The sequence below is a fragment of the Paramormyrops kingsleyae genome, chromosome 9, assembly GCF_048594095.1.
Source record: "Paramormyrops kingsleyae isolate MSU_618 chromosome 9, PKINGS_0.4, whole genome shotgun sequence".
NCBI classification, from domain to species: domain Eukaryota; kingdom Metazoa; phylum Chordata; class Actinopteri; order Osteoglossiformes; family Mormyridae; genus Paramormyrops; species Paramormyrops kingsleyae.
In genome coordinates this window covers 35,956,606-36,027,042 of record NC_132805.1, presented here as the reverse complement: position 1 = coordinate 36,027,042, position 70,437 = coordinate 35,956,606, and the positions used below count along the sequence as shown (strand labels likewise).

Below are 70,437 nucleotides of genomic sequence, written 5' to 3'. Positions count from 1 at the left end.
AATACATTAAAAATTCACTCAGTCTTCTGATCGGCTTTTAACAGTCAGTTGAGAAAAGTTTTAGCTAGAAAGTGAGTTTCACAGTCCTCACGCCAGCAACTAATTAAGTCCTGTTATTTTCTAAAGAAACACGCATTTCCTTAAAAATAATAATAATTAAAAAAAGACATACATGTCCACAAGGCCACAAACTAACTCCTGGACACATTTGGAAGGTTTTACAGTATGTACCAACAGGAACTGCTGTCAAGTAATCTGCAACTGTAAAGATGATCTTTCATGACCCTGAGAAGCATACTGCAGATTTAGAACAATTACGTTTTAAAGATACAATAAAACACTTTAAAATCTTCACCTAGGTGGAATCTAACAATATACAACCATGCAACTACACCACACGCACACTAACATACTCTGAATTTTGCACACACATAATACACGCTTCTGTATACAAACTTCATATTGATAAGAAATATTTTCACTTTTTTTTTCCTTTTAAAAATATTTTTGGAATTAATTTTCTTTTTTATCCCCTTTTTTAATATACATTTTTTTCAGTTTAATCCATAATGAATACAAGGCTTTTAGTGATAATTAACCATAAAAAAAATAGTGTGAATGTACTGATTTACAAAGTTTAGGGCAGATTCCCTCTGAGCTGCACAACAGGAAACAGAGAGTAAGGATTTAGGTTTATATTGCACATGTGTGATAAAAACGTCAGATGCATGACTCTCCAGCTCTGTGGAAACGTTAGCAAAAGCGCAGAGGAGGTTTCTCATCTTGGGACACGTCCCCTTCACTCTGAAGAGCTCACGGCAGCACCTGACTATACCCCTAAAAGCAGACAGTCACCGCTCTTTCCAAACACCCGTACGTTTCCGTGCTTTTTGCTGTCAGAGGGAAACTGCCTCAGCAACTTGATTACACACACAGCCAGCATTCCGGCATGGCTGCAGGGGTGTCCAGCAGGGGGCGATCTCAGTAGTTGAACTGCCGCTGTACCGGCTGGTGCACGGGCAGCCCGCTGCCCTTGGCCTGCCGGACAGTGCCCTCGCGCGACAGGTTGAGGCGGCGGAGGGCGTTGCGAGACAGCCGGTGCTTCTGGACGCCGTCCCGGACGCGCTGAGCGAGCCGGCCCAGCTTGGCCTGCTCCAGGAGGCCGGCATGAGCCGAAAGAGCAGCTGCGTAGCAACCAGCATGGAGTCCGGGGGCACGCGGGACGTCCACTCTGCAGACAGACAGCGGCACGTCAATAAGGTGCCGCCGGCCGCCCCCCCACACACATAAAATGCTTCATTGAATTAAATCTACATTCTAAACATGTCATGTTAAATCTACAAATATACCAATGCATTTTGTTGGTAGCTGGAGCAAACAAAGAATGAGTCTTCAGGTCAAGCTACACAATGCAATTTTGTAGCTTATCACACTCTGCCAATCACTTTTTAAAATAAGATATAATCAGATTATATAATTAAGATTATATAATCATATAATCAGGGGCGCTGCTGGAGGTTTGTGGCCCCATGTAAGCATATGTTGGGCCCCAACCCAGACCAAGTTATGTATCAAATTTTTTTTAAGGCCCCTGTCACTCAGAGGCCATTGGAATCGTCCTAACTGCCCCCCCCGCCCCCCTTTTATGATGCCCCTGTATACAATACAGAAATACGTCCACTGTCCAAAAAATTCCTGTTAGGAGTTTAGCTTACATGAACAAAGGAGACTATGGATAATGTTTTCATAATTTCTGCTCGCTCCGTGGGAACACCATAGCGCATGAGTGCCCCCCCCCCCCACCACCATCTGCACATTAATGTGGACATAAGTGTGATGCTGAATTGAGAACCTGTCAGCTGACTGGAAACACTGGTGCCCAGTGGATAGAAGGGAAGAGGAACACTGGATGCTGGCAGGTGCACGGAGGGGAGGGGTGTGTACCTGAGGAGAGACTGGTCGAGCGAGCGAGAGGTGTCAGTGGCCAGGGCAGGCCGAGGCAAGTGTCCCGCATACACGGACATGCTGGGGTGTTCGATGAGCAGGTCCTCCAGGGGGCTGGTCTCCAGCAGCACGGGTTCGAGGCCACTGGCCGTAAAGCAGGGCGGCGGCGTGACGAACCAGCTCTCCTCCAGCGCCACCGTGCCCAGCTGCAGGAAGCCGTCGTCCTCGGCGTCGTCCAGCGAGGAGCAGGAGGAGCAGCAGGCTGGCGGCTTGCCCACCGCGAGCCCGTCCTGTGGGGGCGTCCCGACGGACACCTCGCCGTGGGGGCTGGAGCAGGCCTCAGCTGCGGGGAAGATAACTGTGGTCAGAGCGGCTGCGTTCACAAACCCGTCACAACACAGCAGAGCCTTCAAAGCAAAGGACAAAACACAAGTCACTTAAATATTCATGCTAAGAGGCTCATCCCTGCACGGTCCTGTCAACATTCAGACTGTATTACCCTTTTTTGGCCTCCAGGGGGCACTAGGAAACACTTCACAAGGATCAAATTAAACTAGATCCTCCTTAATGCAACCACAGGTCAGCGCCGCCCTGTCAGTGATCAGTATAGCTCTTACAACAAACCCTGGTTCAGTCACTGTCACAATTTCAGCGACATATTGGGTTTCTCTGTGACATCACAGTCAAATTGATGTCAAAGTGACCAGCATGGAAAATAAACCTGAATCCTGCACACAAACAACTACGTGGGAGAAAAACAAAAACATCCTTTAATGATGATGGGGAGGTTAGTATCTGCTGCTTGGGACGCTACAAGAAACTCACAAAATGCAAGTTCCCCAAAGCTCAAAAAAACCATGCTACTAAAATCATGACTTGAGTGAAGGAAAAAAAAGATCTTCTTATGAACAATTTTCAGTCCTTCCATCACGCTATCCAGAATGGCTGTGTGCCGGTCTGGAACCTGTCAATTTCAATTAAGCACCAAGATAATTGAGTGACTCAAAGACTATTGAGTGTTCATTCAAGGGAATCTTAAAATACATCCCGATACACTAAATTCAACATAATCACCTGAAGAGCAAGACAGGGAACCAAAAGGGGGGGGTCACTACGAGGAGCACCATGCTTATTGCATCTTTAGAGGACACCTAAAGAGGAAGACAGGGTTATGCCCCCCCGCCCCCACCACATGGTGACATGCAGAGGTGACTCGTAACCCAGGGGTGAGACTGAGCTCCCCCCGGCAGACAAAAAGAAAAAAGAAAAAAAAAGCAGCACTTCTGTCACCCCCTCAGAAAAAAAAACACAGACCCCCTGACTCACACTCATGCTAACATGCTGCGTTTTACACACAGACTACTTCGCATAGACAGAAATGGCCGCCAGAGAAGTAAACATGTCCCAGGAGAGGCCCAGCAGGCGGGAACTCAGACTCACTTCCGCTTTGACTTCAGCGTTTGTCATGTGACGTGAAACACCGTTGTGCAAAAATGGCCGCATGGGGTGACCAGCATGGGACAGTGGCCCTCAATGCTGATTACACTGGGCACTGTATCTAAGCAAGTATCAGAGATACATGGAAGGGCAGCAGAAGGGAGACCGTGGGCTGTTACCTCTGACAACCGAAAACCTCAAGCCCAACAGCTACCTGACTGTGTCTTACACCCGAACCGGGGAGCATTTGTGCACATGAAACACCCCATAGCACAGGCACTTACACCTGTGACCTCCGTGTAAGCGGGGAAGGTGTAGGAACCCGCACAGCGCATGGGCCCCCAGGTCGGCGGGTTACCTAGGTAATCGACAAGAATCCACTCGTTCTCCTCCTCCTTCTCGTCGAAGCCGAGGTCCGCCTCGCAGCTGCCATCGTCCTGCTCATCGTCCCCGAACAGGGCACTGGCAAACCTGTGGAACATGCTGGAAGCCCCCCAGGCGTCGAGAACGCGTCTCCGGCCGGCTGCGGGTGAGAACGGGGCGCCTTGCTCATTGGCCGCCGACGCTGCTCCGGACGGCGTAGGAGGTGAGGGCGGGGCTCACTGGTGCGCAGGACTCCCGGCTCATCGGGCAAAGGCGGGATGGACGGCAGACATACTTTGCCTGTGTGGAGTGAGTGTCTGTGGATAGGAAGGCAGAAGCACGTTCATCATTAAAGCAGGTAAATGGCAAAGGGACCAGGCAGGAAAAGACCAGGCAAGACTGGGAAAAAAACAACGCTATGATCAGATTGGTAAGACTGAATTCCAATTCAGTCACAGCGAAACTTCCAAACCAGCAGTAAACAAAGCAACTTGAATAACAGCCATTTTATTAACCACATTCTGTAGCATACATGCATGGTATATAAGTCACTCTCTGGCATACAGCTGCATATTGGCTGCTAAGTCGACACGATTGACCTTTCACTCTCATCAGCAGGCCAGTCATTTTAGAAAACTGACGTCAGGCCAACAGCCTCTTTTGGATCATGGGAGATATAGTCAGGAGCAGAGGAGAGAACTCTGATCTGAAACCAGTGGTTAGGGATATCACTGGGAGATCACCAGGGCCACCGGAGAGAAGAAAGCCCCCCCCCCCCCCAGCAGAGAGCTAGGGTGAAAGGTCAAAGCTCTGCATCCAAGGGGCTGCTGTCGTCTCACAAAGGCCGAGACACACTAAGGACAGGTCTCAGAATAAGATCTAGCAGAAATCCTAGACAGATGACTATTACATAACAATACTATTTACATTTAAAACTTTCATCCAAAGCAACTGGGAATGTTAGTGATTAATGCAGCTGGTTAAATTTCACGATCAGTGCCACATTTAAATGCATAAAGTCCTCTGGGGAATCAGGACATCCACATTCTAATAAAAACCATCTTAACCACTTTTTAGTAGTTGTTTATCCATACAGAACAAGCCCATTATTGAGGACAGTTATGCTCAGCTAAGAGTAAACCTTGCAGCTTCTCTTTGGAAAACAATAAAAAACACACTATCCAAACAATAGTTCTACCAGCTGCATTTGAGAGAAAATGGCTTACTAATCGGCACGGGATTACAACACCACAGAACATCTGGTGTACCCTGATTTGGCCGTGATCTTCGGATTAGGGGCACCAAAACTGGGACGCGGCAGAGATAAGCGCAGACAGACGCCCTAGAAAGCCAGAGACAGACGGCAATGCAAGCAGCCATCAAAACCGGACGAGCAACATGGATAAAATATCTAATGTGCACCTAACGAGCAAGTGCAGAGAAACTGCCAGGCATTCTGGGTGAGTGCGGAGTTCTCAAGCCAGTTAGGCTGGTTTTCAGTCACGACAGATGTCTACAATCCGTTTATGTTATACACTTCGCATGCACAATAGGCATCGGTTACCGACGTCCATCTGCAAAGAGTTACGCAAATAGCGTAAAGACACGCAAACGTGTTCTGCATTTACGCTCCACACTGGATAAGATGGTCCTATTGCTATATGTAACATAATTTGAATAATACGCATCTTTACACAAGTGTCAACAGGCCACACTACGAACCTACTCCATCTGTTCAACGACAGCAAATTATCATCCACTACCAGCATTTCATTCGGAGAGAAAAGGCTGATAAGCGGCAGAAGTATCGGCTGGACTTGTAACGTAACCGCAAATGCATTTCAAAATGCGGTTTTAGACACAGGAGACGAGTCTAAAAATATACCGAGCTACTAACACTTTTTGAAGCGATAATTAATTACCCACCAAGTGAAGGATAACTAGCGGAGCATATGACGTCAGCCCACGGCAAATTGGCCCTCCGGCGCGTGCGTGGTGCAAGCAGAATGCGTAAGGCATAACCATAACTTGATCAGTTAACTAGGAAGGTGCAAGAACCCTTTCAAACTTGACAGATCTGTTACACAGACCACCATTTTCAGCAAAGGTAATCATGTACTTGTACAGAAAAAAATGCGAATGGACAAAAAAAAAAATCCGTACTCGAGTAAACAAAAAAAAAAACATAATGGTTCGCCAAACTAAAAGTGAAAGATTTTAAACGTTTTTCGTAGATTGATACCCTTAATATTTCCCCCAAAACGTCGCTTCGGCCTGGCCGATTAGATATGCATCGGTCCGGAGTCGGTCGTCCACGGGGGTGGTGGCTTGCAATTCCACCAAAAAGCAAGATCCGACCACAAATTTTAGAAATATGTGTTTCCAGGCGGTGTCTATCGCGAAATACGGCGTTTTTAAACACTCCGGTCGAGAATAAGAACCGCGGGTAAATATCTGTACGCCAGCGCCATAGGTCTCGGCTCGTTAACCCGCCTGTCTGTCCCTCCAGCTTATCAAAGCTAGAAATATCAAGTCCGGGTGACCGTCACTTCTTTTCTTGTAATGCATTATCTTCGTCCGTCACGATCGATCGCCGAAACGATCAACCGCTAACAACAGCCGATCCGCAGAAAAAAATTAAACTTTTTTTTTTTTGTTTCCTGCTACTGAAACACAACAACTTAAAACTCACCTGCGGCAAGAACAACGTAATCAGAAAAATATTTCTAAAGGAAAAAAATCTTTTGACTTTGAGGTAGTAAGTAGTTTATTTATATATATATATACACACTTAAAAATTCTTCGCAGAAGAAATAATGTATGATGGACCAGCTGCGCTGCACCCCGTCCGCTCTGCCTGCCTTTCCCGACTTCCCAACTCCGCTCTTTGTTATTGTTGTGGAACATTAACAGCTGATCCGCGATGACGTATGGGAGCCACGCCCACTGGCGGGGCCTGTCGGTCAGACGCTAGCCAATCAGACGCCACCGTGCACTGCGACAGCCTGTCACTAACGCACGTGACACCCTGAGCGAGAGCAGATCGGAAAGTTAGTGCGGACAAAAACTACGAATTTTAATATTCAACTGTTGTCCAGAGAAACTTCACTTTTGAGAAGGGGAGTTCATTGTGACCGACGTCCTGATATTATTTGATCGTTACTCATTAATATTTCAAAATATGAGCCAATAAAATCTAAATAGGCAGAATCTGATCATAGACTACAGAGAACCGCATACAGGCTAAGGCGGGTTCGTAAGCCGGGACAATGACCATCATGTCCGGCGTTTCTACAGGTTGCAGAGTTTTTTTTAACGGTGAACCCCTTCAATTCTAAGTTCAAGTAACACCCCTAATATATAGAGCATATTATCACCAGGAACACTAAAATTAATCAACATTTTACCTTAATCTCCATTGCTTAAAAAATGTAAATTAAAAACAGAATGGACGCAGTTAAAAAAATGTTAACAAAAATCAGCACAATCATGCAAAACGTTAGTTTTAGAGTATTTACTTCTGTGATGATTACTGGACATGGGAAGAGGGCGGTTGAAGGAGTTTGGGTCTGATCTGGCACATCCATTTAAGCATCGCCAGCGTGAAATATAGGAAAATGCTGTTGAACTGCATGACTGGACATGGGGAGTGAAGGCTCTTGTCTAACTAGAGGAGAACATTCTCCCTGAAAGGCAAATATTTTTCCCCAGCTACTGTTTAGCAGTTGGGTATGACGTAAATGTTGTGAATTTGTATGAATAATAATGACGCCATATTCGATGCGTAACTTTACTAGGCTGTCCTGTGGTTTCCTACCTTGACCTCTTCACGTCCAATCAACATCCTGTCAACTCTTCAAATATGTCCAAAGATAAGGACGGATATTATTTTGGTAGAAAAGTGAGGAATCCAGTACTTTAATATGAAAAATACAGCAATTCGGTATTTTTTAGATTTGTTTCCATAAAACCTTTAAACTATAAACAATTTATTAAAAATATTTTGCTAATCGTGTTTAACAAATAGGGGATTTTTTGTCATGGGATTAATTTCTATTATTTTAACAAAATAAAGGCGAATTAGTAAATTGCAGCGATGCCGTAATGTTTGAGCAGCGCGGCGAGCCGTACAGTCCATGTCCTACTCATTCGCACTCGACACTTCTTACATAAGCCGGTTAATATTTACAGCCCCAGCCGTGCAGAGGCAGCGTTATAGCAGAAGGTGCTTTCCATGCACCGACCCCTGAGAAATGTTTACGCTCTGACTAAGCGGTCACTTTGGGTTCGGGGAGGCAGATTTTCACATCATCCCGAAATATATTCTGGGAATTTCCTGCAAATGGAGGTATATGATGCTGACCTTTAAAAGTTTATTTTAAGTGTTTTGGTACTTGTCTTACACTGAAGGAAGAAGTAAAGAATATTTCATTTTCCTTAAAACAGACCATCTTTAGAAGATTTTAATTAACAAAATAATAAAACTGAGCATACCTCAATAGAAACCATATGCCAAAAAAAAAATAAAAATCATGCTGTACTTAATGTTTCAGTACACTTGTGTCACGTCCATTAAAACATATTCTAAGTCACATGACATGGGCTTTTTGGTAAATCCCCCCCATCCCATTCAAGAATTAGACCAATAAAGTTGTACAGTTTGCCTTCTTTAACACAATGTGACCATAATAAGAAACTTCACTAATTCCAGGGGCAAACTCTTGTGCATACAGCACCAAGGTACACAGACACAGACAAACATACATATAGTGCATAGACCGTACACGGTGACAGTATCACTAAAGGAAGTCTTAGCAGAGCGATTTCAAATAAGTTTGGAGGCAAGATATTTCATGAAACGGTTGCATCAGATTAACAGGAGGCTGGGTGGGGTGGTGACTCATGGGTTTCGGTGAGGCCTTTCACTCATAACATCTGGGCTAAAGCCGTTTGCTTAGTAATGACAATGAATACACAGACACATTCATTAAAAAAAATCATTTATTGCCTTTTACTGATTGGCATGTGCCTAGATGCCACAGAAAACCTTTCGGTGCTGCTGAAGTATTTTATCTGTCTGTTTGGTTCACGAAAGGTACAGAAATAATGCACAGCGCCTCCCAGGGCATGTTAGCACGTCAGGTCAGAAACCGCTACGGCGTCGCATCTCCAGGCCAATATACAGTAGCTCGTTTCAGTGCCAGAAGACCTTTCAGATTAGGTCCCATACAAGCGGAATCAGTTCACCTTGTCAGTGCACCAGCGCTACGCTAGGGCATGTACAGACATGTCTGATGAAACCCCAAACCCAGTGGCCTCAAAGCGTCGGTGAAAACGCCGGGCAGGACCCCACCTGTACGCGTCCAGCTGGTGAGCAGAACATACACACACCAAGGCTGACTTCAGCAACAGAAGATCTGGACTGTAAAAGACTTTTTTTTTGGGGGGGGGGGGGGGGGGGCACATGGAGTGCATTATTGGATCACAAAGAAAAACAGCAGCAGTGTGATGCAGTGAAATGCCCATCAAGCACTATTAAACAGGGGGGTTCAATGGAATTTCTCCAATAAAACACAAATTTACACATTTATGCAGGTGGGTAAATAATCTTGAATAAAAGTATGATAAGCAAGACCAGGCTTAGTATAGATATCAAAGGTCCGAGCACAGTACTGCCCCAGCAGAATTGAAGACAGAACAAAACCACATCTTAAAAGCAAAGTTAAAACAAATATTTTTAATTTTCAACACTGCATGATGTTACTGCGACCAGTAGCTGTGCAATAATCACTTTTGTTGCTTAAGAAACAGTTGAACAATCATAGGAAAATATCACCTGACACTGGTCTGGATGCAAGCATCCAAAAACCTCAAAGGTTTTCACCAGTCAATTTGAGGGCTGGACACACCTATATGAGAAAGAGCGAGTAGCTGTCCAAGAATACCCAGAAACACTGATTTTTCAAATGGCCGTTGATACATTTCCATTAGAAACACAGATGAGTAACAAATTTACATTCATTCAAAAAATGTTTAAAAAAAAAAAAACTTAATTTCTAGGGACACAGTGGTGAGACAAAAAGCAAGTTAATGGGTAAAATAAACAGAAAAACAATATTCTTTATGTAAGCAATAACATTGGATAAGGACCCTAACCCTAACTTATTAGACCTTATTCAGTCAGGTTTTTAATGCTAATTTTTGGCATTAAAATGCTAATGCTAATGGTCCTAACCCAAATGGCTGCATAATGAAAGAATTGATTGATTGTGAGAGAATGTGGCTTTCAGACAGTCTGACGCCTGCTGGTTATGAGGTAAAGGCTAAAGGTGCGATCGCGGTGGCATTGTCGTCTCATACCCTCATGATGCCCAGGCCCAGGCCGCTATGTTCCCAGAAGTCTGTGCTGCTGCAGCCAGGGTGAGCCGAAACACCCAGACCCCAAACATGGGGCTTCTGATGCAAACAGCCGTTGTCCTTATCGCTAGTACCGCTGGGTTGGGGGTAGGGGATGGGGGCACCATACACACAGAGTGACCCAGCTACATGCTCAGGACTCATCACCTCAAAGAAGGAAGCCAGCGTTACCCCCCCCCCCCCACCCCCCACCCACCCCCCACCTTTCCCGGCCACTTCCTGTACACAGTCATGGTAGAACAGTATTCAAATAACCCTACATTCTAACACGCCCATATAGAATATATAAAATAAGTACATATAAAAATATGTAAACAATTACAAGGGCATAAAAGTGCCCAAAGCAAAACAGAATGCGACCGGTTTTATTGTACCGAATAATTGCTAGAAGTGTTGACAATGCATTGTACTCTTTGCAGGAGAAAACTCATGAATGCATTTTTTTTTACTCAAACTTGTAAGTGTACTTTAAAGAGTTCTCAACATGCAAAGGCCGGAGACGCCAAATCATTGCCAGAATGGTTTCCATACACAAGACACAGTCTGCCCCCCCCCCCCAGCAAAAGGAAATCCTGTGTCTACATCGTTTATATACAGAAGGCTCATAAACCACATCGTGGTATGATGACAAAATGAGAGACCATCACAATGACACAATGACACCATCTGGACTTTGACTTTAAGTCCTGCCTGAGTAGAAAGCACAAACACCTGACAAATCCATAAAAATGGCACCCATGTGCCACCTTCAGCCACACAGTGACTGCACAAAATGCAGTGCTGACAGCAGGTAAACTGGATTGTTGAAGATCAGTAAAGAAAAACCTCCATGCCGCCATGTACGTGTAGCGAAGCATTAAATACTGGCAGCAAAAAGCAGAACATGAGAACACTATCAGAACCCGGGTCCATTTCCGCCATCTCCCACGGAACAGCGGGAGAGCGGGCATATGGTGCCCGGCGCCAACGTGGCAGGCCGTGGGCGAGCAGCCGGAAAGCCACAGCGGCCGTCCTGACGGGGCTTCGTAAGGTCATGGCGCCGCCTTGCAGGCAAAACCACAATGGGCCTGCAGAGAGACAACTTGCCCAAACAAGCCTCAACATGCCCCATCTAGCCCTCTGATGCAAATACATTTTTTTAAAAAAACTTTTGAAGGTGATACATTTAGCTTTCAGAATTTGGTTCAAGCCTTGCTTGCAGACCCTGAGAGACGGAACCGGCCCACGACGCCCCATCCCACCTGCCAACACACCCCTTGACTGGCTGGATGCTGGGGTTAGTAGGAAATGGAGGAATCCATCGCTGCACGTTTGCTTTCATCAGGCCGATCTTCATAGTCCATCTCGGCTGTCATCTCGGCCAGGGGAACGTAGGAGTACGTGGCCCGAAACCCAGCGGTTCCGGGCTTTCTGGACGCTTGGATCACGTTACCCACGGCACTGGCCAGGAGCAACATACCCAGAACCACGGTGATGGTTAGCCAGGTCCTCCTGAAAGAAGCAGGAGACCATTATTCAGTTCCCCCCCCCAGCAACCCCTCTGCCATATTCACTGCCCTCAGGGAAAGAAGAAAAAAAACACACCCGCAGAACAATGTGTTCACTGAAACCATGGCAACGCTCCTCCATATGTCACTTGCATAAGAAAGGGTCTGGAGTCCGTTTACAAACACCCGAGCGTGAGGAGCCTACGAAGTCCCCACAATGCTCTTGCACAGACTAACCTCACACGTCTGTACGCCTCACACTGGTCAAAGTCCGATTACTACGTCATGAGACGTTTCTGTATTCAGGGTGTCATGCAGCTTTTTCCCCCCCCTGTAGCAGTTGGCGTCATCAACAACCATTGATTTTCTCCCTCCCCCCCTGCACATTTAATCACCTGCTGTCACATGACACCCAGCATATTATCCCGTCTAATGAACCTACTGCTACATTTATTTTGCACGAAGCACATTTTATTCGTATGTATATAATTTATACGTTTACTGTCCTTGCTTGTCCAGCACAACACCCCAAAGTAAATTCCTTGTACATTAAAGTACTTGGTGATATGATAAACAATACTGATTCTGATTTATGCGCCCAGAAAGGACCCACAAAGTACCATTAGCGATCCTAACTGGAGGGACGACGGAAACTTACTCTGTGAAGTACGGCGTGACCCTGTGGGCCTCAACCTCCTCTTGCCAAGTCTTCAGCAGCTCCCTGGCAAGGCAATGACTGGCTGAAAGGCGAGGTTAGGACAATGTAAAAAAAAACAAAACAAAAGGAGACAAGGGGCATCAATGCTGCAGGTATGGAAGAATACACACTCCGATGGAGACAGGCGCACACACACACACACACACACACACACACACACACACACACAAAATCACATAACATTTTACAAGAAAAAATATCGCAGGGTTTAGAGAGACAGCACAGTGCACCATCTTTAAAAGGAAACTTTTAACACCCTCCCTCTTTCCACGGGGCCCCACATGCTCTTGGGGTCGGTGAGTCCAGTGATTCTATCAAGAATTACTGCTTTTTGTGACCAGGGAAGAGAAGCTTTGGTGAGGGGGGGCAGGTCCTGCATTTTACTGAAATAGAACTGACCCCCCCGGCATCGAGAGGCGAACACGGCGCGCTGAAGCTTTTAATAGCAGAAAAACAGGCGAACGGGGACGTGGTACGGAGTGAGGGCTCGGGTGGCAGACCTGAAATGAACGCACGGTGAGTCAGAGCTCGCCGATGAGTCACTGCGTGTGCGTTGCCAGCCCCGACACACAAAGAAAGATAATATCCCTGCACGTCTGACACAATGCGACATGCATGGCCCCGACATCCGAGCCAGGGAGCGCGGAGCCCTGGGTCCGGCCCTTAAACTCACAGGAGTCCTCACAGCCGACTCCTGTAAACATGAGGAGGCCCGGCCCTTCCAGGGGCAACCTTGTGAAAACGACACCACACGTCCCCACCTGACCCAGGACATCCCTCGAAAGGGTTTCCAAAGGGGGGGGGGGGGGACTATCCAGCAGGTGGGAAACTGCTGCGCACAACATGCTGAAATCACTGCAGGGCAAAGGTGGTCGTGTCCACATCAACATCTGTCCACATCAACATCTGTCAAAGGCTCAGTGACCTATGACATTGTCTCAGAGTGCCAGCCAGGTAGGACATTAGCTAGCTGACAGGGCAGACGTGGTGGGGGGGGGGGGGGGGGCAGAATGGCCCATTAGATGACATGGTGGTGGTGGTGGTGGTGGGGGGGACAAATTAACAGCCTTGACTGGTCACAAAAGAGGGAAAAAGGATATTGAGGGGGTCTTTCACATGAATACAGACTTAAACACCCAAATTAATGCCTGTCAATGCAGGCACTGTAAATGCAGGGTACGGTTACCAGGCAACTTGCCAGAAAAACTGGATTTGTCAGTCCTGCAAATGACCAGTGAGGGGAGGGGGAGGCAACGGATGCAAGGGCTACCACTGGCAAGCGAGGACAGATGCAAGGGCTACCACTGGCTGCAAGGACAGATGCAAGGGCTACCACTGGCTGTGAGGACAGATGCAAGGGCTACCACTGGCTGCGAGGACAGATGCAAGGGCTACCACTGGCTGCGAGGACAGATGCAAGGGCTACCACTGGCTGCGAGGACAGATGCAAGGGCTACCACTGGCTGCGAGGACAGATGCAAGGGCTACCACTGGCTGCGAGGACAGATGCAGGGGCTACCACTGGCTGCGAGGACAGATGCAAGGGCTACCACTGGCTGCGAGGACAGATGCAAGGGCTACCACTGGCTGCGAGGACAGATGCAAGGGCTACCACTGGCTGCGAGGACAGATGCAAGGGCTACCACTGGCTGCGAGGACAGATGCAAGGGCTACCACTGGCTGCGAGGACAGATGCAAGGGCTACCACTGGCTGCGAGGACAGATGCAAGGGCTACCACTGGCTGCGAGGACAGATGCAAGGGCTACCACTGGCTGCGAGGACAGATGCAAGGGCTACCACTGGCTGCAAGGACAGATGCAAGGGCTACCACTGGCTGCAAGGATCCACATCCTCCGTCCGTCTTCTAACTAGCATGATGAGTGTTACCATGAAAGTACATCAAAAACCAAACCTGTGTGGATGGTCTGGTTTCTCTCCCCGTGCCAGGTGACGTTACAGCTCCCCTTCACCGGGTCACACAGGCACTTGTTGGGACAGTGGCACTCCCGCTTACATCCCAGGCCATAGAAGCCCAGCGGACACTCTGGGGGGGGGGGGGGGGGGGGGGGGGGGGGGGAGAAAATGTCAGGGAGAGCAGCTGCCACCCACTATGGATGTAACCCTCCCTGTTTCATATCTGTGAGATCTGCCCTGGATCCCACAGCAGAAGGAAGCACATACTGTACAAGGGCAAGCTTGTTTAGTGCAACTGCTTCCCCCTGAGAACTGAGAATCCTGACCATGAATTTGGCTGTAACTGCTGCACTGTGGTTACTCTCAAAGCCTAAATCATTCTCACAGGTACACAAATGAAAAAAACACAAAACAAAGGCTCTCTATTAACCTTAAACTAACTTTACAGTTATAAAACCGTCTCTAAAAACCTGACAGGTCACCACGAGTCGCCTTAAAGACCCTGACAGCTACAGTTTTTTGGTGATGTTCTAAATATGTGGATCTTAACCTAAAATCACGGAACTACAGCCACCGCGAGACGCTGTCTCTCTATGGTCGCCCCTTCGCTTCGTCTGCCTGCCCACCATCACCACCCGATACCCTGACTCCTTCTACCATTCCGAGACTCGCGCTGTGATGTTGGTTGTCAGTCAGCCCCAGTACTACAGAAACAGAAAGCGGCCCGCAGGAAGTCTCACCGTGTGAAAATGCCAGACGCCGGCCGTAACGCGTCTTCCAGGAAATGAAAAGCGAGAACACTGAGGTAGCGTGTCACACGAGGTTTGTAAACAGCAACAGTGAGGACAGATCCCGCCCAGAGTCCGTCCTGCTCTCTCACCTTGCTCGCAGGCTTCCCCTTGGAACCCGGCGGGACAGGAGCACCTTCCATGGACTGGGTCGCACACACCCCCGTTGGTGCAGGTGCATGTCTGGTTGCAGCCGTCGCCATAGAAACCTGGAGGGCACACTGCAAAAGGGGTGGGGTTTAACACACGGTCAGCCACCCGTGACAGGACAGATTAACACCTGGCCCTCCGTGCATTGGCCGTCCCTAAACCACGGCATTTCATCGAACCCTGTTTTTTTCCCCCTCATAGGGTCTCAGGAGCAGAATAAGGCAGGGGGGGGGGGTGTTCAGGGACTGATACCTTGGCTGCAGTTGGTCCCCATCCAGCCTGCATCACAGGCACATCCATCTGCAGGAAACACAACCAAACAGGAGGGGGTGACAGAGAGCTCCAAGACGCCCCCCTCAGTCGGGTACCACAGCATCCACCACACAGCACAGAAACACAGGGACATCATTATTTAGTAAAACCACCCGTATGAGCAATTAGCGTTGATCTCCCCCAGGAAGGAGGGCGTGGCCGTCACTCACACTGCGTGCACAGGCCGTGGTCTCCACACGCGGACTGCTGGCACGAGGGGGATCGGCACGCCGGCCCCGCCCAGCCGCTGTGGCACACGCAGCGCCCGCCGACGCAGGAGCCACGTCCGCCGCAGTCCTCGGGCTGGCACGGCGGCTCGTGCACGCAGAGCACCGTGGAGACGGCACGCGGGCACCTCCACCGGGTGCCATCGAGGTACGGGTGGCTACAGAGCGAACGCACCAGGAGAAACCCAATTATCTGCCATTTCCATACGGCACCCTTGACACAGAAGTTCATTAACTCATTCATTAATAAAGCGTGAAATCCGACAAAAGTGTGCACTGTTTCCGGCATACCAGGAGTCTGAGGGGTAACTGGCAAGCGAGCCACCGGCCACGAAGGTGGAGGAGCCGCCCCCGTCAAGGTTGACGGCATTGACCACTCCCTGCCTCTGGAGGAATTCAGCGACCTCCCACAAGTTCATCCTGCAGCGGTAGTGAACAGCAGGCCGTAAGCATAGGGATGACCTCCACACACGCACACACACACAAACACGCACACACACACACACACTCTACAGCCACATTACAGCATAGCAGTACATAAATAGTCATCCATAAGACAGTCTGTACCTCACAGCCTTCGTACATCACTATCACTACACTATCACCGCTATTTACTGCATGACAGTTACTATTGTCTTTATGCTCTGATCCGTCTTAAGCTGTGACGTTAACTCACAGCACCCCAGCGTCCTGAGGTGTGCACCTCCTCACCCCCGATTATCCGTCTCCCCATCGATATGGAACAGAACGAGTCGTCCCTCCTTGTCGTGCCCCAGGGCTGTTCGGGCGGAAACCACGTTTACAAACCTGTTGAATGACCCTAGCAGATTTCAAAAACAGAGATTATGTGTCTCAGTAAGGAGGAAGTGCCTCTGTGTGTGTGTGTGTGTGTGTGTGTGTGTGTGTGTGTGTCGGGGGGGGAGGGTTATTACCCGTCTCCTGGGTCTTGCTGCATTCCGCCTCCATGCTCTCATTTATGTACACCTTACCATTCCTCAGAAGCCACACCACGCCGCTCACCAGCTGCACGAACGGGTTAGCATCACCCTGGACGTCCTCCTGAGACAGGTAGCTGCCAGCACGGACAGACAGAAAGCAGCTGAATTCCTCAAGATCACAGTGACAGTTCACTGGCATCACAAACCATATCTGCAGTGAGGACCAATTCCTCAAGATCACAGTGACAGTTCACTGGCATCACAAACCATATCTGCAGTGAGGACCAAAAGGTTCCCTAAACATCCCCATGGAGAAATAGCATAAGAGCTGATCAGCAAAAGTCCATTAAGCACCTTGCACTTCATCAGCCTCCATTCAATATTAAAGAATGCTGTTAAAGTGGGTCAAATTCACATCTTCAAGTCGTCCAACAACAAACATAAAACAATCGGTGTGACCCCTAGTGGCAGTTATTTCAGCCAATGTTAATGGACAGGTTCCACTGCAACTGGTTGCCTTGCCACAAGCCAAGACCCCGAGTCCAAACTACTGCTGAACTTCCTACGGAAGCAACAGTGTCCAAATGTTCGCTCAGCACGGACACACCCTGGGGCTGTGTGACTCACACGCCACAATTGGATCCACTAACATTGAACCTTAAAAAAAAAAAAAGAAAAAAAAAAAAAAGAGGCATTTCGCTGATCTGATGACACTTAAAAGCGAAACTATCTTCCTGTAGTTATATCCAGGACTTCAAGTCACCTTAGACTTTTTAAGACCCAACAATTTCTGAGTCTGTTAGACTTAGTTGGACATAAATTAAACCTATGAGCAGAAAACATGACCAGAACACATGAATATTTAATATCTGACATGGAAAATGTTGATCACCCGTTTTAAAAACAAAGAATTCAAGCAATCTCTAGAGGCACACAACAGTCCAAACCTCAGACAACAACTAAAGTGTACAAAGTTGCAAGTCCCACAAACTGTTCTTTTTTCCTTACCCAAACACTAAAGTCCCATCTTTCTTGATCCCAAACTGAGAATTTTGGATTCCCCCACTGTTCTGGACCAGTGTCCCGTCGCTCACCACGTTCCCAAGGCAGCGATTGTTACTTGTGTTGAAGAAACCACCATTTTGGGCGTAGAGGCATCGCCTGGTCCCTGCGGTGCGGGTCACCGTCTCCGTGAGGGGCTTCCCACAGCCACCTGCCCCCCCAGGTTCCAGCACGGAGAAGGTCTGCAGCGGGTTGCTGACGACGGTCACATGACCCTGGACACAATGCCCAATTCTGATGGGGGAAACGAACAACTTCGTTTCTGCCACCGGAGCGTGGGCATCCCTGTTGCTGGGCCAGGTCTCATAGGTGACGTTGCCGTGGGTGACGGACTGACAGTCCCTTACATAGCGATGGGAGTGAGAGGGTCCGTGTGCCCCCCCGGGACCGTATGGCAACAGGATGTCAGCGTTTAATGGGCTCCTGTCAAAACAATGATTAAAGCTTTAATGGGCAGGGGCTCTCCCCATTAGGTAGACACCGTCACTCAAGATTAAACTGACAGCTGAATTACAGGGGGGGGGGGCAATCTTATCAAGAAAGGGCAGTTGTGTATAAGAGTCTTTGCTTCTACACCTTACACCTGGGTTTGATCAGCTGACCGAAAAGGAATCCCAAATACCAGCACACACAGCTGCCCTTTGCAGATAAGATTGGCCACACCTGGTTTAACAGGTGCTCAGTGGTCAAGGAGACTTAAAGACTTAAAACAACCGCCTCAAGATATCCCACAAAAGTCATCAACATAAACTACATCTGCTTCTGTCAATAAGCAATAAACATTTAATTAACCTTAATCGGCATATTACAGTACTCTCACAGGAAAATAAAAGAAAACACATGGCTGTTGTGCTCCTATTACCTTCAGCTACCAATCGGCAGACTGATCCACCACTTATATTAAATGAACATTGAGTTAAGCACAACCCTGTGCAGCAAAAGCAATTATGGAAGATAGATCTAACAGGCCAAAAAAAAAACCGTGCTTGTCAAGTACGCGCTTTTTTTAGAACAGTATACAAACTGTAGCAGAAAACAGAAGATAAAGCAGATTGGCTGACAGTTTAGGCAGCAATCAGTTACTGGCAAACTGGCAAAGATAACATGTCACTGAGTAGCTAAGAGCAACCAAAACACAAACACGACAGCTTGTACACTGAGTACAGCAGTACTTGCTGTGCCTGTCATTGTAAGATGTGCAAACAGAGAGTGCAAACAGGGGCATTGCAGACCAGCTGCTGGATTTGTATAAACACAAAGTGAAGTACATCTACAGGTGCCTTCAGTACAGATCAGGTCAGCTATACGGACGACTGTAGAGAGCTCGAAATATTGAAAGTGGCCACTGAAGTCATGAAAAGCGCCTTGACTATGACCACAAATCTGTTTTATGTCTAGTAAGAAAAGCCCAACTGCCTTTAGACAGTAGCTTGGCTCAAAAGACAAGCCAACAGCCATGTAGCGCCCCCTTCAGGTCACAACTCATACAGCAGAAGTATAATGAGAAGGTCACATGCTCGGTTTAGACTTTAGAGTTTGGACTAAGTATGTGATGGATGCATATTCAGACAGGACTCATTTCTGATACACTTTAGAATAACTATTTATTCATATAACAAAGTAAACTCATTATTGCTGTTTATGTGACCATTGAATTTAAGTGTTGACAAATTTCAGTGATTATAAAATACGAGGGTAAGTACTCTGTATTACAGTACAACTTCCAGGGGTTGATAAATTAAAAATGTAAACATCTGTATAATATTTTAAAGTATCGTCACGATTACTTTAACTGGAAATAATGACATGCTTTATAGTTACATTTATGGATTTCAAACATTTCCAACTCAATTTTTTTTTTTTAAAAACATCGAGACGCTTTACCATGAGACATGGATATAACCTTTAAGCAGTGCAATCACACGCCATAATTCTATCACTTCTTTAATCAATAGCGCCATTTTGAAAAACGCCAAATATTTCATAGTCATATGAGCGCAAACTATGACTAACAGTTTAAAAAAAAACTAACGCCGTCTAGAGGAAAATGTTTTATATCTTTATAAAAACATTTCCCTCAATCCAATTACTATTTTAACAAAAATATAACAAATTGAAAGTTTGCGGAAACAACAAACTTTTGCAGTTAAGCTGGTTACGTTGAAAGTGACTAGAAAAGATATCTGAATTTCAGCAAACCAACGTACTTACGAAACCTATCTCGATTTCCAACGTAAGTGCACAATCGAAAAATATGTCAAAGTGACATCTAGTTCAACTTTGCTCCGTCACAATCCATCTACCCAACCATCCATGCAACTATTTATCCATCCATCCGACTGACTGATTTGATTACAAGTTGCATCACCATTGATTCTGTGTCCTGTTTCCCAGAATATGTCGCAAGAGTTAATAAAAACGATAATACAATTTAAGGTGGTTTCGCTTTGCACTGTCTTGTAACTACTGAGCAATCATAACGCAAAGTAAAAACTATCCTAAACAGATTAGCTGACTACAGCCTTACCAGACATCTTCGTTCTCCGAGGACCCGTAAGCAATATATATAAGCAGCAGAAGCCATCCGCAATTTACTGAAGGCGCTGCCATAAAACGCTAAGCGTGTTCGAAGCCGTCAAACGCCTACATTATCCTAATGGTCACGATTAAAGCAAGCGACTCCATACGATCATGTGACAGCGCAAATCACGTGATCCGTGACACCTGCTTGTGCGTTGTACGCATGCGTCGCCATATGTCTCATTTCCCTTTCGGGCCCCCAAGAGGCTGAAAAAGAGCAAGCATTTTCTATATTCATGCCCCCAAATAAATGAATGAATGCTGTTAACAATTGACCATCGGTATTTACTTAATAAAATGTCCATAATCGCTTAATAGTGAGATTACCTGCATCGAAGACAATGGTATATTTATTTGCTTTACAGTAATCAAGAAAAAAATCAAGAATTTCTGTGTATGACAATAACAAACGTTATATATTTCTTTATATAATAGCACTAAAGTTAAAACTACCTTCTTGTGGACATTTTGCTTTTAAAATATTATAATCGAATCCTATACTGATATATTGTGGTGGGATGTATAATTACGGCCTATGGTGCTCCGTCACCGTGGGGAAGGTTTTACATGAAACACCAAACGGGAGTCAGAGTTGAAGGGTATGGCGGCGTGAAGTAACATGTTTCCTGGCCTCTGCGTTACTCGTGGGGTTTTTTCTCACAGAGGCTGTAAGTTTCCGCCTGAGATCCGTGCTTTTCCCAGTGCTGTACGCGCACTGAGCCCCCCGGAGATTAACCGTCTCAGGGTATCGGCGTATTCTAGCGCCGGCTCGCAGCACAGCGAAAAATACTGTCTTGATATTGTGAGGTGAGTTATTCTAATGATATCCAGTATACAACACTCTCATATAACGTGCAGTTTTGCATTTCAGGTCATTTGAGTAGCTGTTTTGTATCTTACAATAGATAATTAAATCCAGAATAACACAGTTTTTGTACTGCTGAAAGTTAATAAAAGTTGCTTTAATGCTTTAAAGGGTTTTAATTTTTCCATGATTGCGACTGGGTGAACTATCCCATCTTATTAACATAACTATCCCCACAAAGTGGCCTAAATTTGCCTGTGTAGTAAAGTGTCTGTAGGCTTTCCTGCCAATTTATGGAGAACGGGGGTGCTGTTTGCAGGCGACAAGGCATATAACGTGTATGTTTAGTTCGTTTTGCAAGAAAGTCTCTTAAGTACAGTGGCACTCGGATAATATCCTATTATTTCAGTAATTTCTGAGTTTATTTAAATAATTTTCCCCGTACAAGTCCTGGAACATGAAGCATTAATTATATTCATAATATGGTCAAATGGCACATTTAATAAAATTGTTTTTAGAACTTTGTTCAGCTTTTTGATTATTTGGATTTCTTTTTTACGTGAAAGCTTTTTTTAGGGAGCAGCTGCACGGTTTGCCAGATGACCGCATTGATATTTCCGCAGAACCCGGGACTATGACGGCTTCTTGTGCTCCCTGCTGCTCCCCAGCGCCGCCCGGCGGGCTTCCCTGGCACTGCGCGCTTTCAACGTGGAGATCGCCCAGGTAGGAGGTACTTCAGCACTGCTGCCTGTGACAGACTGCAGGCTGGCCACCACCTTACGCCGGATAAGCCGTTATGGAAGATGGAGGGTAGAATGTGTGTCTATAAAGAAGGCAGTTTCTCACAGACAGTCAGTGGGTGGCTAAGTGCACTTTGATGTGATCCTTTGTAACATTTTTATGAATGTAAATTGAAATAACAGCTTGCAGATTTCATATTTGTTCAGTCACATGTGCTATAGTCATGCTGTTGGCTGTATTACCTACATGCCTGTTATCCTCATTCAATTTCTGCTGCAACATTGTGACCAGAATTGTGTGTAAATGCCTTGAGTGTGTGTGTGTGTGTGTGTGTGTGTTTTGAACCTCTGAAATTAATTCTGGAGTCATGTCCTGGTGGAATAGGGTACCTATGTGTTGCTGTTTATCAGGTGAAGGACTTGGTTACCCAGAAGGCCACGGGCCTCATGCGGATGCAGTTCTGGAGGATGGCCGTGGAGGACGTGTTCAGAGACAAGCCACCGGTGCAGCCTGTCGGTGCCGAGCTCTGGCTGGTCGGTACAGAAATCCTCCCCCACCAGAGTGCCTGCTTACTGTCCATGGCGACAGCGGACGTTTGGACATTGAGATGTTTCTGTTTTTTTTTTTTTTTGCAGGCAGTTAAGAAACACAACTTAACTAAACAGTGGCTGCTGAGAATCATCAGTGAAAGAGTGAGTTTTTCATCTGCGGCTTTTTTAACGAGTGATTTAAAATGTGTTCTTTCTTAGGAGGGTAGTTTGTAAAGCAGAGGTGCAGATGCTCCTGGCTTTTGCTTTGCTGCGCAGATGTGTGAAGCAGAAATGCGGCTCATAGGAAGCGGCTGCCAGCACAGCCATGCAGTGTGTCGCAGGATTTTCTGTTTGTTTGCAGTGTAATTTTTAAATGAATTTGCATCGTGTTGCGTCTCAACCCTAGACTGGGCGCATAACAATCGTTTCTACTTGTTGGCACAATACACCCTAAGAAAAAAGGGCACCAGTTTGTACCTTTGTTTGTCACTGGGGCTGGACCCTCAAGGGTATGCCTGTTGTACCCTTAGGTAGGTAAATGTACCTTTTAAGACACTTAAAGTAGAGAAATACATTTATTTACACTTTTTCAATTTGGAGAATTACCTGGATTTGCTGTGTGCATGTTAACTATGTAGAAAGGCAATAGCTAGAGTAATAATAGAGTAACAGAGTAACAGCTACGGCTCCCTATTTGAACTGGTAGATCTCGGCACACTGGTCACCTGAAAAGTAGAACTTGAGTTTAAAAAGGTTGGGCAAATCTGATCTACACTTTGTTCTCAGGAGAAGGATCTGGAGGACAAAACATACCGGAACCTCCAGGAGTTGGAGACGTATTCTGAGAACACCTACTCCTCATTGCTGTACCTCATTCTGGAGTGTCTGGGTAAGAGTAAGTGCCTCTGGGTGCTGCTGTATGTTCCCAGCAGGCCAGTCTGTGCCTCTTTCTGTAACTGAGAGGAAAGCCACTGTTGCCATAAATCACAGGTGTCTGATTTTCACTGGGGTGTCCCAGTGCGTGTCACACTGGGATTTCTACTTTCACCTTCCGGCATTTTCTGCTTCTCATAAAAATTTGAAAGAGTAGATATTTTGCACTGAAATATTCATCATTCAAAGGTGCAGGCAGCATTATTATTTGATCAGTGTCAGTATCGCTTTGAATTTTCCATGCGATAATGGCTTCACGCTTTCTGTATAGCAGCTGCTGTAAAAACATGTCTAATAGTGCTTTTCACTTATCGCCCACTAGAGGGCATTAAAACTTTAAAAACGGCCGTGTTTTCTCGACCAGCGAGTAAAGTAAGGATTACATGTTAGCGTGCGCCTCATGAACATGCCACTGTTCCCTTCCACGTAGCGCAGCTTAACTGTTGTTGCAGTTCTGACCATATGGAACAGCTCTCACTATGTTTTGACAATGTCGTCATTTTCACCCCTGTTATTTCTATGCGGTGTGAAAGGGTGAGAAACATGGGATCGGTTTCAGGTACCTCTGCGATTCCAGGCTTTGGAAAAGCTTGTTAAAAAAAAAAAAAAAAACTCTGAAGACCTGTCACAGGTGTCACTCAAACCTTCGGTAGGTCAGAGGTAAAGGGGTCACATCTGCTGTTACACAGGGCGTCTCCTGGGGGGGGCTCTGATGTGCCAGCTGGACACAGTGAAACACTCCACACTGCCCCCCCCCCCCCCGTACCCCAGGCTTCCTTGTGGATTTGAACTAATTAAACTAAGAAATGCTGGCACGCCCTGAGGTGTGACTCACAACCTGAGACGCCCTCGTCTGGTAGAGAACTTTAAGGCGAGGTGTCACGTCCTGCCCCCCCCCCCCCCCCGTTTGGAATGGTTATTCCCCTAAACGACCTGTCGACGCTGACTTTCACTTTGCACGTGATGTCAGCTACTTTAGGAAGGCTGAGAGGCGTGCCCTTATGACCTCCGTACGGTCCATTAAGGCGGCTCTGTGTTGCAGGCGTGAGGGACGTCCACGCCGACCACGCTGCCAGTCACATCGGGAAGGCCCAGGGGGTCGTGACGTGCCTGCGAGCCACACCCCACTACAGCCAGTGGCGTAAGGTCTATCTCCCCATGGAACTCTGCATGCTGGTGAGACCACTGCCGCCGAACGGCCTCTGAAATTCACGCGGACGGCTGTTTTTTCAGTGCATCCATGTCAGATATTAAGAACCAAATGACAGCTACAAAGTTTATTAAATATATTCGCCCCCTCAGATTCACGAATTCTTGACATTCGCAGTTTCAGTTATTCGCCAGTTGCCTGTGAACAATTAAATGGGAATATATTTGGAAGACACTTAAGCCAAAAAAATATAAACGACAGTGAAAACTATTTGGTTTGTATAAAATCATATAATATAATATGTTAGTGATATTAGTGTTATTTAATATTTGCTATTGTATGTGTGTATTATATCAAATATGAAGTTATTTTTGGTATAAAAAAAACTGATCTCTGCATCTTGGCTTGGATACGCTGAGTGTCTCCTCCTTGGCTGCCAGCCTCACTGCCATGTTCGCCATCTCCTTCCTGCCAGCCTCACTGCCATGTTCGCCATCTCCTTCCTGCCAGCCTCACTGCCATGTTTGCCATCTCCTTGCTGCCAGCCTCACTGCCATGTTTGCCATCTCCTTGCTGCCAGCCTCACTGCCATGTTCGCCATCTCCTTGGCTGCCAGCCTCACTGCCATGTTCGCCATCTCCTTGGCTGCCAGCCTCACTGCCATGTTCGCCATCTCCTTCCTGCCAGCCTCACTGCCATGTTCGCCATCTCCTTCCTGCCAGCCTCACTGCCATGTTCGCCATCTCCTTCCTGCCAGCCTCACTGCCATGTTCGCCATCTCCTTCCTGCCAGCCTCACTGCCATGTTCGCCATCTCCTTGGCTGCCAGCCTCACTGCCATGTTCGCCATCTCCTTGGCTGCCAGCCTCACTGCCATGTTCGCCATCTCCTTGGCTGCCAGCCTCACTGCCATGTTCGCCATCTCCTTCCTGCCAGCCTCACTGCCATGTTCGCCATCTCCTTCCTGCCAGCCTCACTGCCATGTTCGCCATCTCCTTCCTGCCAGCCTAACTGCCATGTTCGCCATCTCCTTGGCTGCCAGCCTCACTGCCATGTTCGCCATCTCCTTCCTGCCTGCCTCACTGCCATGTTCGCCATCTCCTTCCTGCCAGCCTCACTGCCATGTTCGCCATCTCCTTCCTGCCAGCCTCACTGCCATGTTCGCCATCTCCTTCCTGCCAGCCTCACTGCCATGTTCGCCATCTCCTTCCTGCCAGCCTCACTGCCATGTTCGCCATCTCCTTCCTGCCAGCCTCACTGCCATGTTCGCCATCTCCTTCCTGCCAGCCTCACTGCCATGTTCGCCATCTCCTTCCTGCCAGCCTCACTGCCATGTTCGCCATCTCCTTGCTGCCAGCCTCACTGCCATGTTCGCCATCTCCTTGCTGCCAGCCTCACTGCCATGTTCGCCATCTCCTTCCTGCCAGCCTCACTGCCATGTTCGCCATCTCCTTCCTGCCAGCCTCACTGCCATGTTCGCCATCTCCTTCCTGCCAGCCTCACTGCCATGTTCGCCATCTCCTTCCTGCCAGCCTCACTGCCATGTTCGCCATCTCTGCCACCCTGGAATCTCGCCTTTGCATTTCTGATAATGGGGGATTCCTGAGGATCTTTCACCCCAAACCCTTGAACTGGTGCCAGTACAAAATATTGCAGGTAGTTACACAAAAAAACCAAAATTTTAACAAACCGAAATTCTGTTTCTGTAAAAATACTTTTAACAGAGTGCATGTAAATAAATTATGACAGCTATTAGATTCCTAAACTCCTTTAAACAAAATTTGTCACACTTCCCTTTTATTTAATAATGCATACTTAACAGTATATCGTAGTGTTGCCATATTTGGGTCAATGATGTTTCACAGATGCTGTAAAAGCTGCTACTTTTGTATTGTACAGTGAAGTGAAAATGTTCCTCACTGGGTTTCTGCAGAGACCAGAAATCCCCTGAAAGTGACATTGGCTAAATCTCCTACCATTAGCTTGTGGTGACATGTTACATAACTATGAGGAAATTTAACTCTGTTCCAAATGTTGTCTTTACAATTAATCCTGAACTCAAGCTGGCATATCTCCCTGTGGGTATTAATCGTCCAGTCAGTTTTGTGGTTGAGGTTTGCTAAAGACCATCTATTTTGCATTGCATCAGTCAGCAGACATACAAGTTTTTGGTTGGATTTCTTAGCTGAATCCACTTCCTTTTTTTCATTGAAATGCCCCCGTGCTGTAATGCATTTGACATTTTTGGAAAATGTGTAAGGCCTGCTTCAGCTTCCATCTGTGTTTTTCCTCTGTGCATTTTAAGTGTAATGAAGGTTAGAAATGATGATGAAAAGGGTTACTGGCGCTAAGAAGATCTGTACATTGTAGGAGTGGTGAGCTTATTAAATCGGAGCTCTAACATCACTGTCCATGTGCAGGGTGATGAGCCGTATGTGGCAGCGACGTTCTCAGCGTGGCTTCTGTCTTACCTTCCAGCACGGTGCTTCACAGGAGGACTTCCTGCGGGGCAGCCGGGAGCAGAGCGTGAAGGACGTGGTGTATGACATCGCCAGCCAAGCCCACGTGCATCTGCAGCACGTCAGTATGCCGTCCGCTGGCACGTGCAGCGTAGCGGGTAGCGCGTAGCGGATAGCGGGTAGCGCGTAGCGGGTAGCGCGTAGCGGATAGCGGGTAGCGCGTAGCGGATAGCGGGTAGCGCGAGAATGTTAGCTCTATCCTGTTCCAGGTGCTGCTTCCCTGGCCTCCTGCATGCTGATAGTCACTATCCCAGCCTCTACTCTGGCTGCCCTGTTTTTGGTGTGTTGGGGGGGGGGGGTCCATGTTTTTCTTTCCTTCTTTTTTGTCCAGGTGGCGGCCCTGACTTATGGCTACATGACTCATCTTCTTGGAGAGTGATAAATGTACAATCAGATGAACAGCCGTCTGTTCTGCTGTTAAAGGAATGAAGTGATTGTAAAGCACTTAATGAAGAGGGTCGTGGTCTCACATCTTTCATACGGGCCTCTGAAACATAACCTGGGCTATCATGAGCGCACCCTTGACCCTTGACACCTGCTTGTCATTCTGTTTTTCTTTTTTAAATCTCCACCCCAGGCTCGATCGTTCGCCAAAAACGTTCCAACGGCCGCTTTCCCTGCCTTCTTGCAGACGGTGAGTCTCTGCCAAAACGGAACATAATAGGGCCAAGAATTAATGATGGGCCAGAAAATAATGGATCCGGGCTGCAGGAAACCGGGGGGGTGGGGGTGTCTCTGAGACAAGCTACTCTTAGGTGAGTTGGCGGAAGCGTTAGTCACGACGCCTAAATGTGCATGTCGGCTGCGTGACGCCACTGGAAAAGCCGGACAGCTTGTCTTCTTCTCCCAGAACTTTATGCCGGAATTTTGTTGGCAACTTTAATGCAGCTCAAAATACAAACATATGGCGGCCTTCATGTTACTAAGAAGTCTCATATTGCTCAAGAAACGGGTTGAAAAATGGTCCGGATGGAGAAGACTAGTCTTCGTTGCTTGCGTGTTTATGGCTGCTCTGTGTGTCCTGTTCTAGGTCGCGTTAGAGGACTACCTGCAGAAAGTGAGGAAGGTGGACTTTGATGTTTTCCATCCCACGTTACAGAAGCGGAACCCTCTGCTTCCCATCCAGCTGTACCTCCGTTCATGGAAGGCCGTCTACTGATATCTCCTGCTGTATAGATCGGTGTTTCCCCGCCCGGTCCGCAGGGACCGCCAGACAGTTCACCTTTCTGCTCCCTTCCCACCCACTGCCATGCAGTGGACATTTTTGCTGCTTACTAGCTCCCCACCAGGGAAGAAAGCATGAAAACACACTTACTGCCCATGTCCTTGCCACTCAGTCCAGATTTTTGCTGGGAGGGAGCAGAAACGGGGGGGCTCCCGAGGAACGTGTTGGGAAACACTGGTATAGATGCTTTAATTTATCTATCATTGTCCAGTGGATATTTATAATATAATCCCCAGTGTGTGGGCTCCATCGTCTTCTCTTGTGGCTTTCCTCTGTCTGCAGTGCCCTGGACTGCGGGTGCTGGGCTCTCCTCGCGGCTTCAGGTAGCCCTACAGATGGATGGGCAGTTTTAGCTTTCCCGTTTGTTGGGTCTGTTTGGGTCTGTTGGGTCTTGGGTCTCCACAAAGAACGAAACCTTCGACTTACAAATCAACATGCTCAACCCTTCCTGCGAGTGACCCCTCGGCGCGAGACGGTTGGCTGTTCCCTGCTGTTTTCTTGCTCGCTGATCTCAGCTTCTCGCTCTTCCAAGGCCCTTCACTCCCTGTCCTCCCAAATCTTGCCTTTCCCTCCAAGTCTTGTACAGAGACGTCGCTCCCTTTCATAATTTCTTGCGACCTATAGACACTTCACTCAGTAAAATAGCATTCCATTCCTTTTTTTAATGTCAGTTCTGATCTTTTTTTCTTCACCTACGCTGGTTCACTTACACAATTCATTGGCACTAAATCTAGGCATTTCACGCTGCATATGTGCTCTAATCCAGCAAAGCAAGAGTTAATATTAAATTCACCATTCTGCACAAACTGGGTGCTGTGTCCTGCGGTGGCGCCGGCATGCTAAGAAGCTCTGAAACCCTCTGTGCGCCACATAACTTAACATTTTTAGTAAACAGTCACATTCACAATGGACAAGGCCAAAGGCATTGAGAGCAATCGCAGCAGCACTCAGACTACCAACAGACTACGTCCCAGACTACCGTAAATTTCACCTCCACACGTCATGTACACCAGTCAATTGTTTTAAATAACGCAAACAAATTTTTGTATCAATGTACAGAAAGGTCAACATTTTAATGAAGGCTCACGTGAAGCTATTTTATTTCTGTTCCAGATCAACAGAGAATGCAGCTACACTGTGGAACGTGGAATGATATGTTAATTAAGTGATCTGTGAGATGATTAGTGGATGGCTGTTTTAATAGCCACTGTCTAATTGGATTCTGGTGGTCAAGCGAAATCCGGGGAGCGGATAACTTCGAGACTCAGAGGCGGCTAACATATTGGTTTATTAATTTTTGATTTTATTTCACTGCAGCATCAATCTGGCATTTTCAGTGTTACAATGCTGAATGATCACATGGAAATCTTTTAGGAAAACGGACCTACAAGAGCACAATCCCTTCCCTCGTGGGAAGCTACTCCGGGCATTCAGGGATTAAAGGATTCAAAGGTTTATTGTCATATGTACAGTGTACAGATACAAAGTACAATGAAATTCGTATTTGAATGCCTTCTTGCAGACTACCAGGCAACATGTCGAGCAGCAATACAAGAAGCAGTCAACATAGAGTGCAACATTATGGTAAAACAAACTGTACAATGTAGTACATACAAACTGCGAAACATGAGCGCACAGGATTCCAAGTTAATATCGCAGTTTATTTTTTGAGTATTACCTGACTCGTGTAGAGCAAAGGACAGTTGTGTTGCTCCCTGACCAGGAATCTGCACAAACAGTAGGTGGTTTAAGCTTCGTCCGAAGGGCAGGGCAGCTGCCTGGACCTTCTGCCTCCTCGACGTCCTTCAGTGCCTCCCCCGTCCTGGAACAAGCAGCCTTCACTGTAGTTTCATTTTTTATAACTACAAAGGGAGCAAAGGATGTAGGATGTAAGTTCGCATGTCTGACCGGGACAGCAAAAGCTTGGCAGCTGGGTCCCTAACGACGGAAGAACCTGCTTTACCCAGGGTACTCACCCAGAGCCCCCCCCCCCAGGGCTCCCGCATCCTCACCCATCAGCTGACTGAAGCCGCTGTCCAGCCCTCAGCGATGCTTCCTGCGGCTCTGCCCCGCACCACAGCCAGAGGGATGATGGACGTGTTGTAAGGTCCTTCCTGGATCGCAGCTCCACCCCAAACGCCAGGAGAACTTCACCGGCATTATAGCAAAGGGCTACTGGGCAGAGGTGGAGAGTTCAGGTCCAGCAGACCAAGATTTTGCTTCAACCAACATGTTCATGATTCTGTGACTGTGACTCTTTATACCCGGCTGGTTGGTTCTGAACCTGGACTTTCCACCTCTGGGAGAGAGTTTGTTCTTTGTACTGGCAGATTCATAATTTAGAGTCGGCTTCTTATTTGTTAATTTCCATGTTATGTAATGGTGTAGACTGTAGAGGATGCACCTTGGCTCGGTGGTCACTGCTGCGGTCTCGCTTGTACGGCTGGATGCCTGTGATCCTGTCATCACCCTGCATGCTGGAATTTGCATGTTCTCCACGTGTCACACGTGCTTCCCCTGGGTTCTTTGGTTTCCTCCAGCCGCCCATAAGCATGCAGCCTGATGAGTTGCCATCTCTGAGACGCCCATATCCACAATGTGTTCTTGATGACTATGCTAGTTTTAGCTTGTGCATTTCATCAGGCCAGGCTTCCCCAGTTTCCTGCAGGCGCAAATTCAACACAATCTGCAGATTTCCCTGCTCAAGCACACCTACTAACCCCAGTAATTAGCTGATTAAGACGTGCTTCAGCAGAGAAAACTGCAAACTGATTCTGGCCTCCAGGACTGGAACTGGGGAGGTACGCCTTAGGGCTGTTTATTTGGTATTGAAAGATTGCTGGTTCAAGTCCCTGACCAGCAAAATACCACTGAGATATCCTGCACAAGGTTCCGCCCCCCAGCACTGCTCCCCGGGCGCAGAATCAGCTGCTCCCTGCTATGTCCCAATGTCACATATGGGTTAAAGGCAGAGGACACATTTCTTTGTTTTGTGCTGTGGCATGTGTCTTCACTTTCACAGCAGGATCATATGCAGTTTACTACAGGCAAGACTACATTGCAGTAATATATATACACAGATGTTCAATGTTCTGTATGCTGCTGAAACAAAAGAGCAAAACCAGAGCCGGTAACTGTGTTTGCAGATTTTCTGCTTATGACTATATGTTTTCAAACAACGCCATTGCACGACATTCTTGCACTAAATACGTTTCATGCATTATTTTTGGGTGGTTTGTAATGTAGTATATGGTCATGGTCATGTGCAGGCACTTTGTGAGGGACAGATGCTCAAAGCCTTCGACATATAAGAGGGACACTCAGAACCTTTAAAGGGAGGTACTGCAGATAGTTTGGGCAAAAGGGATGAAAAGGAACAAGTGCTCAAACACCCGCAGCCCACACACACCTGCCTGATTATGTGTCATGTGACACTGGGATAAAACAAATCTCCAGCATGACATGTGGAAGGAACATGTTACAATCATTCTAAAATAAGTAATTGTCCATTGTTTTGATTGCTCCATGTAATCTGATAGTTCACTTTCCTGAAAAGTTTGCAAAGGGCAGCACAGTAAATTTTACATCAGAAAATGCTGTGTTTCATGAGTGGTTTTAAAATAAACACCAGACAGTCTGTGGGTAAAAATCCCTACTTAATGGAATGAGATTGGCCCAATGATTTTATAAAACGCATGAAGTGTCCCCTGAGGTGAGATGGCCTGCTTTCTCACTCCTTTGACAGCGTTCCATAGGCTACAGGATGTGTTCACTGCTTCAGTCTGATTTTCACTTTCCCAGCTTTGTTCATATCTGGAATTTAATTTGTCTTAAATCAGCTTCTCCTTGGCTTTGCTCTTCCATTGAAATACATGAAAAAATATATAGTTGAGCTGCAGTTTTATACTGCTACTAAAAGTGCAATATACCTCACATGTCTTATTTAGTTTTAGAGCTATTGGCCCATGTATTTTTTCCAATGCACCCTGAATGGACAGAGTGTAATTAGTCATATTTATAAAGTATATTTGGAAATAGATAATCTGAAATCCAAGATCTTTACATTGTCCCCTGTAGCACACTGTTCAAATCACACTTTACTAGATATCTCTGTCTCGTGTTGTTTTTGAATTATTAGACAATTTATCACACGCTTCATGAATGAATGACACCTGGCATTGCTCACTGTGTGGGCTTGCGGACATCAAAAATAATGGATTAAAAGGTGCTTGGCTTGCTTTGTTAAAAGATATTACAGCCGGAAAACTGAATACAAAAATACAATTAATATTGTAATATTTTTTTATTACAACTATTCCATGTTACAATCGCCCCTGGTCTCCCCGACCTTGTGCTCCCAAGAAGTTAGTTTATTGTTTGCTCGAGATCAAACAATAACTATGTTCAAACAATAACTTTGTTCAAATTATCAAACACTGACTTTGGGATGCGTATCTCGGGAGTGTGGCTAAAATTAAGTCTTTTCATTAAAATTCAGGTGTGTAAATATTTGAGGAGTTCCCATTCACTGAAGACTGACGCACTATAGCGACGTGGGTACTCTGAAGCGGTTCAGTCCGCATCCGAATCAGAATCGGACGCAGTGAAGCTTGGCGTTGTGTTGCTGATGGAATTTGGCCCTCGGGGCAAATTCTCCATTAGAGCGTCGCAATGGTTTTTCCATGTGGGCAGCATCACATCTTTATTGCTTATGAAACTAACGTTGGGATATTTTGATTTCCGTGCCACATTCGAGCCATGCTGCCCAGAAATTGTAACTCTCTGTGACCACATTACAATTGCATTAATCATCCATTTCCCTAGCAAATGGAATTTATGTTTCCGTGTGAATAAAGTCACGCCAATTCCATCTAGTACGTTAATATTTTCTGCGCATGCCCAAGTGCTCTGTGTGTGTGTGTGTGTGTGTGTGTGTATATATATATATATATATATATATATATATATATATATATGTACACACACACATACAGAGAGACAGACAGAAATAATCAGTGCTGTCTCATCATTGAAGCCTAATTGTTAAACGTCATAGAACAGACAACAGATTTCTTAAATGAACACAAGCGTTGTGACGCTCGTAATATTTTATTTATGGAAACCACAGACACACAAGCACACCCAAACACAAAAGCTGTACTAAAAACGTTTTTCTCACATCCGTTGTAGAGGCATATTGGACTAAATTAGGCCTATATTACGGGTATAATGACGACCTTCTTTGGTACCAAAACTTTACACTTCTCTCCTAAAAAGGTAATCCCAATTAATAATTTAATTTTCTCTTGAGATCAAAAATCCCTGCGCTGCTAAAGGCGGTGACTGAAAGTCATTTTTCCCCTTCCCTACTGTCGCTACTAATCTTTTCGGCTGTTTAACTTTCAGACGTGACAAAGAAAATCGTAAGTGATTATCTCAGTTTGGATAACACGCATTTCTGTAAACATCCGCTGAGTTTCGAGCGCTCTAAGTCTTCGTCACGCTCTTCCACCGGAGCGGCACCAGCAGCAGATGAGCGCAGTGCCTGAACTTGTGGTCCCTTGCGCTGTATATTATAACGTTGCAGCAACTGTTGGTTGTCAATATCCAAAAGGCAAAAAACGAGAAATTGCACCACTCCTTCCCGGCGACATTTCCCACGACGAAGACCGCGATCGGGGTGAAGGAAGCAGTGAAATCGAGGGTGAGCATCCCTATGGTCTTTGCTGCCTTAATGTCGGTGAAAGTGGGTCCAGTGACTCGCTGGCAGTCAGATTCGGCCAGGTGCTGCCTTCGCTTGAAGTGCATCCAGATGGTGGAGAACGACAGGATATTGATTGCCACTGTGCCCGACAGGAGAGTGAAGTCGAAAGCGGGAAACAGGAGTACGTTCCAAGCCTGGGTGGGAAACGTCGCAGCCCTCAGTGCGTAATTGCACATTCGATTGCACGCGTTGTATTCTAGCACGATTTCCTTGCTATAAAGAACTGGAAACACGGCTAGGAAGAAACTTCCCAGCCAAGAGAGCAGGATGAGAATGCTTGTCCGTTTCCTTGTGATCACTGCTTCGCGGTGCAGCGGTAACAGGACGGCAATGGTGCGCTCGATCATGAGAAAGAAAATTGTTGTGATTGACACCAAGGTGCAACCCGCAAATACCGGACCGATGAAGCTGCATGGGTGGAAAGTAGCGATCAGTGAATTTACTGTAGTCCATTTCGCAGGCGAACCATTAATCAGGAGTGATAGTTCGGCGTACACGGAGAGAGGCACCACAAAAGCGCGCCCACTGTGAGGTCAAGGGAAGCCTTTAGGTAACCCTGTGGAGTGTGGAAGTATTTCGTCCGCAGGATAACAGCCAGAGTCACTGAGTTTCCAAACATAATAGCAACAATGAGCAGGATCATGAAAACCACGAGCACAATTTTACTGGTCAAAGTGCAGCAGTAGCTGAGTAGCCGAGTTATAAAACATTCTTTGAAATGAGCTATTTAATCAAAGCCATTGCTTCACAATTCCAAGCGAGCGGCTTTCAGTGGCGGAAAATCGAGGTGGCTCGTTTTCGAGGTGGCAGCTCTTAGTCCAGCAGAAGGGGACTTAATAAACAAAACCAGTTATGGAAAGAATACGAAACATGCACATTTCCCAAAACAACAAAAGAAGGAGCAGGAATGTCTAAAAACCAATACAATCAACAGTACCAATAAAATTTCAATAAAGTATTGACTATGTCATTCAAAATTAGGTAATTATATAATCCATATACTTTGCAAATCAGCTGCCTACAAAAATTACAATATGATTTAATTTTAGAGATAGGGAATATTGCACCAAATGATGTAGTACATACCAGTCTAGATCCAATTCATAGTCAGCTTTGAGTCGGAGAGGAACGTGCACTGACCCCCCGCCCGCCTACATGTTCGCGTAAGAAATGCTGCAAATCACTGCGCGGACCGTGGTGAAAGCGCTATGCCTTTAGTGGAGATCTTTTGTTCAGGTAGGTTAGCTGTGAGATCAATCTGACAGATTAATCTGTCTGTAAGAGAGACCACATTACTTTATTGTGAAATCTGAAACTAATATATGTAATATATTTAGTCTTGGATAAGCTAACAAGTGGTATACTCTTAGTCGATCATGTTGAATGCAGAAGACCTGCGCAGGGATAAAGATCTGAATGCCTTACCAAAGGCCAATTCATTATGGCCAGACCACTGGAGCATCTCCGAAACTAACCCTAATATATCCCAGATCTTGACACGCACCGTCTTGACTAGATATTTAGATTTACTTGATATTCGGGTCACGTAATCTTTGGCTCATACTGTAGGTGAATATGCACTGTTTTTACGGGCTCCTGTTTGTGTGACGGTTCGTACGGTTATTTCCCTTAGTGACGGGTTCCACCGCGGTGGGAAAACAAATAGAGATAAACGCGATTCAGAAGAGTGAGAATGCAACCTTACGGGGCTGTATGTCTGACCATATTGGCCTGTTTTTAGGACTGTAAGGGTCCAAAGCAAAATACCTAACTTGATTACAATGATTTAAAATGATCAGCTTGTGTATGTATGTGAGCTGAAATTAGTATTATGGTTTGTTTTAGCTTGGAAAATTATCTCTGCAATCGGACCTTAAACTCATATTGTCAGAAAATTATGTGAATTATCGTAATTGAGTTGCAAATGATGTAGCTGACAGTGAGAAACAGCAGCTCTCTCCTCAGTTCTTTTTGTGTCCATCCATCCATCCATTTTCTGTATCAGTTTGTCCTGTGCAAAGTTGTGGGAGTATCTGTAGCTTGTGGAGTAAATGTAGCTTGTACTGGAAGCTCCAGGCAGGGAACAACCCAGGTAGAGGTAGAAAATTCAGGTCTAAAAAGTACAAATCCAGACCAAGATTTTGTTTCAGCCAGTTAGTTGAATCTAAAGAGTCACAGTCACAGACTCAACTGGGTGGTTGAAACAAAATCTTGGTTGGGATTTTTACATTGAGGACAGGACACTCACCCATCACAGGGTGCTCATACCCCATTGACACACACATTCGCACCCACAAACAATTTGGAAACTCCAATGCCTCTTAGCATGTGTCACTTGAGAAACCTTCCTTTCCATTCAAGGCTTCACATTTGACTGGATAGGTTTTAAAGTTCAGACAGCTTATGGAGACTTATAAACAGTCATTTTTTCCCCGACACTGTGTGGCTGAATGGGCTGATCATGCTGCAGTGAACTGACCATCTACTTCCATTGGGGGTTTCAGGCTGGCTGGAGCCCCACCTCAACTTAGTTAGATATGTTTTGAGTTTTTTTGTCACCTTAATTAATTGGTTTTTGTGCCTTTGGTTCTGGTTATCTGGTCTGGTTTTCTTCTAGTTCACTGATGTTCTCTGTATCTCCTGTGTCCTCCTCCATAACAGAAGCCATTTTAATTAAACAAAGTTTTTTTTTTTTTTAAATGGACCTCAATATGACAGTTACTCTGATGCCTTTAAAAATCCATTGATCTTCTAACCAGTTAGGCATCTTTCCCAGGTAGCATAGGATGCATGGCTGGGGTATGCCCTGGATGGGGTAAGTCCTGGCTGGGATATGCCCTGGATGGGGTACGTCCTGGCTCGGATACACCCTGGATGGGGTATGCCCTGGCTGGGATACGCCCTGGATGGGGTACGCCCTGGATGGGGTACGCCCTGGATGGGGTACGTCCTGGCTGGGATACGCCCTGGATGGGGTACGTCCTGGATGGGGTACGTCCTGGCTGGGATACGCCCTGGATGGATCTTGGATAGTCCCAAGACTACTGTGCAGAGGTGGACAAAACACATAACTCCATTACTGGATATAGATATATACATATATAGATACCCGTAGTAAAATATTACTGCAATACAGTCAGATTTTTACTTGAGTTAATGTCCTGTAGTACTTGATTTAAAAAATACTTAAGTATTCAAAAGTACATTTTCTTTTTAATGTCAATGCATTGTTGCCACCATGCATTTATAGGACTTAATGACTCGGAAACAACCTACAGAATGCACTGACTTGCTTGTAGAACCCATAGAATAAAAAGCTTGTGGAATATGCTACAAAGTCAGTTATACACCTCTAGCTTTATAAACTGCCCAGTAACTTGACTGACATTGAATGAGTAGTTTACTGACTGGTATTTCTTCTGTGACAAACACAATATGGCCTATCACACTGGAGAAAAAAATTGTCTGATGACTTAAAACCTATGCTTCAACGTAATTAATAATGAGAACCTTCATAGAAATGTAGTAGAGTTGAAAGTACAATATTTGTCTTACAAATGTAGAGGAGTGAAAGTCATGTTTCCAAAAATATTGATACTTAGTACAGTACTCAAGTACGTGCTTTTTGTTACTGGTCACCCCTGCAACCGTAGCTCATCTTGACATGTTTTGAAATTCAAGGCTGGACCATCAGTTCTTCCTGCTAAAGAGGGGCTCCCACATTACAGTGGATCTTCTGTGTTTTTATGGTGAAGGTGTCCGCAGTGTAGTTCTTGCTTTTTACTTACTTAGAAACACTGTCTGTCAAACACAGCAGTCATTTTTACCCAGCCCCCATCCCACACTGTCACTGTCACTTTGTCGAGAGTCACTGATATTTGTTTTTTCTTCTTCTTCTTTTTCATCTTTAAAATGAAATTGCCTCCTTTTCAGTCATGGACGGGTCCCTGCTTTTCACTTTGACTGAAAGATATGAAGCCATATTTATACATCCACACCTTTAGCCTACTTGCAGCGGTGCCCCCAGTAAATTTTCATAGGGCCACTGAAAATCTTACGGGGTGGCAAACCAAGACCAAAAGCCACAACTGCATTTCAGGAATTTTAGCACGCTTCTGGAAAGCACCGTGTATATACATATGTAGACCTACAGATTGTTTTCGTTAATTGAACTGGAAGAGTAGAATGTATCATGTATGTTTATGGAAAATGTCCATGAATCGTTTCTGAGGTAGTATTTTCCCGTAATTTATTTGTATAGGCATCGTATCGACACATGTGAAAGCACAGACGTGTGAAATAGTGTGGAAGGGGAATCCTTTCACCAGCTTAGTAGGTTACGTCTCGTCTCTCTACCCACCCACCCGGGTGGCAAGGAACTTTCCGCCCAGCCAAGTGCAGTGACTGAGGGCAGTATTCGGGGGTGTTTCACACGCGTCCAACGTTCTGACGACTGTCGCCTGGAGAGCTGAAGGTGGAGAAATGGCTGATAAAATTTCCAGTAAATATCAAAACAAATTGTAATAGCGATTACCAGCTGTTTATTGCATGTTTAGTCTTGTGAATGTTGTCAAAAATAAGACCAGCATTCAATCATTACCACAGATACCACAATAAAATCGACGAGTTAGAGTGCAAAAGGTACAAAACGCTTAAAATAGCAACAAAATCAAACACGAGTAGGTAAGAAAGAGAAGTGAAAACGACGATACGAAACATAAAATTCCAACAGAAAGCTAGTATATAGATTAATGATACAAATAACTCTAAATTTGAATTTTGAGTCCCGTTAAAGGCTTTAGAAATGGACACATGTAAATCCACAATCAATACACTTTATTGGGTCAGGGACTAAAAATCGAACACCAGATGGACTTTGGGCTGGCCTACGACCACACGGTAATTTTTTCCTGTCCAGTGCTGTTTATTTCTTTTTTTGCATGTACTTATTTGCATACATTTCTGCGAGAAGGAATTTAGAAGCCTGGGGTACAGTATGTCACCGGGGACACCTATAAGCGGTAGTTCGATTATGTTTTAGTGAAGTGCTTTAACTGTTACCTTTAAAATAATGCGTCTGTCAAATGTTGAATTATTGGCGTACAGCAACAAAATTAATTAAAACGTTCTTGAAATATTGTGTTTTAGATACATGGCGGCAGAATGAAAGGTGGGCTTGTAGAAAACCAGAATTGCTATTTCACACAGTGAGGAATTCAGGGGCGCTCGTCCATTGGTATTTTTAACTTCGATTCCATCATTGGTTATTTTAACTATAGCACAGTTCTCGGTAAAATATGTCAGCGATTTTCGTTTGCTACTTAAACCATATCTCATCAACCACCTTAAATAAAACCTGAGTAGCCTGTAATAAAAACCGATTCAATCGGAAATCCGGTCCCAGTGTCTACGATTCAAACCTCTTAATTCAACTCACGTTTTAAATGCAACTGACCAAAAACAATTAACCCGTCACATATCGATATATCCGTCGCGCCACTGGGTATTACTGCAATGTTTTTTCATGTTAATATCTTGTGATCACCTTGTTACCTACTGTGCCGGATGTTTTTTGTATTATAAAACAAAGTAACTGTTTCTTTAAAAAAAAAAAAAAACATTCTATATATTATATAAAAAACAAACAAGACAAACGTTATTGATCTAAATTGTATCCAAGTCAGAGACTAATATAAACTTTACACGTTTAACTGTATTCATTTGAGATGGAAAAACACACACCCCTTTAATGAATTTTAAAATCTTCCCGGTGAGACTTCCTGGTAAATATAAGTGGTTATTCTAGTTGTTCAACAACTTGTGGAGTAGTAGTAGGAACTCGGTCCGCAAAAGGGGGAAAGCTACAGTGCAGTTATAAGAAACAAAGGACGAAACTGTCAATTTACTGTTACAGATTTTACTTAAAGAAAATAAAATTACCTTTTTATGGAACTTAAGGTAACGTATTCCTAACTTTCGCTTTAATGTACCGAAGAAGTTGAAGAAAGGAGCGTCCTTTGGGGAGCGCATAAACTGGAGGAGGCCGGGTAATCTCAGTCGGAAAGGACGGGAAGGTCCCTCAAGTCCGATTCCTGTTTATTTGCGTTAAGACAGAAGGGGAACGATCCACGTCGTTCTGTGCTGTGCACACCCTGTCTGAGCCGTACGTAGCTGCAGGTCGGGTGACGCTACGAATCCCCGCTGCCGTGCGGAGCCATATTGTTGGGGCACTCGGGAGTGCGGGTGAGCTCGTGTCCGTGAGGGGAAAGCTCGAGACAGCCGGCGTGAGGGAGGAGGGCTAGCCGCCACCGAGCTGCGCGAGCACCGGCGAAAGTTAGCCACACGGACGCTATCGGCCACCGGCGAAGGCAGGTAAATATTCGCCCCCGCTTACAGTCCTATGCGGTTCGCTTGTCGGACGGTTATTATTCTGGCGAATGGTGTTGGCAGTAGGCGACCGAAGTTAAACTTGGAAAGTGTCTATCCACGGAAAGAGAGGGAGGCGTCCGGATACAAACAGCGCTAACTAGCTAGCGAGTTAGCCAAATGCGGCTACCAAGTTGAGTAATAAATGTCAGGGTACAACCCACAGACTAGCTTTTCTGGCGTGTCTCCATTACAATGTAACTTCTTATGAAACAGCTAGTTCGGTTAGCGCCCAGTCTGTTTCATATAACGTTGGAGGAATTCCCAGTAGCCTCAGGCGGAGGGTAGGTCTGTTTTGACTCGTCATATTATACTCAGGTCGTTTCTGTAACTAGTCAGTCGTCATGACCTGTAAATAGTCGTAACTAATCAGCAGCGGATCGTTCGTTGAAAATATGGTTTCCCAGCCCAGGTTAACACAGACCCTTCATCGCCTAGCGATTAACGTTATAAGACCTCTTCTGAACAGCTGGTACTGGCTAACGTGCTAACTGGTGAAAATTCGGCATGTTTGCTACAAGCAGTAGGCAGGGTGGCATTTTTCCATTCCCAAATAGTACATTAGGCATTTGTGACGTGGGATATTCTCTGTATTTTATCGCTACCTGGCATAACGGCGACCATATCTTATATCCACTAATGATAGTGTTTTTATGAGTCAAGTTATTTTCGTAAACAAACACATAAACTGTACGGTTTTATTGGGTTTATCTGCTGGCTGTGCGATCCTAGGCCACCGATAAGTTTTAGTATACCGTCGCTTTTGGGGTGTCTTTGGTACTTTCTTGAGCTCTCGCCCTGTCCTTATTTTTGGCTCCTTGTCTTTAGTTCATTATATATGCGGTAGTCTGCTTGCAGCCTGTCGTCTAAGTACGGCTTCCAAAAAACGTGTTACTTTTAACCCACCGCGTAAATATAAGAACTGAAACTAATAGCGCCCTCCCCTAACTTTTAAACTTATTAACGGTCTCATGTGCATCATGTTTTGTGTGAAACGAACTTTCATTTGTTAAAAAGTAATTTGTCATGCCTGGTGATGTGCAGCTCCTCGTGAATGTGTTTACAAGGTTAGCTAACATGTAACTGTCAGTTAAATAAACACATCAGGCTGTTATCCTAAAAGATACATGCCACGATGTACCTTAAACGTCTCCTTCCTTTAGTTTGCTGAAGGTTGTCATGTAATCTGTGTTTGTTTCGAAATATGGTGGAAGTAACTCAGTTTTGTTTTCTGTCACCCAAGACTTTATACTATGGAGAGGGGTAGTATGACTCCTGTGTTATGTCTCCTTAGCGTTGATTAACCTTAGCGTGCAGCAAGCTTCAGTAAATGTAGCAAATACAATCTGAAGCTGTATTTGTGCATTTTGAGCTAATCATTCGAGCTCAGGGCTAAGCTCGGGCTCAGTGGTCTAAGCCTCTGTGCCTGTGATTAGAAGGTCGCCAGTTCGAGCCAGGCCTCGGCATGCCTGCGGGTTCTTGAACAAGGCTCTCATACCCCAGCTCCCTGGGCACTGCTGTGGGTGGCTCGTCTTTGCAACCAGCTTTCTCTCAATTTTGGGGAGGTGTAAAGAGAATTTCCCCACCTGAATAAATAAAGTATCTATTATTATTATTATTATTATTATTATTATTATGTAATACTGCTGTGCAATATGGTGTATATGTATGTGTGTATGTGTGTGTGTGTGTATATATGTGTATATATGTGTGTGTGTATATATGTGTATATATGTGTGTGTGTATATATGTGTGTGTATACATATATGTGTATGTGTGTATACATATATGTATATATATGTGTATATATGTGTATATATGTATATATATGTGTGTGTATATATATATATATATATATATATATATATATATATATATATATATATATATATATATATGTGTGTATATATGTGTATATATATGTGTGTATATATGTGTATATATATGTGTGTATGTGTATATATATATATATGTGTGTGTGTGTATATATAATCTCGGATGATGAAATAAAAGTGTCTGACATTGCATATTATGCTCTATTTTGTGATGTTGCAAAATATATTTTATGGCAACATTTTTTCATCATTTGGATGACAGTTTAACCCACAGAAGACAATCCACAAATATGTACCGTGATCTACAAATATTTAACTATCCACAAATATGTATTTTTTTTATTTGTGCTATGTAAAGTCATAGAGAGCGGTTTTTACACGTGAAACGTGTTTGGGGCATTTGTGGATCAGGTCCTGTCTATTTGTGGATCGCGTTACATTTCTCACCATGTACACTATGTAACTTTAATATTATGTGTTTTTATATGTATTTTTTTTATTGCACTGTGTCCATTTACTGCCAGTGACTTGAAGCACGAGAGTTGGACTATTGAACATGAAGTGCACACATACAAACACTGAAATATATCTCAAACATTGAAAGATAGTTTTCTGGCTGTAATAAAGCTAACTTTACCGTGGTGTTGGAGTTAAGGTTTAAACTCGAACTCGCTGTCTGGAATATTTTAGTGTAGATTTGCATATCCCCACATACATCATCAAGCGGTAAATTTCGCTTTATATTCAGGTTTCCGGCTGTCATATCTTTCAACAAAAGTAAGCAACACCCCTTGGTTTACCAGATTTCTTTATGGGCGAATTTTAATTAATATTTTAATGTTTGTGGGTACACATCACCTTCAGTGGCCCAGCGGTCTTGTTTACAATCACTGAGAGTGAACGGACACGGTGCAATTATTAATAAATGCGTATCAAACAAACATATGAAAGTTACTTGGAGTGTATTGTCCCCCATAGTTTAATGCTTAAAGCACACTTAATTGGACATGTCTGTATCATTTAGGTTTATACTTATTCATGATTTCATGTCGCAGTTCTGGAACTGCTGCACTGCATCCCACCCCTCCCCCCGACTCATTGGAACTGCTGCACTGCATCCCACCCCTCCCCCCGACTCATTGGAACTGCTGCAGATGCAGCCTGTTGAGCTTCCATTATGTTACTAATGTTACAAAACTTTTTATTTCACGATTAACACTATAACACATGTACAATAACTAAATTTTTCTTTCTAAAGTTAGGGCAAGCTGTACATTTTGTAAATATTACACATGACACCTATTGTCATTTAACTGTGTGCCACGTGACTGTTTTGGTCCAATCACGGTGCTAATATCAAGATGGATGATAACCCTGAGATTGCAGTCCTCTGTCCCTCATCCCCCTCCTCCCAGGAGCACATTCAAGTCAGAAGTATGAGAATATTATGGTTATGCAGTTTACTTAGTTATTTTATGTGAAGCTAAGTTAATCTAAGGGGTGTAAACCATTGTCCCCAAGGCCGTTCAATTAAACCTTTTTTTTAAACTTCACTGAAGATTTACAAATATTAATTACCTTGGCAAATTATTTACACACTGTTAGTGGAAAACAAAGAAAGTAGAATCTCAGAACGTTAATTTTTATTCTTATTATTAAACATGGAGAACATGCTGGTGTCATATTGTCAAAACTCCAACTACTGAACTGTGCCGAAAAAAATCAAACACATTAAAGGAAGTTTGCTGATGAGATTAGAGGAATGATGTTACAATTCTTTGGGGAAAAAAGATTAGTGGACCAGATTAATTAAAAACATGTAGCATGCCAGTACTTTGACACCTATTTTAATGGTGCTTTTCCACTGGCATACAGTAACCAAACTATACCCAAGCCATACCATGAAGAGAGATTAGTTACAGTTCAGTTCCAGGCTGCTTTCTGTTTTGGATTTAAATAGATATAATGTTGGAAAAGCCTCTGCACTTTGCTCATTCTTAATAGCACAGTGCCAGACTTGCAGATCTGAGTCCCTTAACAAAATTGGGCTACATGCAACAGGTCAAATATCAGCTGTAACAAATGTGATCAACATAATTACAGTAACCCACCTTTAAATTGATATTTAAAAATTGATTTGTGACATTTCTGGTGATCAAAAAATCCCACCTCAAAGAATCCTGATTTGTAACTGAATCGATCCCACCCACCCCATTTAGATGAAGCTTTTAAAAATGTTTTTTAGGGCTGGGTGATATGGCAGCTTTATCTTGTTGTGGTTGTGCTGATTGGCCAAGTTATATCATGTGTCTATCACAGGGTCTCTTTCAAATGTCACATGTTTGAAATGCTATTCAGTGTGAGCTATTGGCATGGCTGGTTGAGGAAGTATGGTATGGATCGGATAGTGATTTGCTTGGCCATGTTATGCAAAATGTATTCCTCCGTTCAAAATCCTACCTCCTGTGACATGTCGATCAACTGTTTGGCTAATGACACAGTCATGATGATGCAATTGTAAGCTTCAAGTTACCACATAAGTTTCAAGTTCACTCTTATTTCTGCAGCAAGCATTTACCTCAGTAAAATACATTCAGGAATGCTTTTTTATATATAAAAATGATTTACATGTAGGGCATTACGGTGGTGCAGCACTGTTGCTTCACACCCATGGGACCAGGGTTCGAGTCTCCACCATGGCTCCATGTGTTTGGAGTTTGCATGTTATCCCTGTGTAATTGTGGGGTTTCCTCTGGGTACTCAGGTTTCTCCCCACTTTTCCAAAATATGGTAAGGTGAATTGGAGTTGCCAAATTGCTCATAGGGGTAGATGTGTTAGGGAATGGTGTGTGACTGTGCCCTGCGTTGGCTTGGTGCCTGATCCTGGGCTGTTCCCCGCCTTGAACTCTAAGTCTCCAGGACCCCCGCGACCCTGAATGAGACAAGCAGTTACAGGAAATGGACGAATGGGTTTAGCTTGATAGTGTAACTACCATGTTTTATATGTTTGATGTTAATAATGTATATCTATCTCAATAGCAAAATGTTTTTTTAGATTAGTAATCTATATTTAGCTTGGTTGAAATGATTTGATTATAACCATATTTAGACCAACTTGCATGTTTTATTGATTAGGTATATAAAATACATTTGAATCTTTTTCAAAAGATGTGTGTTAATTATCAAAAAATGGTTTACATTTAGCTTGATGGTATAACTGATCTGTTTTATTAGATTAATAATGTATATATAGCTAGATAGTGGTATGTTTTATTAACTTTAAACTGTATATTTTGCTCCACTGTAGCATATTTTATTGATATATTTTTTTAGATTGTTAGCAAAATGTTTGCCTAACCGGCATGATTTTATTAGCTTGATAAATCAATAATATTAGGGTTTTTGCTTTGCCAATATGCATTTAATTGCAGGCCTAATTAATATTGCACATAATCCTAGTTTTCAGTCACAGACTGAAGCAGTAGCTATAAATACTAAAATTCTGAACTGTTATATATGGAGAATTGTTGTGTCACTAAGTTATAACCGTTAGTAAGAAAGGTGCACACAAGTTAATAGGGGTCCCTGCTCAATATATTCTGCACAGCACACCATAGTGCTTCTAGTGGCAAGCAATATTGTATCATTTTCTGTACAGCCTTAATATGCTGTTTCAGCTATACTACAATGCATATGGTATGGCGGTATATGAAAAATTCATACTGGAAATCAGTATACTGGAGGAACCGGTATATCTCCCATATTATTCAAAAAAGGTGGGGCATAAGTTTTTCTTTATTAATATAAGCAGCTCAGGTCATGGTCAGGTTGAATTAATCGTCGAGTTCAGGTCACTTGTGAAATGGACCCACGCATCACTGTAGACCATCTATGAGTATGTATATTAATCCTTCAGAGAGGCTTTATAATCACTCTGATTTCTTTCATGGTATGTCCAGGGGAGTGAAATAGTCAACAGTCACCCGTTGGTCTTTGAATTCCTTGAAATGGTTGGGATGCTTGTCCGACAGATGCCTGGCCATGTTTGATGTGCTGCCTCGATGACATCGACGCTGAAAATGGGTCCATGTCAGTATTTAAATTCACACATTGTTTTTTTCATAATTTTAATAAAGTTACCCATATGATTTCTAAAACGCTTCAATTCATTATAACAGATGTTTTCCATTAATATCACTGTCATTATGGGAGTAGTTCAAATTATCACAAAAAGGTGGTGCAAAGTGTATGGCATACCATAGGGGCACATACATGATGCACGAGCACCTAAGGAGAACACGCACAGGCCCTATTCTGGATGATGGGCTGCCAAAGTAGGTAAAATTACCCTAAGTACTGTCTATTCATGTTCATTAAATTAGCTTTAGAATGGAGAGCTTTTTATCATCTTTTGTCCTTGTAACTGCTGCAGTTCAGTATGGCAAGTTTGTATCAGGCTCATAGAAGCAGGACTGAAGTCCCCTAAGATAAGGAAGAAGCCCTTCATTAATAAGAAACAGAGAAGAACCAGACTACAGTTTGCAAAAATAATAATAATACAGTATAATCCCATTATAGGCTCCGCCTACAAGGCGCGTGGTGTGCCAGTGATATCCAGCGCAGATAGTCGGGATTATTAATAGTCACACATCTGATCAGGTAAAGTTGGATTACTATGTGTACAATATAATAATCTATACCACAAGTGTGTCTGCTGGGGTGTGGCATGAGTAAATGGTGTCCTGTAGTTGTGTTCTGGCCGTACAACAACTCTAGATATAACGGACTGTTTTGCCAGGTCCCTTGAAGTCCGTCATAACGGGATTTTACTGTACGTCTAAAATATTGAGGTATGTATTATGATGCCCATCGGTTAGTAATCTGTATAAATTCGGCATTTCCTTATGTTTATTACATTCACTTAGCGGAGCATGTCACATGCTACTGTTTTGGTAAGTCATGGAAGCCATAAGCACTGAAGTGTCAGTGAAAGGGACAGCTCAACAGGCACAATATCTTTTAAAAGATGAGATATTGTGGATAAACAAGGTAGAAACGGTGGTGATATGACAGCACTTTGCAGTTTAATATAATGCCAAATTTATAAAGACAAATTTTTTAGGTTCATTACTAACCTGCTTACCAAATTGTGTGCGGAAGTAAATGTTTGTATAGTACCGAAAAGCTGGCATCTGGACAAATGTTTCGCCCATCATCTAGAGCCCTGGTGATAATTGTGCATATGCCATATAATTGCGAGGTCATTCGGATTGTGCCCTAGTGTTATATTTTCAGTATGATATGACATAGTTACAGTATTTCAGGAATATATGTTTATTTTTTAAAATAGTCACAGCTTCTTGTACATTTGTATTCAAATGTGTTCAGTGTTTATTTTTTTGTTTCTGTTATCTGCAAAGTTTTCCTTATTGGTAATACCCTATCCTGCATTTTTTTTTTCTTATAGTTTAGAAAAACATATTCCGCATTCCCCAGCTGTCTAGCTACAGTAGGATTAAATGCTGACTATTGTCCCTCTTTACTATGACACAGTTGCAAATCAGGTTTCTGATTAAGCAGTTTCATCTTTCATTCTGCAGATTTCTGTAGTGTTTGTTGCCGTTATGTAGGTGTATTGTCCTCATTATTTAGCAGCATTTTTGGCCTCACTTCAATAACTAGCCTACCCTTCCGCTTAGTGAAAGCACAGATTCCTTGTTGGCCATTTCTACACTGTCATTTGTCACAGAGACGGCTTGTTGACTTTTGCAGTACAGGTGACCATTCATTTTGGGGTTTAAATCCCTATGTGATTTTTGTAGCATGCTTTGTGCTCTTTAGCTCTAGAGGTAAAAATCTGTTTCCCACTGTTTCACACTGGTTCTTTGCTACCAGTTTTGTCCGTGTAAGACTTGGATTATGACAGCTGGGAGGGCTTTGGCATGCGTATAAATGAGAAAAGCAGATATTGTCATGTTTCTTTTTCAGCGTGACTGTTTTGTTCCACATGAACACATCTTTTTGAGTAGGTCTCTCTATGTGAAGTCTCTAAAGACACACTAGTGCTCTGTTGATTTTTATCAAGGTTTGGAATGCCCTATTTAAATTTTTTTAATATGTGTAATTCGAAAGCTGACCTGTTTCTTGAAGTCAAATCATTATTCCCCAGATTGGAATACATATGACTCTCAGACTGGTCCACCACTGTAACAGCAGACACTTATGTTAGTATGATAACTCAAATGATATTTGATAGACCTTATTCAAAAATTTCAAACATATTGTATAGGTGAAGAAAAAATTCATTGCAATTGAAGCAATGCTGCATAGTGGTATCAAAGAGAAGGGTAGCCATGGATTGGTATCTTGTTGATACTATAACTCAAAAAATGTTAGCTGGTCTTACTACCCCTTCACAAGAACATGATATGGATGAAGATCTACACCATTTTGAGACAGATCACATCAAAATTGAAGCAAGAGCACTAGGTGCCAGTAAAGCAAGAAAAGGATTGCTGCAGATTTGTGAACACAATAACTCTAACAGTATTTGATGGATTTTTTTTCTCAAAATTCTCAAGAATGTTGTATAGCTAATGATCTGGGACCTGTTTTATTTTGAGACAAATAGCACCAATTTCGAAGCTGTGTCACTTACAGGTTTTAAGATACCTGATGAATCACTTAAGGTGGTCATTCAGTTGTATCGATCTATAACATCAGAATCAGTCATAATCAATTTTTGGGGGCAAAGTCCTTCTACTTCCATGTTCTGTGCTCTCGCTTTTGTCTGCTGCAGATAGATGGGCAAAGTAGCAGTGCTGGCATGCAAATTTGCTAAAGGTTGGATGGCAATAAAAATAAAATGACAAAAATGTATGTTGTGTAGTGGTGTACAGATGCATCACCCCATCGTGTTGAATCAATTCAGTGCTTTGATCTGTAATGGCAGAATTGTTTTCTATGGGTAAAAAAAGATACTCCTTCTTCCAGGTTGATATCGTGAAACAGGTTGGCAAGGGAAGTTTTATTCATATTCATAAATGAGACACTAGCTGTTTGTTCATGAGTGAGGGAAGGATGGAATGGAGATCGATAGATGGATCGGTGCGGCATCAGCAGTGATGCGGGCGCTGCATCGGTCTGTCATGGTGAAGAAGGAGCTGAGCCAAAAGGCAAAGCTCTCGATTTAAGAGTCGATCTAGTTTCCTACCCTCTCCTATGGTCACGAGCTGTGGGTAGTGACCGAAAGAACAAGGTCACGAATACAAGAGGCCGAAATGGGTTTCCTCCGCAAAGTGGCTGGGTTCTCCCTTAGGGCGAGGAGCTCGGTCATTCGGGAGGGACTAGAGAGTAGAGCCACTGCTCCTCTGCATCAAGAGGAGCCAGATGAGGTGGCTCGGGCATCTGGTCAGGATGCCTTCTGGACGCCTCCCTGGTGAGGTGTTTCGAGCATTCCACCGGAGGAGCTGGATGAAGTGGCCAGGGAGAGGGAAGTCTGGGTTTTCCTGCTTAGACTGCTGCCCCCGCAACCCAACCCGGAAAAGCGGTAGGAGATGGATGGATGGATGGATGGATTGTCTTTGTACCACGTTGCTTTTGGGAAACAATCCTCTTCTGTAGCTCAAAAGTCATTCATTTTGCAAGCTGCAGTACAAATGATCAAGACTTTAACTAGATCACTAAGCAAAAAACAATGTCTTTAGAGATGCATGAGAAATTGATTAACATATGGATATTTAATCCAGTGTGTCAGTCTTGGCCGATATTGCCGGCCGATATCACTTAGTGGTTTCAGATGAAAGGACTGCGACAGATGTCGTGAACCTGATTACTTTGAGGCAAGTTACACAAAGATGAGCATTTCTTAAATAATTTTGGAAATGAGGGGAGAGCGTGTAGGGGGGGACTCCATATTGTAGATGTTGGGCAGTGTAGAATGAGTAAGGATTAGAATTGGAGAGGGAGGGGGGTGACGATGCCTTCTGGGGGTTACATTGTTGTCATTTTGACAGCATCTAGTTCTTGGAAAGATTGCTTGATGTTGATTAACATTCACATATTTTGTAAGATGAGACTTGCACCTGCAATTGGAATTGCTTTCTTTTTCCTGCATTTGGTCTTGTAAATGGACAGTCAAAATCAGGCCTCTTAGGCTCTGTTTTTATCTTGTGACAAAATATCTTCGTTCAATTATGCTACATTTTGAAGAAAACGCTATCATCTACCTACTTAATACACATATGGGCAGACAGATAAGTGATACGATTACATATTTTGGAATTTGAACTAACAGTTCAGCCCTGACTGTTTACTCTGACTTTGCTCCAGTCTAACGATAAGTGTATCGACTTCTTGGAGTTAATGGTGCTTTTAAACCAGTGGTTCTCAACTGAGGGGCTTTGAAGACCAAGGAGGACCACAGGATTTGTTTGAAAAGCGTAAGGAAAAAATATGATTTTGCTAAAGCTAGGACTGGGCGGTATACAGGATGATATAGGAGATATATAGAGATATAGGGTGATACTGTATGGTTTTTTATTGATATACTTTAGCTGTGCATTAAAATGAGGGCTTTAATGAAGATTTTTTTATATATATATAGAAACCAATAGTATTCCTTTCTGGTTGTAAACGGAACAAGTGCTTTGGTTGTGACTACATAGAATCCCAGACTTCACAGCTAAAATCAAAACATTCATTTAGCATGTCATGGGGAAGCTGATGGACGGTTTTGATTGTTGTTTAGTTCATTTCATTTGGAAATATTGTTAAAAATATCTTTCTTTCAAATACAGGTTTCTCCTGGTATCCGAAAGTGGAGTATTACTTTGAAACCTCCTGTGTTATGTACTGTATATAATTGTATGTGTTATGCTTTTATATGACTGGCAGCACAATAGGTTTTTTTACACTAGCATCACCAGAACCACGTGTTGCACGCATTGCGCTATGATGTTACAACTGTTACAATGTTAAAAGGCAATATGAACTTTTTTGGCTCCTTTACAGGACTATCATCGTGTATGCGGTCCTCCATTGACTGAAACGTTATGTGACGCATGACTATATATTTTCTGTCACATGATGATGTTTATAGTTTTAAATTTTTTTTTTTAAAGGAGCCTAATAGCAGAAGTGGGGGAACACGTTCTAGTTACGTTGCACCACGTCCAGATAGTAAAGATCACACTGATGGTAATTTGGAAGAATTTGACATCAAAGATATCTATTAAAGTCTAAAATTACTAGCATAGTTGCTAAGTGAAGGAATTGTTCACCTTGGTATAAAATTAATATCGTGGGTATCAGAGCGGTGTTGAATCAACCAGTGCTGTTGTCTGCAAAGTAATTGTCTGATATGTGAGAATTAAAGCTGACATTCATTTTTTGTGCATTAAGTTATTTTAGATGAAAATGTAATAAAAGGCTGGGTATCCTTCAGATGTGTTAAGTCCATTGTTTGACATGTCTTTAGATGACCTCTTATTTAAGTTAAATGAGCAAAATCCTTTAAATAGATTTACTGATTGAATAATTCACTTAAAATGCAAGCAGTCTTCCTACTTAATTTGCATATCAGTGCAGCTAAGGTTACAATGATGAATAGTGGGCTTCTGCCTTGCTGCTTATGGGTCACATCTGGCACATAGAAGCTGCTTGTTTTTCAGACATCGTTGGTCATTTCATCATTCTCTTTACTCATTTCATCACCAGTGAGCATGTTGATTGTCCTTTGCCACTTGAAACCTGGTTGCTGCAAATGAGAGAGTGACTCTTAGTACAGTTCTCAATGTAATAAGCTTGTGCAGAGCTGAGTCTAATCTTGCCATCATGTGCACTACTGAAACTTTATTACAACTGTTATTCTACAAATGTAATAACTTGTCTCTCATGATGTAAGAAGGTTATTTTGAAACTTTACCAGTGGAAAGTTTACGAAGTTCATTTCGATTACTGTTTTGTGGTTTTTAGAAGCATTTCATTTCATGTTAGTATTTTAAATTGGGTTGCATGTATATTAGAATGAACTTGCTGGTATGCCGTATTCTGAGGACTGATTAATTCATGGCCTTACCCTTTTTTTATTGTTTACAGTTTGGAAGCTTTTTTTTTTTTTACTGAATTAATGGTACTGACTGTTTTCAAAGTCCATTTATAAGTAAATAAACTATTTCTCAAGTCTCATGACCACATGTAATGAACACCATATTAGTGCCAGTGCATTGGTAATGGTTCTTAAATTAATTTTAATCTACTTGAGTGTTCCATGGTAATTCAGATGAGCTCCCTGTAAGTTACGGGGACATGAGAAATGTCTCATCATCTTCCTAAATGCATGTTGTATGACTTCCACCTCTGATATGGCTTCAGCTTTTTGCCATATTTGAAGAGAAGATGGGATTTGCCTCATCTGCATGCTCTACACATAGTCAGTCAATGAACTGTTTTTTTAATGCTTCTCTCTGGCCAAAGCTTTGCACATTGCCTCTAATTGGACACATTCCCTTTAACAAGGAGTTTGATTGGAAGTTAAACATTATATGCTTTTCTCAAGATACAAACCCAACTCTACATGTGTCAACGGTGACCTTAAACCCCCATTCTCTACACAATGAGATATATCAGTAATGGCCTGAAGGCATTAAGGCTTAGTTTACTTGTGTATGATCCATAAGTATGGGTCTGGTTGAAGATGCCAGCCTAAACATACTTTAATTCTGAGTGCCACGTTAGTGGCTAGATAAGCTATTAGACACTTCAGATAGTTGCCTCTAGGATGTGGTTTGGAGCACTGTATCATTTCAGTATTTTAAATGGCATATACAAGGTCTTATCTCTTCCTGTGGGTGTCTATTACTGGAATGTGTAGGTAAACAGGAAATTAGCGTTTTGCGCTGGGTTTTTACTAAGTGCATTTATAATTTATATTTTGGGACTTCAGTTTTTTTATATTTAAAGAATTCCCATATGTTATGTTAATTTAAATTTTTGATGCTAAATTTCAAAATTAATATGCATAGGAAACAGGCAAATTTAATTCCCCGTGTTTTTCCTCTAGGATTTGCGGTTGGCAATTATGTAGGATGACACTTTGATGCCTTTTCCCTCCTTTTATGGTTAAGTAGAAAATTCAATGTGTCAGTAGGTATTAAATATAGATATTGGCATTCTTGTTGCAAAGGCCACTCTAGTTACTGATTTTAGCATAATATGAATAATGTGGAGAAAAGCCAAGCAAGTACAAGCAATGTCTTGTAGGCTTTATGAAATGAGGACATTCCAGTCCACACCCAGTACAAAGAATAACTCACAGTACACAAAGATGATGTACGAGAGTGCAGTAAAAATAAGTAACATTACAAGTGCAGGTACCAATAAAGCTGCAGTAGTCCAGAGTCTGGTATTGGTGATGGGGGCAGCTTAGGGGAGGAAACTGTTCTTATATCTGGAGATTTTGGTGCTACAAACCTTTCTGCCTGCTTGCAGCTGGGGCGATTTGTGTCCTGTAAAATACTTTGTGCTTTGTTGTGGCAATGTTTATTGCATACCCAATTGACTGTTTGAGTGAAGTGTAAAGATTGATAGATATTGAGTAAAACTGGCTCTCATCACTTTTCTTTTGTAACCCAGCAATGCAATGTCAGCAGACTACAAGGAGAAGACCTGGGTATTTTATCTCTTAGCTAGTTGGAAAGGTCTTAAGGACACACTGTTTGAATGAATGGGGCATTGGAAGCTTTCACTTTTGACCTGCCTAAATATTTGGTGCCTAAACCCTTGTTTGTCAGGAGTGTTAAAATTAATTTGTTCAGAACAACAAATTGGTCTGCTTGTATCTGACCTGCTAGGAGACTGAAGGCGGATGGAATGCTCATTAATTAACCAAGTCCATGGGGTGGGTTTCTGCTCAGCGGTCTGCTATCAGATATCTGCTATTACTGATGTGAACCCTACCTCCCAGAGCTGTAGGAAAGAGCTGTCGTATTGCACAAATGGAAAAATGGCTGTTTTGCTATTGTTTATCGTTCCAATACTAAAAACATTGGATCTCTGATTGTTTGATTGGTCATATGGCAACAAGCTATTGACCACTAGTTTTGCTGTTTTGCAGAAGTAAAAGTGGCTGGCTTTGTGCAGTGGACTCTGGGAGGGGTTAGTGTGGAAATTTTGATCACTAACTGGTACATTTTTTGTATAATATCACCAATTCCAAAAGCCCAAATAACCTCTGAGCCACTTGGCAACTGGGGGGGTTGCTGGTGGTGAAGATTGACTGATCATCCAATGCATACAGTCTCCATTAGTTTAGTTATATCTTTAGTTCTGGTGCTGCTGACTCCTCACGTAGTAACTGACTTAGTTACTGACCATTTGCAAATATGACAGTAATGAAAATGAATTTTCCAACCATTGCATGAATTTACAAATTTCTCAAATTTCATATGCCTGACCAGTGCATACTGGACTGTGAGAGACCTTTAAAATAGAATGTACAAAATGTCAATAAAATGTCCACTTCCTGAAGGATTAAAGTGGATAAGAGTTTGGAAAGCTGAAGTAAAATTGTAAGCACCGTTGTGATCACGCCTAGACTACTGTAATTTTCCCTTAGTGTCCATTTTGCAGAATGACATGGTCGTTTGGACTCGGTCACTAAATGAGGAGTGGTCATATTGATACATTTTAAATATTGTTGAAGATAGACTCTAGAGATGTGCCGGTCCACATTTTTCCAGTTCCGATCCAATTTCAATACACTACAACCGATACAGATTCTGATGCAAGAGCTCTTTTTACTTGAATTTTTTAATATAAAATATTATATGTATTTATACTTATAATTTTTAAGCTAGCAAATACAGATGAGAAAAATGTATGTCAAAAAATCTCTTATTAAGCTATTAGAAACATACATAATGTACTGTTCCACCTGGTTTGTACATCTTGTTTTAAACGTTTTTGAGGCATTTGCAGTGAATATCTTCCAAGAGAGTATATGCAAGTGGTATGCGCTTTGTTTAGTGTTACTCCCACTTCTCGAAACTTTGTTTTTACAAAGATTGCAAATTGCTGTGCTACTAGTTGTTTTTAAAAACATAAAATACTTGCAGATCATTGCCTAGGGTATGTGACATCACAGCAGGCGGAAGTCACTGCGCTCACACCCACTGAGTCAAAAAGACTGAGAGGCAGCGTTGTGTTCAGGTTGAATGCTGCAAAAAAATGCATCTAAAATGGGAAAGAGCTGTCGTGCAATTGATTGTACAAATAGATTTAACATGAAATAGAGACTCACATATGGTCGGGTCACATATGGCCGATACCCGATCCATCAAAAGGTTTGGATAGGTGCTCTCCAGTATGTGTAGCAGTATATTACGCGTCTGTAACAGATGCAACAGGAAAGTGTTTCCCTGACTCCCATTCACAGGCCACCTGCACTGGTCACCTGATCCACTTATTCAGCTGGTACGTGGCTACCTAGGATGTATGGTCAGCTGCAGCATTTTCCCTGCCCTCTTATAAACTGTTCTGCCTGATAACTGATGAAAAGCAGTAAGCTTCATACCATCTGGGACATGCGTGAACAGGTGTACCAGATGGTCTGGCGAACTGCAGCTTAATGGGACTAATGGCCAGGGAAGAGTGATAGTAGCGACCTTTTGCCTGGATCCCTCATATAACCTAAGAGGGGTGTAAGAAGGGGGCAGAGTATGACACCTGTTCCCTGGTAGTCATAGCCATCGGATGAACAACAACTACAGCCTCTTCTCCCCTTTTTTTTTGTTTTTTTTTTTGAGTATATTGTTGCTGTGTAAAATCGTAATGCTGCCCATTTGTTGTGGCCTTTGACAGATACAAACTTGCAGTATTTCAGTATCTTGTAATATTTATACTTACTTTTTTGGAATTCCTCGTTTCAACTCATTTGATGATACCTCAGTTTTGCAGCAAATCCATATTGAATAACTCATCTCCCATTATTAGTCTGAGACTGTTTGATCAACTTTACAATAACTGTCCTATTGCTCTGAAGGTGGTCATTTTGTGCTATTGAATGAAGACTAAAACCAGTGAGAATTAGCATATTCTGCTACTGAGGGGAGAATTTTGTTGATTTCGCAAGCTTTACATTTTTCTTTTTGCTAATCTTGTCCTCTGTTTATGCTTGCATGATTGCAGAAGATTCGTTTTGTGCAGGCTTTTGAGCCAGGTGGCTTTCAAACTTGTTCCTGCCACTCAGTCAACCTCTAAGTGCACTTTTGTTTCTCCATGGTCGTCTTTAATTAAAAGACCCTCATTATGAGAACAAGATGTATTCATCTAACTACAAAGTTGGAGTAGCTGAATGGCAACTACTACATTTTTTATGTATGTGTGAAAAGCCAAGCAGGTAGAAGTAACACGCTTCTCTACTCTGCTGGCAAGCAAGAGCAAGTCCAGGCCCATCCTGGTTTCTTAACGCTGCTGCTTTTCCATGGAATGGTAGAGGTTAGTCATAGGTTACAAGCTTACTGTCAGGCTGAGGGAGCTGTCATAGCATGTGTCATCCATGTGTCATCCATGCTCCATGTAGTGTGTGTAGCCTGTTGTCCTTGGTTACAAGCTTTACTAGCTTCCTTGTTAACTAAATGTCAGCAAGGGGCCTGTTTGCCCCACATTTTTTATTTTTTTTTTGACGACGCCTACTGATCAGTAGTGGTGATATTAAGATTTTTTTTGCAGCCATACAGGCTGACATGGCAGTAACATTTCAGCTACCTACCTGTCTACCTCTGATTTCTCACATGCCAAAAATCATAGCTGACAGCTTTCAGTTCATCCTTTTCAATTTATCAGAAAGGGAGCCATGGCTAATGTTCAAGATATTTACTGTCTTACTATTTTTGGCGTTATAAATGGACGATATTCTCAAGTTCATCTTCCATTTAAGAGTGTTGCCTGAATCTCTCTGAAGCTGAATGTGTGGGCTTAAAGCTCGTTTGAGTGTATTGTGATGAAGAGAAGGTCGCAGAAATGAGATGACTTGGATGGAATTTTGCATGAGTTTCTTCCACCTGAAGGTGTGACATGTGCACTGTCAGCAGTGGACACCCCGGCTAGCTGTGTGGGAGAGACTTTCACTGTTGGCTGGCTGTAATTGCCAGAACATTCTTTTTTATACTTCCTCATGCAGAAATTCAGGTCTGTCGACCCACTTATAGGAAGGTGTGTTTCGGTCTATGAATTCTTCTGGCTTCGGGACACTCTAGAAATTTTATACATATAGGTCTGGTTGTACTTGATTTGACTATTCTTTGGAATATTAATCCTAATTCTGTAAAGACACCCAGAGTCTGTATCAATCCCAGTGTTACATTTGCTGTTTTGTTTAGATAAAAACTGCCACTTAGTCTTAGATCTTGGGGGCTGCTCTCTCTCTCTCTCTCTCTCTCTCTCTCTCTCTCTCTCTCTTTTTTTTCCCCTTTTTATTCAACTTCCTTGATCGCTTCAACAAAACTTTCATTTCCATATGAGGGAAACCTGGTGGGGGGGTTCATTGAATTATTGAGCTTTCCTCTATTGTGATACTGATTTAATTTTAAGAGATTATCAATAATAGAAGTATAATAAAAAACTTGATTCTTAAAAATGTATGTTTTATTTTTTTACTCTCATGCGTAAAATCAAAGCTTTGTCTGAGAAGCAGAATAGGTATAAACTGCATGAAACACGTAGCAATATGACTAAATGCAGCCCTTGATGGCTGAGAACCTTATGGGATTTATTGGTTAAGCCATTTTAAAATGGTGTAGACATGTATGAAGGGATAACACACAGGCTTTGAAAAACGTGTCAAGGCATTAGTGGGTATAGTGCTTGTTTTAGTTCCCATTCCAAATGTGAAACAAAATAGCTGTACAGTATCACCTTATTGTACTTAATGTGAAGTGATGCATGTGTGCTCACAATCACGCTGCATACCCAAGTACTGGCCAATCCACTTGACAACTCTGTAGTACATCAGTGTGGTATCAGTACATGAAACCAAACAGATTATCAAAATCTTGCCTCCACCTTTTCACGCTGTCTGAATGCTGTGTGTAGGTCTTGATGAGTTAATAAGATCTGGCTTTATGAATAATGCAGGGTATATAATTTGTCTCTCCACCGCAGGTGACAGAAGGATGGTTGACCGCCTAGCTAACAGTGAGGCCAACTCTAAGCGCATTGCGGTGGTGGAGGGGTGCTTTGGGGCGGCAGGTCAGCCGTTGGCCATCCCAGGACGGGTCCTCATCGGAGAGGGTGTGTTAACCAAACTGTGCCGTAAGAAGCCCAAGGCCCGTCAGTTCTTCCTCTTCAACGACATCCTTGTTTATGGCAATATAGTCATTCAGAAGAAGAAGTACAACAAGCAACATATTATCCCACTGGAGAGCGTCACCATAGACACGGTGGAGGACGAAGGGGACCTGCGCAACGGCTGGCTCATCAAGACGCCCACCAAGTCCTTTGCGGTCTACGCTGCCACTGCCACAGAGAAGTCGGAGTGGATGAACCACATCAACAAGTGCGTGTCAGACCTTTTAGAGAAGAGCGGGAAGTTGCCCAGCAGTGAGCATGCTGCAGTCTGGGTCCCTGACTCTGAGGCATCTGTCTGCATGCGCTGCCAGAAGATTAAGTTCACGCCGGTGAGCCGGAGGCACCACTGCAGAAAGTGCGGCTTCGTGGTGTGCGGCCAGTGCTCGGAGAAGAAGTTTCTGCTGCCCAGCCAGTCGTCGAAGCCAGTGCGCGTGTGCGAGTTCTGCTATGACCAGCTTTCTGTGGGACAGCCGGGGGTTCCCGGTGGCCTCTCTGCCCGCTCAGACTCCTACAGCCTCAGCTCAAACAAATTCTGTGGCAACAATATGTCTGACGATGAGGATGAAGACGACAGCAGTGATTGAGGACTTCCTGCACTTTCCTCACCTTCTGGGACAGTAAAATAAGATCTTTCTTTTTTTTTATTTTTTTATTTCTCTTTCCCCAATGGGCTTGAAATTAGCAAAGCATGCAGGTGCACTAGTAAGGTGTGTGTGTGCGTTTGCCTTTTCTCTTCATTTGATCTTTTGAATCCTGAGATCCATAAATACCCTTAGTCCCCCAGGCCTTATGAGGATGGTGATAACCTGCAGGTGAGTGAGTAGCTGTGAGTAGTAGTGTAACCCACCCTTCCAACCCAAATCTCACTGCCTCCGATTCTGCCTGAGTTTAGTGTTTCTCTTGTCACTCTTCAGTTTGAGGAACTTAAGGCTGGGTTTTAAAACCCAGCCCTTCAGCATGTGCTCTGTTCTCTTTTGCTAATTTCCAGTTCTGGTGTCAGCTGCTTTTGTAATGAATTTATATCTTCTGAACTCCTTTTCCTAGCCATATATTTTTCTACCAATGAACCTTAAAGCATGTGTCTGCCTCAGTGCTGGTGTTTCTACAGGGATATGAACATTGGTACCCTCTTGACAAAAGGCATTTCTGTTGTAAAGCTTTCAGGCAAAGTGTAAATTTTTATTCACAATTTTTTTCTACCCTTTATACACAGCTTTTTACAATCTTATGTTTGGTATATAATGATCCACTCTGTAATTAACAAATCAAATGAATATGCAAGTCATGGATGGTAAATCTAATTTTCTTGAAATGTGACTGCATGTTGTATGCATATCTGATCTGTATTGCTCATGACAAATCAGGCAGAGGCTTCTCAAAACTTGCAAAATTCTGAAGCGCTGTTGGAAAAAGCAGTTGCTCACATAAGTCTTTTCATAAGTCTTAATCACCGCTGTGCCTTAGGATTAACATATAAATTCAGCCTGTCAAGAAAACGCTATGTAGTTTCAGTGAAAGGACAAAGTAAGGTTGTACTGTACTTCAGAGACGTAAATGAATAAGCAGATGAACCACATTACAAATTGAACTGACATTGTAATGTATAGCATTTTAGGGAGTGTGTGTGTGAGAGAGAGAGAGCCATTAAAATGGTGCATCTAATTTTTTTATGTGAAATATATAAAAAAATAGCTCTTAGTTTCCTACTTGCATGCAGTTTCACAATCTCAAATACTCTATTCAATCAAAATCAATATATTGTATGGGAGTTCTACAGAAGGCTCTTGACACTGGTCTTCATGTCCATTGAAAGTGAAAGAACTCTTGTGAAATTCTGATTGAGTGGCAACAGGGGGGTTGGATGGCTCAAAGTACAGTTAGTGCTAAAGTGGAGCCACCTGATGTTGAAATAAGCTGATGAAGCCTAGATAGATCTCTGGGTGCTGAGAGGAGGGAAAGCCATGAGCAGCACTCACCAGACGGCCACAGACATAATAGGCCTGCTGTGTGAGCTTGTGGTCTGTGACCTTGACCTGGCATGTTTGGTGCCGCTAAATGCTGAGGTACTCATGGAAGGTTCCTGTTTTTGGGAGTAATGCTGAGTATCGTAACAGGAAGTGTGCTGTGGCATGAAATGAAAGAGGGAAGCAGGCTCAGTCTACCTTACTCCACAGCCGCCAGTTCTGTCTGAAATGCACCAATCTCCTGGTTTGATCTTGACGAGTGTCTGCCACAGTATTGCTTTGGAGCACTTGAGTGTTTCTTTTAGCCTGCCCGATAGATTACAGGCATTATATTTTGTGATTTTGACTAAAACAGTCCCCATAAGCACAGGTGTTATCTTCTTAAATTGTTTGCTTGAAGGGCAGACATGACTCATTTTAAAAAGGGACTTCTGTGTTCTTCCCATTGAGTGCTGTGCTGTGCTGTACTGTAGCATAAAGACATCTAATGTTCAGCAATACTTTTCCCTCAAATGAGCACTTAACTATTTCCCCTCCTCCCAACCACATTTCATTTGATGTGTTGTGATTACTCTTTGTAGAGGATAAACAACAATGCATTCTGTAATAGCAAAGAGGATTAAAATGCTCTCTCAAGTTTCCCACCCTTATTCAGTACTTATGAGGGTTCAGCTTTCTGGGCCAAAAAAAAAAAACTGACTGTTTTTTGTCAGGGTCTCTGTTGTGCCTCAGTTCATGTCCCATACTGTACACTCTGATCCCGTAACAGTGTTTTCCAATCCGGTCCTCGGGGACCTGCAGACAGTCCGTGTTCTGCAGACAGCCCGTGTTCTGCAGACAGCCCGTGTTCTGCAGACAGCCCGTGTTCTGCAGACAGCCCGTGTTCTGCAGACAGCCCGTGTTCTGCAGACAGCCCGTGTTCTGCAGACAGTCTGTGTGCTTCCTCCCAGCTCCCAAAAACGTGGGTCCTCAAGGACTGGCATGGGAAATGCTGCCCTAACTATTACCCACGTGCCTGGGGGATCAGCAAGCAGCCCTCCACATAGCTGCACCCCGTCTTTCAGCTAAGTGTCTGGGGTAGATTTTAGAGAATCTCAGTCTAGTTTACAGTTAATTAGAAATTTGTTGGTGCCCCTATTTGAGATTTTCCAACCAATTGTTTCTTAATTGTCTGTTTTTCTTTTTCCTGTCTATCGTCTGTCTTTACTGCTTGTTTAAAAGCTAAAATGTTTCAAAAGGGCTTAAACCTGAATGTAACCTAGCATAATTCTTAGTTGCTAATTTTCTGAGGAAATATATTTGTGTTGCTCCAGTTTTTGTCTTTGTGTTTTGTCCTGGCTGGGTGAAGCTGAGGAATGAGATTTGTGTTCACAGTGAACAGCAGCTGAGCCAGTAAATACTGGAATGGCTGACCCTGGGCCAAGGTGCATAACCGTCTTTATTAAATAAATGACATCCTGATGACACTATGGGTCTTTTAACAATACAGAGAACACTTGTCATGTCTGTGGAAGAGAAATACTACTACAAATGCAGTGTATGTGTAAACAATGCAAGGGCACACCTTTCTACACATCCCACAGCTGGGTCAAAGATTGTGATCCTTTTTCAGGATTGGCCTGTCAGTGATTCACCAGCGATACAGCAATAAAGTGGCTGGGTTTTGCATTCTGTTCTGTTCATGGTTTTTCTTTTCCCCTACATGGCTGTGGTTCTATTGATTTATTTAACATAATTCATTATGCTTCACTAACCTACACTGATTTCGGGCAGAGACAGTCAGTGTGACTAGCTTAGGTCTGAACCATTTGTAACTATTATCTTTTATTAAACTTGTGCTCCACTTTGCTTTCAAACACCTACCATAATCAAGGGATGCTTGACGACAACTTTCCGATGTTATTGCTGCACAATGCTGTGAATGATTGCATTACATTTAAATGGTACATTTATTGTTCACAATGACAATGAACTGGTAAAAGTGAAGTGGGAAGTGAAAGGACGACACCTGCAGCTCGCTAAGCCACCTGCGAATCCTCCAGGGTTTGAGATGCAAGCTTCCTCAGAATTATGAGCTTTTCTTTTGCTTCTTTTGAGACCAATAGGATCTCAAAACCCCTTACCTGCTTCTCCATGAAGGAGACTGGTATTTGTAAAAGGTAAATGACTTTCTGACTTTCCCTGCCCCCAACTGAGGGTCCTTTAACTGCATTATGTGTGTGTGAGGGAGAAGAAGTACAGTTCTCCATGTAAATTTTAAAGGATCCAGAGAAGAAGAGTGCAAGCTTCAACGACCGCCTGAAATGTAAGTGATGCATAAAGACTGATGTTCATCTCGCTTCTGAAAGCGGTCAGTCAGAGCTTCTGTCAGCTTGGTATAACCGCTTCGGAAAGTCTTTGTTCCCCTGAATAATTTGTATCTACTTCAGCTGTAGTTTAACCATCCCACATGATTCTATTGTTACCTATTTGGGGTAAAACAAAAAAAATGGCGGAAATCAAGTTGTCTGCCTGTTCCTGAAAACTGCAAATTGTCTTGTTGCTCATTGTCCAGTTGTCTCTCTGTAGCATTCTCATTTAATTTATTTTTCATCAACAGTGATTTTGAAATCATTTGTCATTAAAGGTGCCTCTTTGTTTAACTTCTGTTCCATTTTCGTCACAGAAAAAATGTCGTTGAGTATTTTTCGTCTTAGTTTTGAGACTGCTTAGAAAGGAAGACCTAACTGATGATTTGTGACGTGACGTTCTTTGCGATATGACGTCTGCTGCTTTGTTGGTGTGCACACTGAGAACAGGAATGCCCCCGGTCTCCAACCCTGCTGGAGTTTCCTTGTTTATATGCTGTTTATGCTGTAACATGTTTCCTCTATGTTACCAAGGCAATGGGTAAATGTGAGCATCTGCCCAACAGCCATTGTTTCTGTCACACCATACAGGAGCTTCCTGTACCAGAAAGGTTGGCTGGCAGTGCGGAGGTCACACATGGACATAGTCCCATTCTTCTATTCTCCCGTGACTGTATATTGCCATATTAAGTGTAAATCTGTTTTACCCACAGCTGACGTCTTTCAGGTGAGCAAACTGCCAAACACTTCACAGAAACCCTGATGGCTGCTTCTCGTCAGTTTTGGTCTCTGTGGTTTTCCTGCTCTGACCAGAAACGGCGCAGCAAACCAGGCAAGCCTAACATGAGTGTCACCGGAGACCCCATGTCACCTAGGATGACCTAGCTGTCATGTGAGTGGCCTAGGTCACGAGAGAGAAAGGGCTCTTACTCGGCGCCAACTTCAAAAATGCAGCTGCTGTTAAAATGTTTCCCTCGCCCATAGCACCTAGCGGCCTGTGACTGACGTGTCTCAACTTGTTCTTACTGAACTATCTGATAACGTGATACGCGCCACTGAAGAAATTTTGGGGGAAAATGTATTAACTGAGGAAATGCAGACAGCTGGGGCTCGAAGCAAACCCACAAGGCTTCCTGTTGAGCTTCTCTGCAGCATCAACCTGCTTTTGGGGAGTGGTAACTTGTCATTCAGTTCCTGTCTTCCAGGCATGAAAAGTCCAAATAATGAGACTGGTTTTGCAGAAGTGGATCACCCATTTCTGTCCTGATGTGCTGCCGGTATACGTGCATACGAATACGTCCCAGGAAACGCGCTGCTTCCATCTCCCACACACTGTGACAGTTGTCCTGTGGTGCCCCTCTCAGTGGACTGCTCCGCTCCTCCGGCCCTCCCCAGGGTGACGGCCCACCATCTCTGACACCTTTCACTGCATCTCTTTGGCAGTTAAGTTCCTGCAGTATTTGTGGCTAGAAGCCTATTGATAACGACAGTTGTGTGTTAGTTACTGCTTGTAATTTTCTCTTATTACATAATTATTTGGACTTGTTCTCTAAGAGTGCAATCAAGGCTTTGTTAAATGAGCCATATCTGAATTTATATAATCTACTCTTAGGCCCGTCTCAAACCTTCCGGTGTCAGAAATTTCGACATGTTTCACCAGAAGCTGTCTATCTTTGCACAGTCCAACAATGTTCAGATCCCGCCACGGCAGAGAAACAACATTTAGCAGAATGATGAATGACTTGCTCCCATCCTCTGACTCTGGTAATGAAAAGTGCCACACAATGAAAATCTGACTTTACCGTGGCATTGTTGAATAAAGAGAGTTCGGTATATGGAAGTGACAAACTGAATCTCAAACAGTTGTCTTGTCTTTTAAATATAAATCCCGCATTTGTAAAAGAAGGTGGTAAAACGGGTTGATTCAAAAATCAAGGACTGTAGCAGTGTTAACCACGTCCCAAAATTTAACATACAGCAGGCCGGTGAACCTGCACAAGCTGTAACATTTATTTTCTCTCTCGAGGGGCGTAGTGCCTAGTTTCCACCTGGATGGGAAGACATATATACTGATAGCCATTTATGTAAGGTGATTTATTATTAACTATAGTAGGCTAAGAAAGTACGACCTTTTCGGGGGTATATTCCCCAAAACCTCCAGCTGACCCCCATGTCGACCAATAGCACATCCATGGACAAATCGTTACACTCGCATACAAACATGCATATATAGGTATACATCCACACTTACCTCTAAGCCACACACAGGCACACACGCATAAATACATACATATATAGGTATACATCCACACTTACCTCTAAGCCACACACAGGCACACACGCATAAATACATACATATATAGGTATACATCCACACTTACCTCTAAGCCACACACAGGCACACACGCATAAATACATACATATATAGGTATACATCCACACTTACCTCTAAGCCACACACAGGCATACACGCATAAATACATACATATATAGGTATACATCCACACTTACCTCTAAGCCACACACAGGCACACACGCATAAATACATACATATATAGGTATACATCCACACTTACCTCTAAGCCACACAGGCACACACGCATAAATACATACATATATAGGTATACATCCACACTTACCTCTAAGCCACACAGGCACACACGCATAAATACATACATATATAGGTATACATCCACACTTACCTCTAAGCCGCACACAGGCACACACGCATAAATACATACATATATAGGTATACATCCACACTTACCTCTAAGCCGCACACACGCATAAATACATACATATATAGGTATACATCCACACTTACCTCTAAGCCACACAGGCACACACGCATAAATACATACATATATAGGTATACATCCACACTTACCTCTAAGCCACACAGGCACACACACGCATAAATACATACATATATAGGTATACATCCACACTTACCTCTAAGCCACACAGGCACACACACGCATAAATACATACATATATAGGTATACATCCACACTTACCTCTAAGCCACACACAGGCACACACACGCATAAATACATACATATATAGGTATACATCCACACTTACCTCTAAGCCACACAGGCACACACGCATAAATACATACATATATAGGTATACATCCACACTTACCTCTAAGCCACACAGGCACACACGCATAAATACATACATATATAGGTATACATCCACACTTACCTCTAAGCCACACAGGCACACACGCATAAATACATACATATATAGGTATACATCCACACTTACCTCTAAGCCACACACAGGCACACACACGCATAAATACATACATATATAGGTATACATCCACACTTACCTCTAAGCCACACAGGCACACACGCATAAATACATACATATATAGGTATACATCCACACTTACCTCTAAGCCACACAGGCACACACGCATAAATACATACATATATAGGTATACATCCACACTTACCTCTAAGCCACACAGGCACACACGCATAAATACATACATATATAGGTATACATCCACACTTACCTCTAAGCCACACACAGGCACACACGCATAAATACATACATATATAGGTATACATCCACACTTACCTCTAAGCCACACACAGGCACACACACGCATAAATACATACATATATAGGTATATATCCACACTTACCTCTAAGCCACACAGGCACACACGCATAAATACATACATATATAGGTATACATCCACACTTACCTCTAAGCCACACAGGCACACACACGCATAAATACATACATATATAGGTATACATCCACACTTACCTCTAAGCCACACACAGGCACACACACGCATAAATACATACATATATAGGTATACATCCACACTTACCTCTAAGCCACACACAGGCACACACGCATAAATACATACATATATAGGTATACATCCACACTTACCTCTAAGCCACACAGGCACACACGCATAAATACATACATATATAGGTATACATCCACACTTACCTCTAAGCCGCACACACGCATAAATACATACATATATAGGTATACATCCACACTTACCTCTAAGCCACACACAGGCACACACACGCATAAATACATACATATATAGCTATACATCCACACTTACCTCTAAGCCACACACAGGCACACACGCATAAATACATACATATATAGGTATACATCCACACTTACCTCTAAGCCACACACACGCATAAATACATACATATATAGGTATACATCCACACTTACCTCTAAGCCACACACAGGCACACACGCATAAATACATACATATATAGGTATACATCCACACTTACCTCTAAGCCACATACAGGCATAAATACATACATATATAGATATACATCCACACTTACCTCTAAGCCACACACAGGCACACACGCATAAATACATACATATATAGGTATACATCCACACTTACCTCTAAGCCACACACAGGCACACACACGCATAAATACATACATATATAGGTATACATCCACACTTACCTCTAAGCCACATACAGGCATAAATACATACATATATAGGTATACATCCACACTTACCTCTAAGCCACATACACGCATAAATACATACATATATAGGTATACATCCACACTTACCTCTAAGCCACATACACGCATAAATACATACATATATAGGTATACATCCACACTTACCTCTAAGCCACACACAGGCACACACATGCATAAATACATACATATATAGGTATACATCCACACTTACCTCTAAGCCACACAGGCACACACGCATAAATACATACATATATAGGTATACATCCACACATACCTCTAAGCCACATACACGCATAAATACATACATATATAGGTATACATCCACACTTACCTCTAAGCCACATACACGCATAAATACATATATAGGTATACATCCACACTTACCTCTAAGCCACATACAGGCATAAATACATACATATATAGGTATACATCCACACTTACCTCTAAGCCACACAGGCACACACGCAAAAATACATACATATATAGGTATACATCCACACTTACCTCTAAGCCACACACAGGCACACACACGCATAAATACATACATATATAGGTATACATCCACACTTACCTCTAAGCCACACACAGGCACACACGCATAAATACATACATATATAGGTATACATCCACACTTACCTCTAAGCCACACAGGCACACACACGCATAAATACATACATATATAGGTATACATCCACACTTACCTCTAAGCCACATACAGGCATAAATACATACATATATAGATATACATCCACACTTACCTCTAAGCCACACACAGGCACACACGCATAAATACATACATATATAGGTATACATCCACACTTACCTCTAAGCCACACACAGGCACACACACGCATAAATACATACATATATAGGTATACATCCACACTTACCTCTAAGCCACATACAGGCATAAATACATACATATATAGGTATACATCCACACTTACCTCTAAGCCACATACACGCATAAATACATACATATATAGGTATACATCCACACTTACCTCTAAGCCACATACACGCATAAATACATACATATATAGGTATACATCCACACTTACCTCTAAGCCACACACAGGCACACACATGCATAAATACATACATATATAGGTATACATCCACACTTACCTCTAAGCCACACAGGCACACACGCATAAATACATACATATATAGGTATACATCCACACATACCTCTAAGCCACATACACGCATAAATACATACATATATAGGTATACATCCACACTTACCTCTAAGCCACATACACGCATAAATACATATATAGGTATACATCCACACTTACCTCTAAGCCACATACAGGCATAAATACATACATATATAGGTATACATCCACACTTACCTCTAAGCCACACAGGCACACACGCAAAAATACATACATATATAGGTATACATCCACACTTACCTCTAAGCCACACACAGGCACACACACGCATAAATACATACATATATAGGTATACATCCACACTTACCTCTAAGCCACACACAGGCATACACGCATAAATACATACATATATAGGTATACATCCACACTTACCTCTAAGCCACACAGGCACACACACGCATAAATACATACATATATAGGTATACATCCACACTTACCTCTAAGCCACATACAGGCATAAATACATACATATATAGGTATACATCCACACTTACCTCTAAGCCACATACAGGCATAAACACATACATATATAGGTATACATCCACACTTACCTCTAAGCCACATACAGGCATAAATACATACATATATAGGTATACATCCACACTTACCTCTAAGCCACACACAGGCACACACGCATAAATACATACATATATAGGTATACATCCACACTTACCTCTAAGCCACACACACGCATAAATACATACATATATAGGTATACATCCACACTTACCTCTAAGCCACACACAGGCACACACACGCATAAATACATACATATATAGGTATACATCCACACTTACCTCTAAGCCACACACAGGCACACACACGCATAAATACATACATATATAGGTATACATCCACACTTACCTCTAAGCCACATACAGGCATAAATACATACATATATAGGTATACATCCACACTTACCTCTAAGCCACACACAGGCACACACGCATAAATACATACATATATAGGTATACATCCACACTTACCTCTAAGCCACACAGGCACACACACGCATAAATACATACATATATAGGTATACATCCACACTTACCTCTAAGCCACATACAGGCATAAATACATACATATATAGGTATACATCCACACTTACCTCTAAGCCACATACAGGCATAAACACATACATATATAGGTATACATCCACACTTACCTCTAAGCCACATACAGGCATAAATACATACATATATAGATATACATCCACACTTACCTCTAAGCCACACACAGGCACACACGCATAAATACATACATATATAGGTATACATCCACACTTACCTCTAAGCCACACACAGGCACACACACGCATAAATACATACATATATAGGTATACATCCACACTTACCTCTAAGCCACATACAGGCATAAATACATACATATATAGGTATACATCCACACTTACCTCTAAGCCACATACACGCATAAATACATACATATATAGGTATACATCCACACTTACCTCTAAGCCACATACACGCATAAATACATACATATATAGGTATACATCCACACTTACCTCTAAGCCACACACAGGCACACACATGCATAAATACATACATATATAGGTATACATCCACACTTACCTCTAAGCCACACAGGCACACACGCATAAATACATACATATATAGGTATACATCCACACATACCTCTAAGCCACATACACGCATAAATACATACATATATAGGTATACATCCACACTTACCTCTAAGCCACATACAGGCATAAATACATACATATATAGGTATACATCCACACTTACCTCTAAGCCACATACACGCATAAATACATACATATATAGGTATACATCCACA

General features: G+C 43.2%; 5 protein-coding genes and 2 long non-coding RNA genes across 13 annotated transcripts in view; 2 read left to right on the top strand and 5 right to left on the bottom strand.

The window, feature by feature from the left end:
- Nucleotides 1-6,627, bottom strand: part of tp53inp1 (tumor protein p53 inducible nuclear protein 1) — a 7,792-nt gene extending 1,165 nt beyond the window's left edge. Inside the window, exons 1-4 of one of the 4 annotated variants that reach the window (XM_023796502.2) lie at nt 6,437-6,627; nt 3,740-4,061; nt 1,945-2,287; nt 1-1,231 (exon numbers count right to left, since the gene is read on the bottom strand). The exon at nt 1-1,231 is cut by the window's left edge and continues 1,165 nt beyond it. In XM_023796502.2, the coding sequence (XP_023652270.2) occupies nt 982-1,231; nt 1,945-2,287; nt 3,740-3,863 (717 nt within the window). In that variant the 5' untranslated portion in view covers nt 3,864-4,061; nt 6,437-6,627 and the 3' untranslated portion in view covers nt 1-981. The other 3 variants (XM_023796504.2, XM_023796506.2, XM_023796503.2) reach the window with 3 other exon arrangements.
- Nucleotides 6,628-10,350: 3,723 nt separating this feature from the next.
- nagpa (N-acetylglucosamine-1-phosphodiester alpha-N-acetylglucosaminidase) lies at nt 10,351-20,471 on the bottom strand. The gene is made up of 11 exons (XM_023796493.2): nt 20,286-20,471; nt 17,705-18,181; nt 16,691-16,830; nt 16,470-16,578; nt 16,050-16,178; nt 15,702-15,916; nt 15,472-15,519; nt 15,162-15,290; nt 14,280-14,411; nt 12,307-12,388; nt 10,351-11,652 (listed from the first exon to the last, which is right to left on the bottom strand). The coding sequence occupies exons 1-11, from the start codon at nt 20,366-20,368 to the stop codon at nt 11,439-11,441; spliced, it is 1,758 nt and encodes a 585-aa protein (XP_023652261.2). The 5' UTR covers nt 20,369-20,471; the 3' UTR covers nt 10,351-11,438.
- Nucleotides 20,472-20,887: 416 nt separating this feature from the next.
- Nucleotides 20,888-29,046, top strand: ndufaf6 (NADH:ubiquinone oxidoreductase complex assembly factor 6). The gene is made up of 9 exons (XM_023796481.2): nt 20,888-21,145; nt 21,767-21,866; nt 22,295-22,417; nt 22,520-22,576; nt 23,201-23,303; nt 24,390-24,523; nt 26,975-27,076; nt 27,593-27,649; nt 28,046-29,046. Exons 1-9 carry the CDS (start codon nt 20,958-20,960, stop codon nt 28,172-28,174), a joined length of 993 nt encoding a protein of 330 aa, XP_023652249.1. The 5' UTR covers nt 20,888-20,957; the 3' UTR covers nt 28,175-29,046.
- LOC140592722 (uncharacterized) lies at nt 28,375-30,121 on the bottom strand. The gene is made up of 2 exons (XR_011993170.1): nt 29,919-30,121; nt 28,375-28,569 (listed from the first exon to the last, which is right to left on the bottom strand). It is a non-coding gene; the product is annotated as an uncharacterized lncRNA (long non-coding RNA).
- Nucleotides 30,122-33,309: 3,188 nt separating this feature from the next.
- On the bottom strand, nt 33,310-34,965 carry LOC111835816 (lysophosphatidic acid receptor 3). Its single transcript, XM_023796501.2, is given in 2 exon segments — nt 33,310-34,516; nt 34,519-34,965. Coding segments are annotated over 2 exon segments (918 nt in total). The 5' UTR covers nt 34,648-34,965; the 3' UTR covers nt 33,310-33,727.
- A 3,262-nt stretch (nt 34,966-38,227) lies between these two features.
- On the bottom strand, nt 38,228-40,061 carry LOC111835812 (uncharacterized). The gene is made up of 2 exons (XR_002836286.2): nt 39,945-40,061; nt 38,228-38,472 (listed from the first exon to the last, which is right to left on the bottom strand). It is a non-coding gene; the product is annotated as an uncharacterized lncRNA (long non-coding RNA).
- On the top strand, nt 39,789-62,247 carry plekhf2 (pleckstrin homology domain containing, family F (with FYVE domain) member 2). Of its 4 annotated transcripts, none has more exons than XM_023796491.2 (2): nt 39,789-39,962; nt 58,427-62,247. In XM_023796491.2, the coding sequence occupies exon 2, from the start codon at nt 58,438-58,440 to the stop codon at nt 59,194-59,196; it is 759 nt and encodes a 252-aa protein (XP_023652259.1). In that variant the 5' UTR covers nt 39,789-39,962; nt 58,427-58,437; the 3' UTR covers nt 59,197-62,247. The 4 variants fall into 4 exon arrangements, with proteins under 4 accessions (XP_023652259.1, XP_023652258.1, XP_023652257.1 ...); XM_023796490.2 differs by having other exon boundaries at nt 39,789-40,372; XM_023796489.2 differs by having other exon boundaries at nt 39,793-40,376.
- Nucleotides 62,248-70,437: the final 8,190 nt, after the last annotated feature.

Bases quoted from the DNA above. Each gene is read 5' to 3' on its own strand.
- nagpa (XM_023796493.2), bottom strand. From the start codon at position 20,368: ATGGCAGCGCCTTCAGTAAATTGCGGATGGCTTCTGCTGCTTATATAT. The intron at 16,179-16,469 runs GTGAGGAGGTGC...CTACCGCTGCAG, and splicing joins GGGGAGACGGATAATCGGGG to GATGAACTTGTGGGAGGTCG. The intron at 11,653-12,306 runs GTAAGTTTCCGT...TGCTTCTTTCAG, and splicing joins GTCACGCCGTACTTCACAGA to GAGGACCTGGCTAACCATCA.
- ndufaf6 (XM_023796481.2), top strand. From the start codon at position 20,958: ATGTTTCCTGGCCTCTGCGTTACTCGTGGGGTTTTTTCTCACAGAGGC. The intron at 22,577-23,200 runs GTGAGTTTTTCA...CTTTGTTCTCAG, and splicing joins TGAGAATCATCAGTGAAAGA to GAGAAGGATCTGGAGGACAA. The intron at 24,524-26,974 runs GTGAGACCACTG...CTTACCTTCCAG, and splicing joins CCATGGAACTCTGCATGCTG to CACGGTGCTTCACAGGAGGA.
- plekhf2 (XM_023796491.2), top strand. From the start codon at position 58,438: ATGGTTGACCGCCTAGCTAACAGTGAGGCCAACTCTAAGCGCATTGCG.